Genomic DNA, 72,089 nt, shown 5'->3' with positions numbered 1-72,089 from the left:
GCAAAGTGAACTGATTTCAACAAAGAGTTTCAATCCAGCTCAGTGTGGCCTAAATATATTGAACTGGTTTAGTTGCATGGGGTAGACAGATAAATGCAGGAGGTGTCCTTGTAATTATACTCTGGGATGTTTTCACATTGAGTTCACTTGCAGAGCATCGGGTTGTGCTTCTCCCCAAACAGAGAGAAAAAAAGACTTGCACGCTATTTTATTTGTGTTTGCCTTAGCCTTGGCTTCATGTGAAACACATTTTATGATGTTTGGGGAATTAATGTCTTTGTTATGCCTGCGGCTGAGCCTGGGAGCTCAGCATGCACTCTGCATTTTGTTTCAAATGTATGATTATCAAATAAGCAAATATCAAGCTCTTGGCAAGCAAATATATATATATATATATATGTATATATATATACACATACATACATATATATATATTATTATCTTTTTTTCTGAGAACGCAGATTTATTTAAAAAAAAAGAATCAAAAAGAAAAGTTAATTTCAGGAAACAAAATGTCAAAAGACACCCGAACCACCTTCTTTTAGTTTTACTTGAATATGATCAAAACATGGTTGGCTAATGAGGGACAGATGGTCTTAATGTGCAATCTGTATTTTGTTAAAAACTAGAACTTAAAATCAATCCACTTCATAAAAGACCAGTGAAGCCTTTCAACTGTAATGACCAAGTATGTTGTGAATTAGTGCCAAAATGCCAAACTGAACCACAAAGCTGCCCATTGCTGAACTTTCAACTTAACTATACTAACCATGTTGAGGCTGGTGCTCCTCTATGCAAACATGTGTGGGAGGTCATTCATCTTCCTGTGGTTTCTGTGAGGATATTGGAACCTGTCATGCAGACATCCATGAGAGAGGCTTGTCGTGGTTTCATGTGCTTTTTTTTCATGGCAACACAGAAGAAGCGCGTTTTTATTCGGGTTTGCCAGAGTGGTGGAGTTTTTGGACTTACAGCCAACATTCAATTGGTAAACACAGTCATATTTTGTTAGAACTCATTTTATGGCGATCACTAAGACTGTAAGGAAATAGGGACTGAAAGATAGGTATTTACGCCAGCAGGGGTAATGAAAGTCATAAATGATATCGTCCTTATGTAAACAATTTTGATCAGTGCCTGATACTTTAAACGAGCTGTTTGGATTTGTGCTCTGATTGCGTCTTCTAGATCAAGATGGTTTTGAAACCTCAGTCTCAGTTCCGCAAACTCACGTTGATATCAGTATGAAAAAGTTGTCAGTGCAGTTTTTGTTCCACTCCTGCTAGGTGTTTGGAGCTCTCCTTTTGCACTTGTAATGTTTAACTTGCTGCTGTGACTTTTTCAGATGGGACTGGGGGGGGGGGGGGGGGGGGCACGCCAAGGCGCAAATTCAAGAGTAGGGAAACAAACTCACACACACGCACCGACATAGTTGCAAGCAAGCTAGATGATACCTCCACTCTTCAACACACACTCCTTACTTTAACAGCCCAGGGGGATTAGTAATGGTTTCTTGGCTGTGAGCCGGGCTTCTAGCACCACTCATCATTGAGATCCCAAGAGGGGATTTTCACTTCACTTCACTTACTAAACACATGTGTTTTCATCGTGACACCACATGCCAGAGAGGGAGCGATCATTGTAATCACAGTACAACATAAAAAGTGTTCAACGGATGGACCCTGTATTTGTTTAGATGTGGTTATAAACTGCACAAACTATATTTATTTATGATGGGTGCATCCGTGCTGCAATCATAACGCTAATGGTTTTTATAACCGCCCATCACCATGGCAGCACTGGAAGCCAAAAGAAGTGAACGCTGGCAGAACAATGCGAGTGTGCTGAGTGTCTTCAGGATAAGGTCCACAGGGCTATTTTTCATTTCGCCTTTGGGCCACCAAACAAGGGAGTAATGGGGAATCTAATCTCCCCTGAGCACTGTAGGCCAAGCACCAGGGTGCATTTGTAAGAGACTAAGGGCCAGATGATGCATGCTAACAAGTGCGGCCACAGAATATTAAAGAGCCCTTAGTTTCAGCAGTTCTTTGACTGATGACTTTATCAGAATTCATGACACGTCCACACTTGCACTGCAAAACACAAACTGCTGCTTTAAGTCATTTCATTAGCCCTTGTGTTTTCAAGTCCTAAATGCTTCTTTTATCAACTTTTTTTCAAAAAGTGAAATTGTAGAATTTGTTTACCCGTGTTTCATTACCTTTTTTTCGCTTCATGACTACGATTTGTTTTCTTCACCTACTTTAAAGAGATATCTGAATCATGGACACTGGTTAAAATTACCAGAAAAAAATGAGTCTCCTGTAAATACCCTGAGGTCTGCTGATCCTCTTCCAGGCAACATAGTTTGTTTACATTGATATAGATGAGCCAAATGTCTTTGATTTGTAGTTGCTTCTATATATTTAGAGAAATCAGAGCAAACATCAGAAGATGCTTTCAGGAATGCTTTTAATCTGGTTTCCAAACTGTAATTTTGTTGTCATTGGCTGTCAATGCAGACTGGTCTAAAACACTGGTCATTATTTCTCTAAAACTGTTAGATAGACACAAACACTGTTTCCAAAAATGTTGGCTAATCTAGAATTTTCTTAACTCATTTGAACCTGTATTTAATTGATACCAGTCCATGGAAATTATGTTCATTCATTTTCTGGCCAACTTCACTGTATTTAGAAAACAGAAACAAATCTAGACAAAGATGCTGGCAGTACACTCAAAAAAAGTTTGGAGGTAGGGCAGATTCTAGCAAATTAGTTGGTTACAGGTGAGGGTGTCAAGACTGGATATAGAAGCATAAAGGGTGTTCAAGATGGTCCAGATTAAACAATGTAAAATTGCCAAAAGGCAAACAGTTCTTCTTGACTTTATTTTAAACCATAACATTTATATTTCTTTAAAAACTCACATCTACTGCAGAATCACTTGATGTGGGAATGTATGCAGATTGAAGACTTTCATACTGGACTCAAGAGCCAGATGTTACTGGGTGTTATCAGATTGTTTACACAAGTTTTTAGTCTCAACATTTTATGGCTCACTACTTTGTGCCAAACTGAGTTAGAGAATTTTTGATCATGTAAGATTTGTTGGATTATTGTAACCTTCGTGCCCTGCGGCCAAACTGTAGAAGAAACCCCCTAGCCACCTTGATCAACATATCCACATGAGACCAAGAGTGACTTAGAAAATCACTGGAACTCAACACAATCCTGGAATGTACCTGAAACTGCATTACACATGGATAAAAGCATATATATACTAATTCTGTGCAACGCTTATGTCAGATGAACAGAAAGACAGTGGACATGTGTGAGGTTAATTAGGTCCTGATAAATAAATGACATATGGCTCTGCATTCCAAAGATGAGAAAGTTCATCCAGGCTGTCACTGGTGAACGGTGCAAAAGCCAATGATTTATGATTTTTGATTTGTGATTTGTTCTGCCCAAAGTTGTGTTAGGCTTTATGGATATCTTTCCCTTTGGCATTACAAAATGGACATCTTTATTGTCTTGTAGTAATTGTTTTAGTATTGAACTGGCGGAATTGTAAGTCACAGCTGATCAGCAGTAGGATTTGCAAAGCACATAGTGACGCAGACAAAATAAGTACATTAAAAATAAACTGGCGTGTTGTGAAAATATCTACAATGTAGCTTTAGCTGAAGAGCTTAGAAACTTTCCTCCATTCTTCTCCAAACAGAGCGCTTTGACTGCAGCCTACTCCAGTGTATGAATATCACACAGCCCCACTTCAAAACAAAAGGGACACAGAGGGACAGAAAAGTCCAGAGTTTATGGAGCTGATACGTCGCAGAGAAACGGAAACAGGTTCTCAGTGTTAATTATTCAGCCATTATGTTCTGTGGTCCTTGTTTTAACAACTTGGGCTGCTCAAAACATGACTCTAAACGTGACTAAAACTAAAAGATTGATCTGTGTCTACCAGCTATTGATAGTCCAACTGCAGAGGAAGGAAGTGTACGTATTTTAGAATAGCATTACCTGTTAAGTATTTTAATTACATTACATTTGAGTACTACAGATTTCAAAAGAGGAGAAGAACCTTGAGAAAAAGAGGGGTGGACTGAATTCAAGAACTCTTCCCCATAAAATGATCTGCTTGAATAAACTTGGAAAATAATTAAAGAAAAGCTTCTGCAGTGTCTCTTTGTTATTTTGTCCAAAGCATAACAGAGTTTGCATTGAGACTTCAGGAAATTATATTAGCTGGTAAAAATAAGGGCAAATGTGTTCTTTAGATATTTTTTCAATTCAAACAACAACAACTTACAGATTTAAGTTTTTATGGCATTTTAAAGTAGCACATAATTTGGCTATTATTTTGCTGTTGAGCTCCCCCTACAGTTGTGGGGTGTAACACCAATGTCATAAAAACAAACCTCTGTGTGAGGCCTGCAAATGTACAACCATGCACATGAATTTGTTTCCATGTTGAAGAAGTCATATGCCATGGCATCAAAATCCTATAAAAATGTCAAGTGACCATGAAGCAAATTGTTGAGGTGTGGGCTAGACACTAAAGTCATGAACTGTGTTATCTTAAGCCCCTTTCTGACGAATAACCCGCGTTTAATCCGCGAATTTAGCGTGTCCGCTGTTGCGTTCACACTGCCGACACGGGTCGAAAGGCCTAGTCATTTTGCCGAGCCGAGTTTGGTGTGAACGCAATCGACGCGGGTCGGACGTGGGCGTGGCGTGACGTGAGGAGTTTAAAAGACAGAATGGACAGCTGATTCAGAACAACAGCGACAGGTGAGGACAAGTTTTACTCTGTTTTAGCCTACATCAAGTTGGAGACATTTTTTAATATGGCCAACTGGGGAGACAAGGAGGTCCGTGAGCTCCTCAGCCTCCGAGCAGAAGACGTTATTTATCGCCACATTTCGGGGACTATAGTGCTTTTGTATTCTCCGCATATGTTCTTCGGCGGCATCCCACGTTGTAACCATCCACACCCCGTAAAATAACATCTCCATGAACTGCATATACAATTGCAAAAACGAGTCCTCAAGGTGTATTCAACCCTACCTCCGACGCATGGCTTGTGCCTACGTCATTGTACACGCCCAGCATTTTATGTGTTTCGTGTGACGCTCTGCCACTAGGCAACGCCCCCGGAACTCGGCTTCAGGCGACACGGGTCACCTAACACGCCAAGCGTTCACATGCTCGACGCGGGTCGAAGGTGCAATTTGGACCCGCTAAGGTAGCGGGTCGCAGTGTGAAAGGGGCTTTAGTCTCAAGGTGCTCGATGGCAGGAAAGGGCATAACAAAAGTCAACGGACTTTAGAACTATTAATCCATCCATTCATTCATTTTCTATACCCGCTTAATCCAATTCAGATTGAAAGGGTGGGGGGACTAGAGCCTATCCCAGCCAACATTGGACGAAAGGCAGAGTACACCCTGTAAGGGTCTCAAGTCCATCACAGGTCCAACACAGAGACAAATGGTGCAAACAATCCTGCAACAGCCTTCTAGAAAAATTAACTACTCTCAACCCATGAACCTGTGGAAAGATTTTACAAGTACACATACATGTTATTGAAACCTTCTGTGAACATTCTCTCTTATTATGTAGTATTTGGATTATCAATTAACCAAACATAACAAAAAATTACAACTATGCTATAATGTTATAACTATGTTATAAATATTATTCCTCCGAAGGTGCAAATTGTTGTTGAATGTTACCCAAACAATTGTGAAAAAACAACTGTAAAGAAAAATGAACTCTGTGCAGCTCTTCTCTTTAGGTATGTTGGATTGTCTATGAGGGCTTTTGTCTTATTAAAAGCTGAACCTTTTATCCAATGTAGTTCTTTGGAAGACTGGCTTTCTTCAATAATTTGCCTGTATTTTATTATTATTTCAATTCTGACGATACTGCAGGCCCTGCTGATAAAAAACAAACATTCCCATATCAAAATGCTGCCACAACCAGGCTTTTCTTAATGACCAAAAGGCATCGATTGTGTCTCGATTGACCAGAATGCCCAGCGTCACATGTGTCTTCCAGATTGTTTTTGTACTGGATTTTTTTCCCTTCAGCAAAATCTTGTTTTCTACACACTTATTAGCAAACTCCACCAATTTGGATTATACATGGTCCCATGGGAAGTGACTCCAGTCTCTGTTGTGGGGCTTTGCAGCTCTTTTAATTGATTTAATGGTACTTTTCTAAATTTTCAGATTTTACGATATTTCAACAGTAGTCTGTACTTCCTCATAACTTTGTCCCTGACTCATTTGGAGCTGCCCTTTGCTCTTCATTGTGTTGGGTGCTTTGTGGTGAAATCTAGCGCCTTTCACAACACGTATACACAGACACAGACACAGCATGGTACATATTTAATGAGCTGTCATGAGATTTTGTTGATTTTAGTGCCACACGATTGTATTACTTACATCATTTTTGGCAACATTAAGTATCCAATGACAATCTTCTAGCTGTGGGTAAACTGACTACAAGGTGGCAGGAGAGGGAGCAGAAATGTTGAGAACAAAGGAGCAAATCGGGAAAAGAAAAAACTATATTCTTTTTATTTTTCAATGATTTCATTCTAAAGCTCAAATAAAACAACCCACATCTCAGCACAACCCTTTAGGAGGGTGCCATATTGTCAGTTTGTGTGACTGCAGCCAAAGGGTGAATGGATAGCATCTGTATGGTGCACGGCTAGTCTTGTTGACCATTTGAAAAGCTTTTCAGCACAAACAATGCTCACTAATTGAAACACAAATTCCGACAGCACTGTTATAAATCTACACATTGAGTGCAAAAACCTACCATAAATACAATTATGCACAGTTGAATGCATGACAGGGTTTTTTGTGTGTGTGTTTTGTTTTGTTTTTTAAAATTCTCAAAGCTTCTCCCCACATGAATCTGTGAAATAAACGACCTGACCTGATGGAGCAGGTCGGGAAATCGGTACTGATGAATGCATAAAAACATTTGGAAAAAACAACATTTAGCCAGAACTGCTCATCCAAACCCATTCATAGTTAGCACTACACTTCTTCAGGCCCCAAGTAATACAGTTGCCAAGTCTGGAGGATTATTTGGAGAGTGTAGCAAAAAACAAGGAGACACACATATGCACAGATTCTGATATTTATCAGTGAGATTATTTACTTTTAACACAATAAGTTTTTATTGATTGCTAGCCACATTTGTCTATCTCAAAAGTCGACCATTTGATGATTTAATCACAATGCATTTGTCAAAGAAGCAAACCGTCAGCAGATTAGTGCTGGAAGATTCATTTGGCCACTCAATACTTCAGATTACAGAGATATATTTTGTTTTTGCCACTAACAGTTTTCCACCCACAGGGTCCACTTGCAAACAAACCATAACTTCCAATCAAAGCTTTTGTTTCTTGATCTCCATTGCAGTCTAATTGTAAAGTACCTGGGATTCCATTTTTTTTCAAGGGAAAACAGTGAAATGAGTGACTGTGGATAACGCAGGATAACTGAATCAGATGTGTGTGGTTTTGATCAGAAAGCTGAAGGAGAATGACATTGAATACTTCCTCTCTTCATTGTGGTATATGGATCTGTCAAGTGTTGATGGTGGCGAGGAAGGAGTACCCAGATGCAGACACAGAGCGAGAGCCAGGAGGCACAAAATAAAAACAGAAACAATTTATTCTTGAACAAAGAGTGGCAAAGCCGGAAATACAAAAGACTAACCGGGGAAAACAAGATCAAAACGCTGAGGAAACTTGAATTGACTAGACTGACCAAAATAGAAACAAGGAACTAGGAAGAGCACAAGAGAGAGTAACGGTAAGAATCTGGCAATGAGTGAAGGAAACCGGGAGTTTAAATACAGAGGTGAGTGATTGGTGAATGATTGCAGCTGAAGATAAGTGAACACAGGTGAAAGGAATGGATCTGATGATTATACTAAAGACAGACTGAGGAAACAAGTGAGGAAGTGACCGAACTCAAACAAGAAACAGAATGGAAAAAACAAACACCAAAAGACACGAAAACAACACGGATCATGACAAGAAATAACCTCTTGTCATACAATATGTCTAGATATTATGGAAAAAGGTCCTTTTATTATAGTGTTAAGAAAAAAAAATGTTAGTGTTCTTTGTCTGCTGCAACAAATGTATTTTCTTTTCTTTTGTCTTTACCAGAAAGGAGTTTCAGGCAGTATTTCTGACTGAGTTTTGATCTTTAGTGTTTGATGTCACCATGAAGTGTCTGTTAATGAACTTGATTTTACCGCAGTTTGATTGTCCCACTTGAGGGTTTTTCTTCCATAAATCTCATAATTTGTCATGCCGCAGGTTTGTTCATTTTGACAATGATATGTCAATGTTTACTTCTTTTACCTCTCACTTCTGGTCATACTTAAACTGTACTCTGTCATTTTTATGAAGATAATTCTTCAGGAGACTTCAGTTTCTTTACTTATTTATAATCTTACTTTTGGGCAAATGAGATCTTTCAGTTTGAATTTTTAGCAATTCCTAATTTCTTCAATCATCAAACAAACTAAATTTGATTTATGATGATAAGAGCACATTACTTTTTTACCCTAAAACACTGAAATAAAAAAGAATTCATTTTTGGTACACAGACAATACATTTAATATTTATCATAAGTGTAAGCGATTTTAACTTAAAATGTTCACATATTTTTTAAGGTAAAATTAAGGTTTTCTGATATCCTGCCATATAGTGAAAACACCATAAAACCTAATGAGATTTTTAGCCTTTTAATGCCTCAATACAACCATTTTTTAAAAAAAGTCCAAATATCGCACTGATGCAGCCATTGCTATGTTTTCACCAAAATGTTACCAGACTGTGTTATTCAATAGTTATTTTCTTTTTTGAATGTGTTTACCCAGAATTATACTCTGTTTTTGGCTCCCTATCTCCCTGTTACACAAATTTTAATCTAACATTATCTAGATATAATTTTTGCTAACGGCATGCCATTGCATGGCTATGCCTATGGTGACTACATATTAACTCCTTAAGTCTGTATTATGGAACTATTACTAAACAGAATGTTTTTTTTTAAAGTAATAGCTCAATCAGAATCCCTTCATTTTAGATGATTACACAACTTTTACCCAACTGTTTACTTCAGTGTATAGTAGGCTTGTTTATTCATATATTCATCTATTTTTCTGTCCATATCCTATTTAGAGTGTGTAATTTTCCATGCCAAGGTTCATCCAAGCTCAGAGGGAACACTTCAGGAATGTGTCTTGGCCAGGTCTTGGGTTTCCTTGTTCTCATCAACCTGTCTGGAGTGGACATTTCTTCACCTCAACCCGCATGCTTCACGGAGCCCTGGAACCCCAACAACACATAGGATTAATCCATATAATAAAGCGGTTGGCTGAATGGGTTTTGTCGAGAAAGGAGGTAATACTCTGTGTTTTCTAAATGGGAGAGCAGAGGGCCTTTCAGAGGGAAAACATGCTGATTACTGTATTGTCAAATGGCTTTTAATTCCCCTTTCCTGCTTTAATCCCCAGGACACAACAGTGGCCCTGTCTCCCACCAATAGCAATTGAGCCTCTAAGAAGACTTGTATTACCAGCAAGCAGGGTTTAATTGTGAACTCAATCAGTTATTTAAGAAGCCAGAGCCCACTGAATTGGAGACCGGTGGGCCAGTCCTTCACTGCTTTTGACCGTTGTGGCTCTTTCTTAATAGACTGTGGTTCGCAGTTTGTTGTTTGCTGTGCATAGGCCTGGGATGAATACAAGCTCCCCACTATAGAGTTCTTTCTTTTCCCTCCTCCCCTCTACTTTTTTAGCTGCTCTTCTCCTACTGGCTTCCAGCGAACGCAATTATGGTGTGGAATTTTATGGGAGGATGGAGCAGTAGAGGGGAGCGGAGGGTGAGTAGGCCAGCGAGGCTATTATCCGTCCCATAGGGATGAATGGCTGTACCCCCTGAGAGAACACAAAAGGAGTGGCCAGGGCTGAAATGGAAAGAAGCCCCATCTCAAGAATGGTTGTGATCCGCAGCAGCAGGCTGCTACTGGCTTTACGCCTGAAGGTGTTCACCTCACAAAACCTCTTGGGATCAGGAGGAATACATCTCCTCACAAACATGAAAACATTCTGGAAGAATGGTAAACTGTGGGTAATCACTCATTACCCACAATCTCTATGTTTTGATGAATTGTAAATCGATATTTTGAGATTTGACCAGTTGGTGAGAAGACACAAACAAACTATTTACGTCTTATGCACCTTGTCAGGGTAGATGCCCAATAACATGACACGCCAGATGGTTCTTTATACTAAAACATTTAAGAAACTGTCACAATAAAGGGTTCGGAATAGGAGACTTACAACCACATTTGGCAGATGACTACATGGAACATCTATTACTCTCTATAACTGGTTAGCTTTGACCAATCAGATCGACAGAGTGAATCCAGTTCTTGTCCAAGCCAGTTTGGAGGAAAACCAAAAACATTTCCATCTGAATAATTCCAGCATAATTCTTTTCCCTTCTCCCATTACTGTTATTACTGATGCTTTAAGTATCTGCTAGTTATCTGCTTGATCATAACGCAGTAAAAGTAGCACAAAATCTCCTCCGCTTACAACAACTAATGGGGACAACACAGCACCCATTTTACTCTGCTAGATGCTCAACATTTCAGACAGACTTTAAAACAAGCAAAATTCCAGCATTCTGTTTTATCTCTGCATTCCTGACCATTCATCCACCTAGTTCTCCATCTCTGGACAATAGCGGATTGAGGACTCCCTGAGCGGCCCAGACTCTGTGAGGCCTGCGTGGTGTGTGCCAGGATGCGTAAACAGAAGTTCTTTAATATCCGCCAGAGAGATGAGAGGTGGGAGTGGGGTCAGAGTACGGAGCTCACTGAACTGGCAGCCATGCAGCCCATTGTTTCTGTTTGTTAACAGGTGTGTGTGTTTAAATGGGAGCCTTTCAGTGGAGCTGCTACACGAGCCCATGGGGCCCAAGCACCTCTCGCCCCCTCACAATGTTCTCATCAACGACAGCTTTTCAGCAGCCTGGGTAGGAGAAGGAGGAGGAAAGGAGGATGATGAGGCTGACTCAGAGATTAGAAGTGAGAGGACAGGCTGCACTAAAGTGTACAGTCCTTGCCTGGTAGGTAAATTGCAGTCAGGGAGAATGAATTTCAAATGTATGGGAGAGTTGGAAACACACAGACCTGATACACACTAACCCTTTTTTGCATATAATATATACACAACACATTCATAACACTCATACAATGCACTGCTGCAACGGGCCATTAGTTTTAGAATTTTTACTTCTTTAGTGTTTTGAGTATAGAGCTGCAATTATGGCATGTTTAAACTAGCTTTAAGTTAAGAAGGGACGCAAATAATAAACAACTGGAACCGTTTTATACAAAAAATAAAAAGACTGTAACAGCCAGGCATAATCAGAATTTGTCTCACAGAAGATAACACATGAAAATCTATGTCCTATTATGTCAATCCTTTTTAACACATTGTATTTTTAACCGTCATTAAAGTTTTTGAAACAGGTTAAATTTTCTGCGTTTTTTTTTCCAAATCGGTCAAGGGAAGGATTTTTGATAGCGACTGCTCTGAGGCATTATCCTCTACATACAAACATCAATATCCGAAATTATACAAACTGATCTAAGATTAAGATTAAGATTACTTTATTGTCATGTACACACAAATGTTAAAACGAAATTACTCCTCCGCATTTGACCCATCCAGGGTCTACATCTTATCCCAGCATAATGAGGGCTTTGCTTAATTGGTCTGCAGAGGTTTTATCGTCTTCTTTTTAAGATGTGAAACCAGCATCGCCAGTGAGATATCAAAGTGGAACCCTGACATCAGTAGCTGTTTTGTCAACTGATGAAAAATGTCTTGCTCTTGATGGAACATCAAATGGACCTGCTACTTATATTTAAACGTGCGAACAAACACCCAGTTTAAATGTGCTAATGTCTGAGACCAGTGACTGTCATCAATCCAGCAACCCACTGCACTCATAGTCAGTAAGCATGAGTGGGGGAGGTCTCTGGTGGGATGAAAAATATTGCATATACTGACTATATTTAATCAGGTCAATCCCAGCTATTTTCTGTTATTTATAAACTTATAAACATTAACTGTCAATTGACATGCGAGGGATTTCAATTTATTGGTAACTTACTTAATATGAAATACAATAAAGCACTGTGAAAAAAAAATCAATGTAAATTTAATTTTTGCTACAGTAATGACACAGCTTCACACAGTGTATCATTTACAAAGAGCTTTGTCGGTGTATTGAATATGTTAGTATCAAGTGAGATTAAAGTGGTTCTTTCGTAACTATGACTTTTGGCTCAAGACACCTCACCAAACCATTACTCTTGCTTTGTGGTAGTGTGCATCTCATATCCCCCAGCTCTGGGAAAGAAAAATAATTTTTAAATTTCCCTTCACTGCTATTCTTATAAACTCTGAGTTGTTTATTTACAAAAGGTTTCATCTTTTGCCTTTTACATTGCTCCTCCAATGACAATGTTTCGCAGTCGGCCGGTCATCACATTTTCCTTCCCATGTCACTCCTGCCTGTGACACACGAGGACTCATGAAAAAAAGGTCAAGTCTTACGCATTTTTACCACGTGTGTATCAGGAAAAATCGTTACCCTGTGGCTGTTAAGGGCGGCAAGTCTCTCCCCGCTATATTGGGCTGTGCATGGAGGATTATGGTACAGGGAGTGAAAAGAGAAACAGAGGGCGAGCTGTGTGAACGATAACCTTGCAGCACCACGCAGTCCTGCCCTTTTGATAGTTTCCACCGAGGGAAAGAAAGGAGGATACCCAGAAATAAAGGAAGGAAAAGAGGAGGAAAAAGAAGAAAGGAGGGGAAGCAGTTTAAGTGCTTCCTGTGTGGCTGAATGGGTGCTGGCCGCACTGCGGAGAAGGAAGCTGCCTTGGGCTGTGTGGAAGAAGTGATGAAAGATGCACTTTCCTTCTTGTGCAAATAAAAATGGGTTTTTACTGTCTAGTCAAAAAGCTGCAACTATTTGGCCCTATTTGTTTTTATAATTATAATCATCTTTTTAAGCAAGCATTCAGCAAAACATGTAGACAAGGACACTTTTTGAAGAGGACAAAAAGTTCATTTAGATTAAAACATACTTTTCAAGTATAATATTTGGCATAGCAATATGAACTAATGGTTTTTAATTTTGGATGGATCAGTACTGCTTTGGTCTGGCCTGGTCTGAATAGACCTGATTGGTTTCCTGGTCCTGTGCCTCACCATTAAAGGATATGTCTGTCAACATGATCCAATCTTTCATGGAATTAGAGTTGGAATGAGCAAATAAATGCACAAATATTCTGTGTTGTCTGCTCAGATATGTGTCAACAGATTAGAAGTTGGTTACTTATTCTGTTTGTTGAGTCTAAATATTGTGCTTTTTTTTTGTTCCAAACCCTCAGCTATGTGCGTTCTGTTACATGGATTTTTTTCTTTCATGCTTTATTTTCTACTTTTTAATGTTTTTATGACTGTCCCTTTGTTGGCTTTCACTGCACAGTATGCACTGTTACACTGATAACCAGTTATTTATGATAAATACAATTTTAGCCATATCTAGCTTTCTCACTCTATGTGTCAAACAAAGTTAACAACTTGCTTTTTTCAGCTTTCTCCATGTATACCAATGAATCATGGAGCCAAGACCTCCTGTCCTCAGGTGGTGAAATGTGATTTTGGTACCCGTGACACAAAAACAAAGTTCTGAGGCCTCAAACTCAGAAGCAGCCGTAGACTTTGGCACTGTCAGGCCTCAGTGGTAGTATGCAGTAAAGGGAAGCTATGCGTTACAGATTATACATGTCAGGAGGGCCCTGCTGATATGGCGGGTTGAGGAAGCCTTCCACTATCCCTCGGGGAGATCCCTAACCTGAGCCAAAAATGATGCATAGCTGTGTTTTTCTCTATAGTTGAGAGCAGCCGTGACATGTAAAACGCTTCAATCTAAATAGAGAGGAGTATATTTAGGGTGAGTCAACATCTCCAGAAAACAGCCCCCCATGCTTGACTGGCAAACCACATGGGTTTTAAACATCTTTATTGTAAACTAAATAGAGGGAATCTAATTCCAGAAAATTCCCTCTAAATGGAATAGTACATGGTCCCGTCTTATAAGAGGTAAAAATTCAGTCGACAGAATAGCCCACCATAAGACAATAATAGGATGATAGGTTTAATGGAGCATTCTTACTGTCTCTGGTGCAGTCTCACTACTGTTATCTGCACAAACGCAGCAGATAATTATTTGAAGAAACTTCAGCACCCTCCCAGCACCAAATGTTAGATAGGCAAAGCAAAAGTTAGGACGCAAAGTTTAAAACAAACCTACAAAATGGCTGTCAACATGGTTACAGTTATAGTTAAATTGTAAGAGTCAGAAATTGAAATACGTTCATCACTGAAATTCTAAAGTTTCACCCTGTCTGCATAGGCTAATATCCATCTATTTTGTTAATACTTTTAGCTCTATATCGTTGAATATTATAACACAAATGTTGATAGCATCGCCCTCAGAGACGAAAAAAGGGAAGCTAACTTTCTTTACTGATGGGAACATATTCAGTTGGCGGGGGGTTCTTTTCTGACCATACCATAATAGTTAATTATATGTTATACATCTTATACATTTTTTTCACAAAAATGCTCCAAACTGACACCAAGTTCAACTCAGTAAGGAAGGCTACATGAGTTTCAAATATTTGCTCACAAATTACAGTTTTGTTTCCAAACATTTGATTGCACCACAAAGTAGACTATTTTCAAATGTAAAGGACAGTGGGGAACATCAGTCAAAACAGTGTCTGTATTTTTTACTTCCACACAGCATGCTGGTTTGACTTCCAACTGTATAAAATCTCAGGGTTCGATTTCTCAGGGGAGGCAAGTTGCATTATTTCAAAATTGGTCACACATCATTTGTCAGTGAGCAGGTCATTTGAAAACAATAATCCTGTGACAGAGATTTGTTGGATGGAATAGCCACATAGAGAGAGAGAGAGGGGGGGGGGGGGGGGGGGGGGGGGTGTCATGGAGACCTTGCAGTGACCCCCATGACTGATCTGCATGCGGATCCCAAGCCTTCATATGGGGAAAATATGTTTAATAATTCCAAACAAAAACAAAATTTGCTCTGAAAAGCATGCTGAAAACAGGATGAAGGCTTCCAAAAGAGACCTGAACTTGAGGAGTCACAGGGACACAGATTGACGGTCTTTGGTTTTGTGTGTGTTTTTTTTTTTGAGCATCTGTCTTCCCACTCCAGCTCAAAGACACAAGCTGGAGGTAGAGCTTTTCTGTACTCCAAGGTCTTGAATGTGGGGAGGAAATGATCCGCACATTGCGTGAGACCAGATTGTCATTTACCGGTGTCTGTGACAGCCCTCGTCAGCACGGCATTAATTAGGGATAAATACAAAAGCATAAACAATAAACACGTGGTCACAAAAGCCACAACTACCTCCCATACCAATTCAGAGCCTCGCCAAAGAAAGTAAATACAATAATCTTCTCAAGATTAGTTTCCTCCCAACTAGCCAGAGAGTTCTGCTCTATGTGAACTTGAGTGAAACCTTTTATCCAGCAGATAGGAGTGTGAGGATGTCGTCCACTGGAATAAAGCAGACCCGAATTGGATTGCGTCTCACATGGCAGCTTGGCAGAATCTCACTGCAGATGTGCAGACACTTGGCATGTCATGTCAATTTTAAAATAACCTGCTTTTGGATGTTGTGGGTCTGGGTCTATGTCTGAGTTTTGTTAGAGCACCCGTTGGAACAGATTTGTATGTGTTTATGGAGAACTGTGTTTAAATAGTTCCTCCTGTGTGTGTGGTTGAATGGGAGTAAGTGAGTGCGTGCAGAAGGGGGATGGTTGAGGGGACAGCTGTAACGGAATCACTTCATAAGTGAAATACCACTCCCTGTACAATAGCCAGCCACAAACCAGAGCTGTGGTGCAAATGTTTTTCCAACATGGCATGGATGTATCCGTGCATACTGAGATTAAAAAATGCATTTTTCACTTCTTTCAAATGAGAAACCAGGAGAGGTTATGAATGGTACATGTCAGGTTTGGGGTCCCACAATAACCCCATTTAAGCCATTTTATAATATACTTGCTGTTTGTCAGTTTTAAAATCCTGAGTTTCCAGAGCTAGAGCATTGTTCTGATTGCCAGAACCAGACTTGATGATCACTTATGTCTTCCCTGCTGTTTCACTATTTCATTTTGGAGACAAGTTTACTGAGACAGGCTTTAGACTGCCTGTTCCACTAAAAACAGTCCATTGAGGAGCTTATAAAGGGTGCTGAAATGCATTCGTTCAACATAGTTTCACATGCTGAGAGCTACTTTGCATCCATCACCCTGAAGGGTTAAGATTCAATAGCCTCTCACCCTGAATTTGTAGAATGATCTTACTGAGGAGGCCAAGGGAATGAACAACATTCCAAAGGCTTGCTGGGAGAAAACAAGATGGCCGTGTGTGACATGTGGCTTTGTTGGAGAGCAAGGGATGTCTCTCATGGCCATCAGGATGTCAGAATCAGTTACCTTTAATCGCCCCTGATAGACAGAGAGGGCCCGGGCACAACCACAGGGCCTCGTGATTCAAATCACAACCGCTTACAAAAAACGAACCATGACCACACATTGACAGATTAACATTCCGCATGTTTAGCTCATATCTCTGGAGCTGGGAACATCCAGAGGTAAACTCCCTCCCAGATTCCAGATCACATTGTTCGACCTTTTTCCCTTGCAACCTCCATGATGTGAACCTGATGGGAATGACAGCGCTGGAATGTCCAAAATGGAATTCTTTTGAATGGCCATTTGACCTGACTCACCACTTAGTGTCAGCACAAGGAACACAGTCATTAACAACTGGACCGTGGTGACCACCGAGTAGAATAGCAGTTGTGACCCAGGCCTCATGACCTGCCTGGCCACTTACATCCACAGGCGGGGAATCTCACAATCCCGATTCCACCATCAGCACTGACCTTCCTGTTACAATTGTGGGAATGAAGCTTGAAGTTATTTAATTTCAGATTTGAAATGATACTTCATGAAAGGGGTTATTACTATAAAATGATTTCTTAGCTTGTGGAGTGATGATTAAATGGTGCTTGTATGGTAACTGACACAAACAGATCAATTCTGGCAGCAGATATTGATTTCAATTTGTAAGTAGGGTTTCACTGATCTAATATTTCTTTCAGAGTTCTCAGCACAGACTGTCTGCTTTTTCAAAACCCATAGGATACTATACTATTTCTTACTTGCTTTACTTTCAGATCTGTGTCCTTTATTGCATAAAATTCCTTGATATCAAAAATGTTGGTGATATTAAGATATATAAAGCTTAAAAACTGAATCAGGGGCCTGTTGTGATTGAATTAACATACCTCATTGTAGCACAACTAGGTATTTGATAAGCACCACAATGTTTTATGAAACTGGGCTGTAGTAGATACAAGCAGTTCTTCCTACCAACTTGTCACATATAGATTCTTGGTGACGATGCCTTGGCTTCGAGGTTGTATCTCACAGGGTAATCTTTTATCATCATTCCCTAGTTTGGAGGGGCAGTTTGATAGCAACCAGTCCTCAAATCAAAATTACCACATAAGATATATTTATAAATGTTCCTCATAATGGTGTCTTATAAAGTGCCACTGCTACATGTGTCATATGATTGTTTCATCAGAGCAGATGTCCTTCTCAAGCCTTTCTTTTAACATTCTTCTTGCAAAGCGACCTTTACTTCGATGGATGGCTGTTATAAAATTCATATGGGCTTGCTTTCGGGACCCTTAAAACTTACATATTTTTGCATGTAATTAAAGTTTTTTTTGGCCTGAATGAGCAAACAGTCCATTGGGTTACATTTGGAATAAGAATAATCCACAGCAGCCCAGTGCAGATGACTGGAGTGCTATGGTGCCCATCACATAGAAAAATGGTGAAGCAGTTGCAGGGAAGGACTAGTGTTCCAGGTCAAATGTGTCTAATTTAAGCTATTTCAACTCAGTTGAATATTTTTCAAAAATAGTAGTTTTAGTTGCCCCAGCCCATCCAAACAATAGCTGATGAGAAAATATACAAATCAGCAGTCAACAACTATAATACTCACTTTAGCGATAGGGATGACAGAAAGATGATGGCTAATTTTACATATCACACACGGTTACATGCTGCCATTCAGACATGGGCCTCAAATTGTCGGAATGGCGACACTTAAATTTCAATCAAACATCCCGTCATTCCAACACTTTTTTCCTCCTATTGTCAGAATGGCGGGATGTTTTATTTTTTATAAACATCCCGCCATTTTGACAATTCTTTTAATAGCCTATTAAAGCCAATTTATTTTTTAGAGGAACTCCATAACCTTGCAAACTAACTATAATAAATGATTGTCTAAATCCCCTGAAATTTCAAATATAAAAACACAAGTATTAATGTAAATCGGGCAAGTCTGAAACATGTTAGATTAAGCAGAAATACAGTGCCAGTGACCTGACACAGCAGCCAGCTGGAGCGGAGCTCTCCACAGAGCCCATGCGTCTTTTGAATACTGGCATCATACGCAATATTCATAAATGCAATTACAGACATCAATTACAGCTCATCTGTGTAGGATGTCCCGGTGCTGCAAATATAACCAATTTCATATATTAGGCTACCCAAAACGTATTATTATTTTTTTCTAATTAGTTTATTAGTTTTCAATCAATAAGTGAACAGTGTTTGTCGATGTTTGTTGCTGCTTTTTGTGTAATAAACTATTTGAATATCATTAATTTTCTTTTGGAGTACGTTTTGAAAATTACCACGACTCATGACATTGTCAGGATCTGACGGTATCCGACACACCTAAATGACAGCTGTTACACGCACACACCAGATTTATAGTGAATAGTAATAACACAGCCCTTATGGATGGATCCTGAGTGCCATCATCTTTTATTTTTATTTTCAAAATCCGAAATAAGCCCACATCCACCTGATTCTCCCATCTGACTGTAGATTTGACCCTTAAATTATCATTCAGTATCAATTTAATATCATGTAAAACGTAAAATGCATGAACAGAAAGAAGGGACAGTTACCTGTTGAGTAACACACATTTCCTCGTATGGAAAGCCTTGTCAGAATGGCGGGACCTTTGCTTGTCGGAATGGCGGGATGGCGGAATGGGTGTTGCTGCCCATCACACACAATGTCATTTGTCATCTTCATTTCCCCAAAAACAAGCAAGACTTCCCTACAACATGTCCATGTGGACCAACTGAAATTCATGACTCAAGAGTGACCAGCTGTTTGACATGACTGAAAATCACGAACCATATGTTGTTATGTTTTGTTTTATCCTTTTTATTCTTTTCTTAATCTTTGCTCTTCTCTGGTGTGCCTTGTTGTATTGTAGTCTCTGAAGTCACGACCAACTCAAAAACTCAGGGGAAGTCAAAACTTCTTTTTGCTAATTGTGCTCTACCAGTACTTTGTCTAATGTTTGCTATCCCTTTGGCTAGCTGTTGCACTTTATGGCGTAATGTTACACATAACAAGGTTGTAAAAAAAAGTAAATCCATGGTGGAAAAGAGAGCTGTTTTATTGACTTTCTGTGGTATTATGATGTCACATGTCACAAAAATACTATTTAGACCTCAGAACATTGTGTCTGCTTGTGAAAAACGGGCTTAGTATTCCTCCTTTGAGACCATCCTTCTCCCCAAGATGTGCCCATGTGGCCTTGTGACTTCTAATAGTCATGAAAACAATTGCATATGAAGGGTAAAAATGGCATCCGTGATGTGTGTTGTTAAAAGTAAGTAAGTTTTTTAGCCCTAACCATGATCTTTTTCTAACCCCAACCAAGTACTCTTGATTTGTAACCCTAACTAAGGCTATGCTTAAACTGCAGGTCTTAATGCTCAATTCCAATTTTTTGCTGAATTTGTTTGCATGGTTCTTCACATTACAATTTAATGCAACCGCCATCAGACTCCAGTGTGGACAGTCTACAGCCTCGAAGCATGCGCAGGAGAAGACATGATATCACAAGCAGCACCTTGCGCGTTTACAGAAGTAAATATGGATCCTACAGATGTCAGCGTGTTTGTATCAATTCTGAAGTTGTTGTGCAATTAGAGCTGACAAAATTGTGAGGATTTTGAGTCTAAAACCTCACTTTCTTTTCAACGTCTATCTCCATCAAGGTTGCCTGCCACGCTTATGTTTATATTTGATCTTGCCGCGTCCCGCCTCCTTTGGCACCGAAAAGTGATGTCTGTCTCACTTCAGTGACGTAAAAGTCGGACGAAATGCAGCATGACCATTCTGATAAAGGTCCCTTTGAAAAACATCAGATATGTATCCAATTTAGGAGCGCATATGAAAGTGGCCCGTGTCTGATTTGAAAGAAATCAGGTTTGTGCTATCCAGACTATCATAAATAAAAATTAGTGGATGTTACTGCCACCAAAAACCAACCAGAAAATTACAAAGTTTCCTTAAATTTGCAGTGTTCACATGTAACCAGTAAAATGGCATCCATGAAGGCAATGGTCACATTGTAAAAAGAATGTATTTTAGCCGTAACCATGATTATTTTATTTTTTTTACCCATCTAAAATATTGTTATTGCCTGAACCTAAACAGGAAGTGGCAAATGTTTCAGTAAAGTGTTGTCGTGTTACTGAAGGAACGTTTGTTGGTCACGATCTCATAACACATGGAGTCAGTGCTGTGCTTCACTGCGCTGTTCAGTCCTGCAAATAAACTCACATGCCAGTTTCACTGAACCATGTGGAAAGTTCTCTTTGAAAAAGTTTGGAAAATGAAGGGCACTTTCAAAAAATATAGGCTACATGATCAAATTAATCATCTTTCGATTTAAATCATTAGCAAACTTTAACCAATAAGATAAACCTGGTAGAAACACTCAGAACCAGTCAGTGACTATGGCCACAATTATATATTGTCCTCACACCAAAAATCTACTTGTAGCTCCAAGGTGGATTTTGGGGTTACAGCATGCTGATTGATAGCTAGGAACCTAGCAAGACAGATACTGTTGTGATGGACATCTCATGGATCTCATGTGAATGATCTCATGCTGCTTCGCAAGGTAATCAGAAACTAACTAGCTGCTAAAACATTCCCAAAGCAACACACAACATCCAAATGTGAAAAACATAGCAATGGTTTTATTTTTTTCATGAAATCCCACAAAATACTTATAATATAGAACTAATTCACAGGAGTTGTGTTGGATGGTTATGAATTGAGTTCTGTGTTTAATGATTGTAGCAACTTTTAATGCTGTTGTTCTAAAATTAGAACAAATTAAACATGATTCTCCCCGCAAACCCTGAATTGGAAAGTATAAAAATGTATTCAAAGATGGATGGATGAATGGATTGAAAAACTAGCCTAATTTTTTACTATGTACTGGAAGTTTATTGCTGTCTGATTAATATTTACTGTATTAAGGTAGACACATACATTTGTAATTGCTTTAAAAAATGACAGCGGGAGTAGCATCTGGTTGACTATAACACACATGCCTACAAACACTATGAGGCCTATTGTCACCACTCTGGCCACAGATGTATTTCCTATAGCTCTGAGCTATGTGTACCATATCACTTCTTCTCATAATATAGCATATCTACCAATTTACTCCAGTACAATCCACAAGGTCTTTATGTGGATTTGGAGTGATATTAAGTTAGGTCTAGCCATATGTCTTTTTTCATGAGAGTTGTGGTGGTGCACCTGTTTATTGAAAGCCCAGAAAATGTCAGGGTACTGTGGTGGAGAATTCCTTGTCTTCTTGAGTCAGAGCGAGTGTCTGAGACATCCCATTGCTTTGCCGAAATTGTAGAGCGGAGCTCTGCTCTCCACACGAAAACATGCCACGTTGGTTTCATTTGATATCTGATCACAGATTATGTTCCCCAGTCATAATTAGCAAATATTTTTATCAAACGTTTTGTGCCAGCAACATTATATTATGGTTAAAGGAAACCATTCATGCAATGTTGGAACTGAGGCACTGAAGAAAAAAAGAAGTGTCACTGCTGAAAAATGTGCTTGTGTTCAGTCTCATTGATGGCCTTTTTCTCACTGAGTGCCCAAATTAGTTTAACCAACACTTGTCCACAGCCAAACCATCAAATAACTGCCATGCAACATATTTGAAACCAAATGTAAGCAAGCTACCACAACAACTCTTAGAAAACCAAGCTCTTCTCAGGCAGGGGATGTAAATGAGTCCAAATAATGACACAAGCCACCCAGAAACAGCTGTTTGGAAATGATGGGAAAGAAGAGTGGACTGACACGGCAATGAGGACTCATGTGGGGTCCTTTTCAGGCCTGAGGAGGAGGAACCTGTGAAAGGGCCTGCCACAGGGGAGAAAGGAACCTCTCATGGCGCATTGTGCATGAATGTACCAGCCTCCAGCCCCGTCTCTCTCCTGACCCATTCTCATTACCAAGGCTGTCCTGTTCTCACCCAGTAGGAATGTTTGTGTTTGTTTGTGCATCACTTTCACTTTACTTTGTTTCTGTTGTGACAAATGTCATGCTTTTCCTATAACCCATGTTCCTTTTTATTTCAGAAGTATGAGATTACCTCCAATATTCATAAGGACACACTGACTCGCAGAATAATTCCGGTTTCTTAAAATTGTAGGTCTTTGGAAAGAGCTTTTTTTTTTCTCTCATTTGAAGAAAAAACAATGGCAAGTGGTAAATTGTAGCACGTTTAATGTTTTTTTCTCCTCCCTTATAGGAGATCTAGCACAGTTTACAGCGTGAGTTTTTTGTTTTTCTATTGGATGCACTGATCCAGCTTTTTTCTGTACCCATGCCAAATGCGATACTTTATCATGTATTTCTTTGCAGGATGGTCAAGTCAACTTGATTCCTATATTCTGATGTCACAACTTTGGGTCAAGAACTCAAAGAAATATGCCATATGCAATAACTGATCCCACTTCTCTAATTTCCAAAAATCTCAAATCTGTTAACCCGATTCACTGCTTGTGACAGGGGCTCAGGGATGTGATAGGGATTGTGTTTTCCTAATGTGGCAATAAGCTGTAAATTGCTGAAAACTGGGTAAACAGCTCACCATGTCCAAAAGGAGGTAAGTGAAACTGAAAACGCTTTCTAATGTCCCTTATAAATAACTGTATATATTGCCAATTGCTCACATTGTCTGCTATTGCTATTGCAGAGGAAAATTGGCTTCTTAGGTAAAACCAGTAAGACAAATAGTCCTCCAATAAAAACATCCAAACATGCCCTCCAAATATAGCCCATAAACAAAATCCTCTAAACTACTGCTCCACAGGTGGCAGGAGCAATATGTGACTTATATGAGTATTTCCATCTTAGAGCAAACATCAATTCTAAAGTGTTATCTTAAACAAGTCACAAAGTCTTTTTATGGAGGAGGGAGGTGGGATGGTCAGGGCAGTGGCGATTGTAGAGTCTGTGGGGGCCCCAAGCAAAAAATCTGGCGAACATTGCCAACAATCGCAAACACTCTGAGGGGCTAGTTCTCCATGAACATAGCCTCCAGTGGAACTTGACGTGAGTTTGACGAAGTCAACAATGCAATTATGGAATTATAGAATGGCATGTTAACTAGACAATCTTTGACTAAATCATTTAAATTTAACTGTTCAAAGAAAACATGTTCACTACGAACGTTCGCCACTGTTTAAGACAGTTTATAAAGTAACTAGACAATCTTTGATTGAATGCACCTCAGCTCTCGGGGGCCCCCTAGTGGCTCGGGGCTCCAAGCAGTTGCCTGCCTTGCCTTGCCTGTTGACAAGGTGCGCCTCTGGGTCAGGGCATATGACTTGAATTCATCACCTATATGGAAAACAGTCTTTTCAATTCTGGGCTATGTCCAGTTAATGGCACAGCGACACTTCTGGATTCAGGCAATAGCTTTACTTGGTTAAGGGAGGAAAGTAATCATCATTAGAGGTAAAATTAATTCTTTTAACAACACAACCATCACCTTCATGACTGCCATCTTACTGGCTGTTTTGGTGACATGTCAACAAAACACAGTTTGTTATTTCCTGGATGGGTTTAGGTGATAGCATTACTTTCTTAGCGTAATCTAAATGATTTGCTTACGGTTAAAAAACGCATTTTGTTATAGCATCCAACATCATGCTAGTGGATGCCGTTACTTTACATTCAACTGCTCTCACGACCACTAGAGGTCACATATCCTTTGAATATAATTATAGGTATCGCCTGCATAAACAAACTACCCATGGGGTGGTTTTTGGGTGAAGGACAGTCTCTATTAAGACCTAGACTATTTCCACTACAACCGCAACTGCAACAATAACTGTAAGGCCAAAATGAACGGCCTTTGCTTTATGGATGGAAAATCGTGAAATATAGTAACTCATCTTGTCTTTATCACCGGGTCAGACAAAGATTTTGAATTTTGTTGTTCTTTTAAACCCACTCAAAACTGTAAATTGTGTCTGCCACATTTGTGTTTCAATATTAAAAGAATAAGGGGAACACAGTGCACAGGCCACTATGCTGCAGATCTACATTAATCAGCTTCACTTTCATGTAGACTCAGTTTAAGTTGTGAGTCTTCCATGCCATGTTGTGACATTTTGGCTATCCAGCACTGCAATCTTGGGGCCTCTAAAGTACAAAGTGTTGAGTTTGCAGATACTTTTGCTTACTATAGGCAACCTCTAATCGGCAAGATTTACTATATACCTCCTCTCACCCCTGTAATTAGCAAACTTCCTAATAACTCACCTCTTACATTTATAACATTTACCATCCCCACATACCAGCACACAACAGGACCTATTGAAAACATAAGGACGTTACCATGGTGACGGTCATCATTTAAACCAACTCCGCCTCAAGCTGTGTTCACTATTCTTCTGCCAGATCAGAAGATCTTACAGAGGGAACTTTGAGTAGCATATTTTAGGAAAGAAAAAAAGTCGGCATAGGCCTTTATGTCCCACTAAGAGGATGCCTGTGGGCCACAAATCACAGTTTGTTTAGCTGTGAACATACTTAACCAGCTTACAAAGGATTAATCAAAGAAAGATGAGTAAACATGGAGGCCAGACATTTTCTATCAGAGCTTTCCAATTCTGATGTGACCACGCGCACACAGGAAGTCCAGGTCATCCACGCCGCCATGTCTCATCCAAGCTGTCATGGACCCCGACAACCGCAGCATGTCAAGCAGTAGTCTGAGACAGGCTTTAGGGTCAACTCTCTGCCCGTGGCTCTTAGCAGCAGCGCAAGTGTCTGGTCAGACCAGCTAGTCAGGCACCACACCCTGCCAACAACCACCGTCTGACAGCTGCCGTTGCCTCGACAACCTGTGCACATGGGAAAAGTCCATAAAAAGCAAAGCAGAGAGTTGGGATGGAACAGGACAAAAGAGACCTGAGCGTCTACATGCCCCATCACTTCAGCTGCCTCAACTCCATATGGAGCAGGCAGTATTATTTAATGGGCCAAGTGATGAGAGGTGTAACTGCAGGTTGTAGGCCAGCAAACTGGCAGGAGTTTAAAAATGGATTTTACTGCCGCTCCAAGACCTAATGGCACTTCCCAGTGAGGTCTAATGCATTTATATATTTGTGGATCACATTTTACTGCAATTCAGCTCAATAAAACGGAATATAAGGATAGACGTTTTCTTTGGAACGATGATACTCAGGTCCATATGTAGAAGCAATGACACTCAAATTAGAAACATATTCATTTTTCCTGTGCTTTCTGCCCAAGCCTGCTAATTGATAGAACATATCCTGGTGAGATTATCCTGAAATGAACTGCACAGCCATTCTATCAAATCTTGTGACTCGTGAAAATCAGCAAATTCAAAGTAATGGGATTATTTTACTAATCTTTCACAACATTAAACAAAAACTGAGAACACAAATTATGTGTTATTCTAATGTGAGAAGATAAATTTGATTTGTTGTGTTTACTGAACTCAAAGCAAATTATTTAATTGACATCAGACAGTGAAGCATTTCGCTCCTTTATCTTCTTATGAGATTTATGACACATATGGCACTTCACAGTCCTATTAAAATCTCACAGACAGAAAAATATGTTATTCAAAGAAAGGCTTAAAGATGAGCTATTAAAGATTATAAACAAAAAGGTCTGCCTTTGAGCAGTTTTTGTACCCTATTTCAATGAAGTTTCAAATTAGTTTGTGGTATTGCAGACCTGGGAAAGGAGAGCTCCTCACATGCACAACTTTGGTCCCCTGTGGGTGTGTACTGGTTTCTGTCACAGTGTGACCTCGGAGCACTGTGCTCAGGCCCTACTGAAAGAGATATACTGCATTTGAGCTCAACAAATCAAAATGGCAAACTTGTCTATTCAGTCACAACCCATTGCATGATTGTTTGAACTTTGCCCCCATGGGAGCATTGCAGACATACAAAATATAACACCGAGGCAGCCAGACGGAGGAGGAGAGGAGTTATAGGTCGACAATTGTCCAGAAGACCTAAATTCATTCAGTGCATTGCACAATACATCCATTCATCATTTTACTTTTGTTTCTTCTCACTATTTACCTTCACTTTGATTCACTGTTTACTTAGGTTTCGGAGAGTAAACTACATGGTTTGGGTTCGACAATAAAATCATGTGGTTAAGGTAAAGAAACGATCGGGATTTGTTTTAAAATAGATGCCCTCACCAAATCTACAACATGATAACTATCTCCGTCTCCTAGGTTCCTGGGTAATGAGTCCCGTCCCGCCCGCAATAGACACAAAGGTGGTGCGGGCACAAAAGAAAGCGACATATGGTCCTTTGAATTCAGTGCTGGATGGCATGGAAAAAATGCTAAATATGTCTCTACTTGCAGAAATGAAATCATTTTTGTTTCATGAATATTTATTCATGTGCTGGTATCCCAGCAAAGTTTAGCATTTTAAAAAATACAGTTATTCGCATCATTTCTAGCCATGTTAACAGTAACTGTTTCAAATCCTCGCTCTAGGCTAAGCTAAATTGATGCTGGCTGTATGCGTTCAGTTAACTGAGATATGAAGGTGGGATCAATCTTCAAATTCACACCAGTGTTATAAAATGCCAAAATCTCCCCCTGTTGATTTAACAGTGTTGTTGATAAGAAAAAAAACAAAAAACTGCAGGTTTTCCCGTACACTCTTTTTTGTACATCTGCTCCATACTAAATATGTCTGGGTCTTGAAGAAACAGAGAAGCTTGGAGGAGGACTGTCAGTGCCAGAGCGCTGCCTTAAACAAAGACATGTGTTACCAAAGGGATGTCAGCCTGCCCGCTACACAGCACTGTGTAACTCAATCCATATTCTCATCTATTGAAGGCGGGGGTCTTTGGAAGAAAGGGTTAACTATGTTGATCAAAGACTCAGTGATGGACCAAAGGACTCCTCTAGATCATCTGTGTGACCTTGGTGCATCCATCAGCCATTTGGATGTCAGGGCTGCGGCGAGGTGAGGCCCAGTTGGTGTATAGGGAGTGGGGAGCTGACTGTCTTTGGGAGCTGGGGTGCCGATGGGCCTGTATGGTAAATGAGGAGCTGGCTGGGGGAAATGAGCCCCACAGAGACAAGCAAAAGAGGGGAAAAACTGGGAGGAGGGTTGCTGGATTAAACTTCTCCCAAACCGCATGGAGCTGGTGTCCAATGCCCTACATACTCAAAGGCATGTACACTTGCCCACTTTCAGCCCATGACACAGATGGGGATAGAAATATACAAGCACTGGGCAATCACTTTCTCTGATGTCGCTTTCCCTGTGGTGTGCTCTGCTGACAGACCAAGTTAGCAGTCAACTCTCGGAGCAGGAGATGGACAAGTTCACTTTTTTAAATGAACTTTGTTAACATGCTTCTTCTCATTATCTGCCAGACACATTTAAAATCAGCAGTACTTATTGGGTCTGACAGAGCTGAAAAAGTCATTAAATGCATTAAGATCATTTGTTTGAACAACGGGTCTAGTGTTTTTTGCAGGAGACGTAGCTACATTTGAACTGGGGTTGTTTGCGTGTTGTTCCAGTGACCTTCCGTCCCCATGGAAAAGCAACGGATTCAGCAGAACTTTCCATGTGTGTGACCCACATCATGGAACCTCTTCACCTCCACCGCTGCTCTTTCCACAGGCTAGACATGGAAGGATGATACACTGGCACTGAATCTCATTGGCACTTGCTGTGGTCTGGCTATTTCTGAATTATTCTCTTGAACTGCCACTAAAATGCTGCCGCTAAATGGAGGAAAAGAGTAATATATGCCACTTGATGCTGCTGCTACAACTTGTTGACTTAAAGCACCAAACTAACTGTGTGATTTGTAGCGAAGCAGCTCAAAATGTACAGTTTCCTTGAAACGTTTTTGTATAGTTGAAGAAAACATTTGGTGCTGCGCAAGTTAAAAAGTGAGAGGAACCGAATTTTACAAATGGCAGCTGTGGAGCGTCAAGTTCTGTGGTCTCAGCTGTGTGGCACATTGATGTTTTATCAGAACAAATCGTTTAGAGCGCAGCATTTGGAGTCTTTCTGAGGTTCTATGGTTTGGACTGAGTTAATTCATTGTAATTATAGTCAGTTCGGCTCATTATTTGCAGCATTTGAATGATATGCCAAATTCAGCTTGAAAACATTAATCATGGTTTGGAAAAATTAATTGTTGTTGCAATTAGATGAAAAAACAAATCATGTTGAGCTTCTGCGAAATACACAGTAGGTAACACTTTATGGAAAATATGTTACCTAAATATGTCTCACTTGATCGTCTCTTAAATTTGTTATTTGCTTCCTCCGAGAGATTTTTCAGCTTCATATCACAGAGGGTGAGGGGGGACTTGCGAAGAAAAGGGAAGTCGAAGGGGCTTGTAGATTTTCCCTGGGTGGAGTCGTCTTTTAGAACCCCGACCTCACTTCATGAAAACAAAACATGGGGAGAAAAATAACCTCAAGGAGAAGCCGTGGCCGAGCCAACCACTGGACACTGAGCTGCACAAAAGTGCGTGTGGGCTGTCCTCGAACTCCCTTCACTAAATGTGTCCACCGAGAAACCCACTTCCCATAGGGACGTGTCTATCTTCTCGCATACAGACAGCCAAAAGAACACATCTAAAGAAGTGGCATTAGGACAGAAAAAGCGAAGTGAGGGGATAAATAAACCTGCTTTTACATCCACCCAGTGAGACTTTGCACACAGATGAACACGTACAAATACAGCAGAGCCTGGGGTTAGACCCATCCCATCGTCTCAGACTGCTGATGCTGTCCTCGCTGTAGCTGTGAGGCCTGAGGGCTTCACCACAAAAGTATTAACCTCGCTCATATTTTACAAGCCTGGCTTAGTGTTCCCGTCCAACAAAAACAGGTGTGCACGCCAATTTGGGCGTCATTACACCCCAGGCTAATGTCTTGTCTGCATATATACTGTATATAGTTAAATCTCTCACTTTGCTATTAGTGGATTTCAAGTTATTTACAGTTTATTTACTGAACATTTTTAAATGTGCCCAGCTAAAACCGTATGTTAGACTAAAGTATAGCTTTTTTTGTTCACGTACTGTTTTGTAAATAGCTTGGGGATTCACTTCCAAGCTATAATTAAAACTGCTGCATTTTGTGTCTTGCTTGAGCAAGATTATTTTCTCTTCATGCACAGCCTTTCTCTTTTTTTTTCACATCTGAGTGTTGATTTGGGTTCAATTTATATTGTGCTCTGCATGCCGTTTTGACAAAACCCTTCAGATATTTTGAACAAAATCCTGACTGTCAACACACAGCTCTGCAAAAAGCTCAAGCACACAACCAAGAACAGAGACCCTTGCTGCTCTACTGTTTGGACAATACAGCTGCAGACAAATGGAGACAGTCAGGTAGTGTTCAGAGTCCTCAGCCTGGGGTCTTGACGATCCCCACTTTGCCTTGTGGTCTATGATGTCACACAGGGTTTTGCCTTTGAATGGCCATGTGTTCCTCACCACTAATATCAAACAGATGAGGAGAAACCTCCAAATGATGGTCTTTCACGAAGACAAGCAGTCAAAACAAAGTTATAGGAACACAGAAAAACACCACACCGAGTGCTCACATGACAGAAGAGACCATGCGTTCTTAATTGCAGCAGGCTGTGTTGCGGGCAGCGTTAAACTGTATTGTGTGCTCGTCTGCTTTACTGAAAATGTATTTCAAACCTGTACTGTAACTGCATAAAGACAGACTCACTATCTGTTCTGTGAGGCTACTTAAAAATGTTTGCAACAAAATCGTACTCCGTCATTTTGTTCTAGATTAACCGCAGCTTTAACATCCTGGAATAACAAACAAGACTTAAAGTATTACACTAGAACAATCCACCATCCCATGGGACTGAAACATGCCTTCCTCCACCATGAAGTAGTCTTCTGGAAGATAACAATTCTGCTCACTTTAAGTCTGGCTAATCTCAGAAAAGAGGTCAGTAGACTTTTGACACCTTAATTAAAATTGAATCTCCTCTTTTGGGTAATTTATTTGATTTTTTTCCCCCACTCCTTCTTCTTTCCTCTCCATCTTGCAGGTGTGTCTTATCTTAGGGAGGCCGATGTCTAATCTGAATGTTCTTGCCAGAGTTACAAATCACAAAACAAGACAGAAGATTGGAGCAAAGTCAAAGGAATTTGAGAGGGCAAAAGAGAAAAAAAAGACTTAGCTTACTACTGCACTTAGAATTGCCTTGTGTGCGAATTGTGCTCTATAAATAAACTTGCCTTGCTTTGCCTTACTACCTACACTGGGTGCCATCAGATAATGTACATCAAATGTTCTTAACTGCTACAGTCATAACTTGGCTAAATGTATTTTTCTTGGACTTTGTCCATGATCCAAATCATGATGTGGACTGCTATTGAAAATGATCTTGAAAGTAAATAAAGGATGAGTTTGTTCTGAACAACTTCAATAAAACATTCACTTCCATTTGCTGGCTTTTTCAGGTTTCTTTCCCAAAGCTTAGCTGACAGGCGATTTCTTCACTTCCTGCTTGTAGTTAACAGAATTGCCTACTGTCCAAAAGCAATGCAAAAGACCTCTGAATAGCTTGGTCATACAACTAAATTTGCACAAAGTAAATTCATGGCCATAACAGAGATAAGTGTCCTGTTTTCCAGAGATAGCCTTACCTAACGAGTGTTTTTCATCCTAAATGGGCCTTGAATTGGAAAATTGGGTGCATGCGTCACCTTCAGCCTGATCTAGACCAGAAGCATTAGCTTGCAAAATATATCCCAATGAACTAATGATCCTGACACCCAAACAATGGCTGCTTTAGAAGAAGGCACACACAGCAGACTTTGTTGTTCTATCTCATATTTTTAATGACAAAATGTTTGTCAGAAACAAATGGATTCATTTTTCTCAATCCAGGGTATAATATAGGGGAGCTTACGGGGTTCCGGCCCCCTGGGTTTCAGACAACTAACAAAACACATCTTACTTCTGCTCTGCTGCCCACCTACAATGCTGTTCACATACAGGAGGACAAGTGTGAGCGTACAGCAAATGGATGAAGTAGCATGGCTCTCTTTCACAGAAACACTTTGTAGAAAGAGTTGGATGAAACCACTGACATTGATAGCGTCCAAAAACGGTCATTTGTGAATGGTGTCAATTAGTAGTGTCAGCATAAAACATTCCTCAATGCTAAAAACAATCTGACATCTATCAGTTTCTGAGCATATTCACCTTCTGTGATAATAAAAAAGCAACAAAGCTGAAGAGAACTACAAACACATTTTGTAACTTTGACAAAGAGTGAAAATGACAAGTTAATTATTCTCAACCTATTCTCATTTCTGAAAACTCAACTCAACCAATTTTTCTTTTCACTTTGCACAGTCTCCCACTCCACAACAGCTGCTGCTACTTATATGGTGTGCTCGCTCTTTCTCCAAACCACTCTCAATTAGCTCCTCTCCTAAATAACCACTCTTTTCACTTGCACTTGTTTCCGGCTACACATGCATCTCCTTTCATCGGGCCATCCCATCCATCTCAAAAACCTCTCAAAACCTCACAAAACAGCTACACTCTTGCTTGTGTGTCCAAAAACAACAGGCACACTGAGCCACTTCCTATTCACATCAGGTCATTTGCATGAAGGTCCTTTTCTCATTTCGTGCCTCCAAGCAGCTCTGCCAATGCAGAAAGCACGAGAAGCTCAAGCACTGAGCCAGTTATCCTTTCATTAATCAGGGTATCCTCATTATAAGTTGTAGCATTTATTGGTTTGAGAGCGTAGATGATAAAATCTGCTCTTCCACCCAAGAGTTTTGAAAAAAAGGAACAACTCTTCATCCTTATACAATAACCAGTTCTAATCTGAAATTCTACTGATCACATTTTACAGGGTCCCAGGGATTTTTCTCTGTGTGTGGCTGAATTATGTGCTTCATTGTCAGTGGTTTTCTATTATCCCTCCTTATTTTTTTCTTCTTCTTTTCATGATTCTGATCACATCGTCCTTTACAAAGACATGGAGAAGAAGCCCCTTTCCATGCGAGGAGAGATAATTGAGTTCTGTTCCATGCATGCCGCAATCAGGACAGAAGACCACAGCATATCATGAACATGTGCTGTGTACAAAATAACATCAAAGTCAGCTCACTGCTTGATTTATTTATTTTTGACTTTTAATGATTTATGCTTCCTAATGCATTTGCCAGTTGTGTGTGCATGTGGATTTCTTCAAAGGGGGTAATGTATGCAAATAATAGCTTGGGATGCTTGATAGAGCAATTGATACGGGCAGCTAAACACTGAGCAGGAACCATCTTGTACCAACAGGCATTAAGCAATAACATTAAGAACGCAAATTCCTAACTCAGGGTTCAAGGATAAGTTCTTGTCTGTGTTTCATAATAGAGCTACACATCGAATCAAAGACACATCAGCTTTTATGTGTAGAATTGTGAGAGGAAACCAATTTTTCTAAAGGCTCCACAAAAAATGTCTGGGCTATGTTTTCTAACATATTTGAATCCGTTTAATCATAAAATTTGTGTCAGGATGAAAGAATGAGCTTATAGTGTCAAATCAATACATGATTGATGTATAAACTAAATACAAAATTATACTAACTATGCAAAGTGCAAAAAAATCAGTCACTAATTCATTAAAATGTAGCTATTGATGTGCACAAGTTATCCTCCACAACAATATGAAGTGATATGAAATCAAATCTGCAACTGGCCTGTACAATCTGTAAACCTCTATTGCAGATTTTAGTTGTATAGATGACATGAACATTAACATTAACAAGGAAAAAGAAGCTGTTCTGTTTTAAGTATCAGAAAGGACTGGAAATCCTCAAGCCAATGTGGCTGTTCGTGCTGTATGGATTTGAGAACTACTTTGACTGATTAAGACTGAAGAAAATTAATGCCACTCAGGAGAGGCTTTGCTGAGTGAGAAGACTACTTGCACTTTCTACAAGATTTCAAAACCTACAAGCACAATGAATACAGTGTTTCACTGCTGCCAAATCGCTGTACAGGTTGTAAAAGCAATAATTTATTGTCTTAGAGGGAGTTAAATCTGCTAACAAGCTGACTCTCTTGAGTCTTGTCGCTGTATCTGTTGATTCTACATAGCAACTCCTTTTTCAGTTTTCCTTTCCTATCACTTACGCTAACATTTTACTTACAAAGGTTTTTCTTCGAAATGCTGAGATGGCCACCAAAAGGAGCTTTTTTGAAAGAGGGAACCCTAACCCTGTAAAATTACAAAATATTAATTTCAGACCGGTTCAGCTTCAACAAACCTTGCTTTACTTTTTGTATTTGTGCATTAATGTATTAAGAGCTATTTTGGCCTTGTTCGCCATGGTGGTATTAGTATTTCCATCTCCCAGCAAAACCGATTGGGAGTACAAAGTTAGTACAAAACTGATAGCAATTCTTTTGTGTTTCCTAAAATCAGATCAAGATTTCGATCAAATAATCCCTTGTTGATGTTGTGGAAAACCTAATCTAGACTAGAGAAAAACACACCACTATGGTACCATTCAGAGAAAGTAAATGTGAATTATCAGATCTCAGTAGAAGAAAAGCAGAGAAAACTTTTAACTATAAAGTCTGCAGGTTCAACTTCAGCTGAGACTGTAAAAATAAACTGTCAAGCTTTGTCAAACGGGAGTTTATTTAGTTCATCAGTGGTATCTGAATAGAAAAAATGAGTTTAGCACTCGACAACACATCCAGGACAGTTTTAATGTTCATGTTTTCTGAAGTGAGGAGGATCTCAGCAGTTAAATGAGTCTTCTCTCCACCATCTCTTAACGGATGTTGGAAAACCATCCAAATAGATTTAACTGCTCAGAGTGAAATAGGCCTGCAAACAAACTATGCCACAATAAATCAGAATCAAGGTGTTGGAATGTGAGACACACTGTAATGATGTATTTTGCTGTCAACACACCAGTAGCAATGAAACTTTTCTTTCTCTCTTTTTTTCTTTTCAAAGAAAAGATTAAGTGTTTTAGGAATTGTGGGGTCATTTTCTAACAGACACACACCTTCAGTCAGAGTTTCTAAAAAGTATCTTTCTTTACATTTAGTACAAAAAAAAAGACATCTCTACCCGTTAGTGCTTTGTTTTAAGATACTACAACATAAATAGACAATTTATTTTCAGTGTTCAGAACAGACAGTTCCAGTGTTACTGGAAAACTAACATACTCCACCATATTCCAGTTGGCAGCAGAGGGTTTAACAGAGTTCTCCACTCAAATTTTGGTGCAACATGATGCACCATACGTACAAAATGTTCTTCATTTCTACAGACCTCCAACACAGACCCCAGAAAAATCTATGGGGTCATGTCTTGATTCATTTAAGCTCCCCTTGAGTGAAAATTCGACAAAATCTATAAAAGTGTTTCATCAAAGACATGACAGATCTCACCCAGTCACCTTACATCAGCTGCTGACATTTTAATCAATTCCCATGTTGCTCTGAGTTCCTCTCCTTGCCAGTCTTGTGTGAACTGAGCTGTTACAAATCCCAGAGTGCAAAGCGCAGTTCCCGCCGAGGGCCTCATTCCTTATGGGTAGTCCCAACTTCACTGTAGATACATCAGTACATGAGCGCAATCTCTATGTGACAGTAAAGTTCTGGGCTATTACCTACTGATAATTAGCAATTACTTTCTGAAAAGCAATTAGATAGATTCTGCTGTGCAAAACAATGCCATGAAGAGCTGATAGTGTAAATTCCGTTTGTTCAATCTCTCACTGCTCACTGATATCTCGCTCTCGCGGGTCTTCCTCATTCAGCTAGTCCTCGGTCCTTCACCTCCTGACACTGGAGTTCCTTGTGTCCTTATTTGCAGGTAAACACCTCCGTCCTCTCACTGCACGTGTTGCATTTGACGAAGCAGCACCATTGAAACTTACAGTTGCACTGCCACACTTTGGTGTACTGGTGTGTATTGTAGCCCCGACCGCAGCACATTAGGTCGCAGCCGTCCGTATGCGGCGAGGTGCGGTTGCACAGGCGTCCCTGGGTCCCCACGCTCCCTGTGGCTGCGTCCTCCTCGCAGTAGTTGGGTGACCTCTCAATGTAAACGAGGTCTGTCTCCATGGGCTTACGGTAGCCCTGAGTCTGCTTTACCTTGAGGTGGGTGGGCTGGCGCAGTCGGCTAGCCCGGACTACCTCCACGTGCACAGCTTCATTGTACTTGTCCTTGAGTACGTAGCCAATCTCACGGAACTTTGGAAGTGTAGTCCAGCAGGTCTTAGTGGTGCAGGAGCCTGAAACGCCATGACACTTGCACTCTAGCTTCATCCTTTCTTCTAAAACCTGCAGAGTGATAGGGAAAACCAAACAACATCCACATGTAATTAAACTTAAGAGCAGATTTCAGCTTTATTGTGTTCTCTGAAATTCCATTGTGCTGGTATCGAGGCAGAGTTATTTAGAGCCAAAACATCACAAATACATGCACAAATGAAACCTAAACAACGTGCAAGGCTGGACTAAATCTGAGGTAAGCAAAAGAAATATGCCCACTTGCAGTTACAGGCAAGCACCTGTACCCGGATCTTTGAAAATTTGAATTCTAGTCTAACATTTGTCACCAAAACTGTAAGCATTGATGAAATCATAGTGTAGTATTAACTATGCAGCCCACGTCATATGTGAGCACAGTTGTGAGACAGTTCAAATGCCTTGCGGGCACACTTTTTGTCACTTGATTGTGGTCTCTAATAAGCTTTTTTTCCATGACCTCCTTGATTCATAACGTTGGCAAAACATTTGACTTCTAAACCTGAAGATCAGGATTAACAAAGAAGGGTTCGGAGTGTGATTTAATTATACATCAAACGTCAGTAAAAGCTTCACTTGAACATATTTGGAACAAACTGAAATGTTAAGTCACTTTCTTGACAAAGTTAACTTGAAGAGTAGATTTGTTATTGTTCCCGTAAGGTTGTCAAGACTACCTAACATCTAACTCCCATCCAAAACGCAGACCAAAAGGAGTGCTGTTACCCTCTTTTTTTCCCCTCAAACATTGCAAAGAAAAAACATTGCTGTCACATGGACTATAAGTGGTAGATGCGAAATAGCTTATCATGCCTACATTATGTCACCATGGACAATATTGATATTCACTCATAAATCTAACCTATAGAACACAAGAACCCAAGAACAGTCGCATGTCTGATCACATCATGTGCGTTCCCTCTATGTGTGACTGTTACATTACACATGCATTTTGACAAGATAATGCTTTAGTTTGAATGATAAGCATGAAGAATTATCTAGATCTTTCATGAACAATAAGCATTAGGCAGATGCAGACTTTCTGTTGCTGCATGTACATGAAAACTAAAAGGCATTTCCATCTACTACTGATGCTTCTAATAAGTAATAATTATGCTGATGACTTGCTGCCACAGGCACTTATCCACTCTTATCCAGCTGATCTCTGTGAAAAAGACTAATCCAAACATATCAGAATTTTTAGCCAAGTACTGCATGCAGTGGCATGTTCTGAAAAAGGGGAAATTGTATTCACTGGTAATATCCCATCCTGTAATTTTCTCTATCTTTTGTATACCACATCAGTGAAGAAGACAAATAAACATAAGTCATATGCAGCCATCAGCCAACTTGACTTAAATCTTGTAAGTAAAAGCATTGCACTTGCATTTTAACACAAGACAAGCTGAATTAAATGTTCGCAACTGGACAGGACACTTAAGGATTATGTGACTTCATGATATTCTGATATCTAAAGGTGAAAAAGGGTTTAAATATGGCGATGTAAAGTCTAGAAACGATGTAGGGAGTTTCTCTCTTCTTCAAACCTGGTCTAAATTTTTCTTTGAGGTCATCTAACGCATATGGCAAACAGGAAGGAAAGTCCTCCCTCTAATCCTGGCACATATGGTAAGTATTGTATGCTGTCATCAGTATTTAAGTGTTAATCCTTTGCTCACTGAGACTAAGTCAGTCATTTAAAAAAAGCCTTAAAACTGTACCATCTTGAAGTTCTGCTGAAATAAACGGCAAATGCAAAGAGAAAAAAAAGAACAGAAGGGGTGAAGTTCAAAGAGATCCTATTAACACATCTCTAATAGTCCAGACATGAGTCTTTTAAGGCAATTAAGAAACCCCTGACTTGCTCGAACGAAGCATGTGTCTTTGTTGAATAAGATCTTGGTTGTGCAGCTTTTTCCTGGCTCCTGGCCTTTCCAGAGGCACAAGTCATCCTCTTCTATTCGACACTTATGAACATACACAAGTGATGTTCAGTATCTCTATCGGTCTTGTCCATACAGGCATGTGGTCACAGTTTCCCGGTTTAAGGACATTTGATTGAAAAAACATGAGCCAGCTCCCCCTCCCCCCCACCAAATACATAAAAGCTGGGGTCAGTTGTCAGTTTTGCAGCGATGTTGATTCAGAGTGAGGATTTCCAAAAATGCACAGCACAAAAACCACAAGGAATGCCTGGCATAAGGAGCCTGACAGATGCATGGAAACATTTACTTAAACTGTGTCCATCAAAGCCTCTGATCTGTTACTGATTAGTCCAATATGACCAGATTCCCGTCTAAAAGATTGCTTGTCAAACACCCCCCCTCTCTTGCAAGATTTAAGGGATGTGGTGTTTCAGTGGGTGTTCTTTTACATTTGGTTTGGTCGCAGAATCTAATCTTGTAATTATAGTCTTCTGTTTTAATGATGGCCCATATCAGTGATTGGAAAACAAAATCTCAGCTGTATCCCATTCGAGGTACAGTTTCATCCCTCATCAGAGTCAGGATCATTTTTCTTCTACTCTCTTGCCTTTAATTTATCATTGATGAGACAATTCTATATTTGTGGGTTTTTTTGTGCATATGACAGCAACCATATTCTATCATTAAGTAAGCAACTCAACTGGATGCTGGTGATGTGGTCGGACGGCCATGTTGGACACTTGCTCTCCCTTAGGCATGTCTTTATTCATGACGTTTTTCTCAGTCTGCTCTCATCTCATATTCAAGCAAACATTATTAAAAAACAAAATGAGATTGTTTTAACTCCCAAAAACCTTTCCTTTTGTGTGTCAAAGCTGGCAAATCTTTTGATTGATGTTCAGTTATGGTGACGATGACATTTGGATTCTGATAGTTTCCATTTATTTTACTTTGGTATTTATGATTCCAATGCTCCTGCAACAAAACTTTGTTCTAATTTTGGCCTAATAATGGGGAAAATACTGATTTGTGGGACACTGTGCGTACAAATGATCCAGACTTAATATACGCCTGTATAGTAGCTTGGACCTGTCTTTGGCTTCCTGGGTGTAAGGCAGGTTAGCATTGACAGTTTACTCCTGACTATAATGCACTAGTCTGGTCTTTACCAGATCTTAAAATTAGATAAATACTGATAAATATTCAGATAATGATTGACATATTATACAAAGACTGCCTTGCTGCTATTTACGCTAATAATGAAGCAGTAATGGTACACTTAATTTTTCACACACTCCTGCATTTCGACTTAATTTTTGTCCATTCAATAATGACATGGTGTAATATGTTGCATGCTTTTTTTTTTGCTGTCAGAGGCTGTAGTGACCTCATTTAAGGCCACAATGGTCTACTTTCTCCTTAACAAAACTGCAGGATGTCCACATATTGCCTGAGGTGTTCTTAACAATCAAACTTTGATGTATTTCAAATGCTTCTCAGGTTTATATGCACAAGAAGTGTCAGCTGTTGTTTTTTTTCATATCTGCTGGCTATCCAACCTGCCCAACACTCATGAACTGACTATGTGTGCACGTTCAATCAAACCATGAGATGGTCCGGAAGAATAAAGTTTGAGTTTGCGAGCTTCAGAGTGAGAACAGGAAGAGTGCCAGCTCTGACGGTCCAACATGCCAACACCCTGGCATGCAGCACAGACCCTATCAGTCTGCTGTGTTAACACCAGCATTGTTGGCCTGATTCACACCCTGAATAGAGGCAGTCAAATGGCAGTGACATGTTTTGGTATTGTGCAGACAACTGCAATAATATCCTGTTCCTAATTTTACACTCCATAATTCCATGAAAGGAACTGGAAAGAAGGAATGGCTGTCCTCCATCTGGCAGCCAGTGGCCACGCTTCATTTTCCCAGTGGACATGATAAAGCCCAAGTTATTAATGAGATCCATTTGTCAGCATACCATCTTCTCTTTTATTTACCTCTCACGCATTATCTCTATATCTACCCTCCATGACTGTTCTGAGAGGACTAATGGCAAACAAATACGCCCATTATTAAGTTTTCCAACACACTCTCTCATAAATAAAAGATTCCCTCCTAGTATCTGAAGAAATAATAATATCTGGCCAAGGCAAAACAAGCTGCCGAAAGGTTAACGGAACAATAATTTACTCAACTTGATCAATCACAGTTGTCTATGACAATAGACAGTCTATGACTGCGTGACTTTTTCTGGGACTGTTTGCTCCTCTTCCCTGGAAAACGCAGACACACCCATCTCTGCATCCATGCGTGGACACACACATTTGAAATGCATCTTTAGAGGAGCATTATTTCATGTTATTTATTAACAATAACATACTTAAAACAAAAATCTGCTCATTGATTTTGGTCTGATTTTTTGTCTCAGAGACAAGTCAGAGAGTTCACAAGTCCCTTTCTGTTTTATCACCCTCAACTTCAATGTGACCCACCCAGTTAGCATGCTTTATAAATAGGAAAGCAATCATTCATTCTGCCTCCACTGTGCTCATCAATTACTCTTTCATTGGAATATTTCTCCCCTGTCTCTGCATCTTCCCCCCGCTTATAGCCATTTTGTTTTTTGTTCTTTTCAGAAGTAGTGATTAATTTACTAGTGTTGTATCAAAGCCTCCAATACAATGCATTTCCAAGATTAAATTTAAAAAGACCTCAGACTCTTTTATGGGATTTTGTAATTTCAGAACAGTCTTTGTAATGCCTGGCTGGACTTTTTGTTCGAGCAGAGTTTGTTCCAGGTTAGACCCGATAGCGTCTGCAGCAAAGCCATGACATAGAAAAAAAGGCCATTTACCCCAATTACTTAATCTCCTTTGCCTAAAGTTGCAAACAAAATGAGTGTATTTGAAAAGGTAATTATAATCCACCATTGCTAAGAAAAAGTATAATTAGTAACAGTTAGACTAATAAGCAGATCTTTTTGTGTGTCAACGCGACCGCACTGCGTTCTTGTTCATCCTCATTTAATGACACTGTCCCTTGATTTAAGAAGACTTTACCACACAGGTGTTTCTCTCAAAACACGTGTGACACAGCATGACCATCCGAGAAGCCTCCCTTACCTTTCTGCCCGCCTCGTTGTTATGCAAGTTCATCAGGCGACGGGGAGTCTTTTTAATCTCACGGGCATCTACGAAGCGGCGAGAAAACTCAATGCCGTATTTGATGTCAGCCGAGCAGCCTCCCCACTTCCAGCCTTCTTCTTGATTGTAATACCCCTGCTTCTCTCGATCGCAGCCGCATTGGCTCAGGTTACCCTGGCTGCAAGCAGCTGTGATAGCGTGGGCAACCCCTGCTGCCGTGATGGCATAGGTGAAAGCTGCTTCCCGACTGCCTGAAGGAGAGAAGAGATTTATTTTAAGAAGACCTAGAATAAAATGGAACAGCTTGAAAGTTGTGGGACAGCTAAATACAAACTTTCAGCATGCCACTTTAGTCTCAATACCAAACACTGCAGAGAATTACTTTGTTTCTAACGCCACAGATATTCCACATTTGGCACATTGTCTTGATAAGTCACAAATTTTCCTTCCCTCTCCTAAACAGCTTCCCTCCTGCACCTTGGTAGAAATGTGGTCTCTTTTCCGACCGCAAATTCCTTGGGCCCAGCCTGCAAGAGTGCAGTGCTGGAATTCCAGAGTGGGGAGAGCTGGTCTAGGTGCTGTCCAAAGTGCTGAATTCCTCTGCAGGAGCACCTTGTACTGCTGCCCACACTTCACACAGCTGGGGTCTGCAGGTCTCACTGCCTCGCTCACCCCGATTATTGACGAGAAAGAAAACCTTCTGCATTGCCTAAACCAGATGCCACATGGAGTGCAAGAGACAAGGCCAGCAGCTAAATACAGATTGAATGTATTCGTACATATTTACTTCAGTGGGAAACTTATCAATCCAGTTCTTTTCTTTGACCCTGTGACCCCGTTTCTCGAAGGTTTCCATGATGAACTGAGTCACTGGATTAAATGCACTTTCATGGAGAAAAAAAAACAAAACACTACATCTCAATGGCGTATCTTAAAGAAAATCAAAATAATTAAGTGATTTTGAAAATAAATGTGAGGGTGGCGCAGTGGTGCAGTCAACAGCAAGAAAGTTCCTCACTTGAATCTCAGCTGTGGAGCTTGCATGTTCTCCCTGTGCCTGCATTATGGCGCTTTTCCACTAGCTCGGCACGGCTCGCCACGGCTCGGTTTGGTTGTGTTTCCATTACAAACGAGTATACTTCGTGCCTCTTCGATGTGGGCGGGGTCGTCGTAACACGGCTGCGCGTGTTGCTGCTCACCCTGTGGCTTTTTGTCGCACAGAAGGCAAAAGAAGAGAGTCAGAGAAGACTCCTGCCCGCCAGACAAAACAGTAGTGAAAAGTACCGGAGAGTTTTGTTACGAGCTTCAAAAAGACGACGTTTGGAGGTAAGCTAATGGTTGCTAACGCTAGCTTTTATTATCTGCGTTATGACATTTCCAGGCACGACACTCATCGCCCAATCAGTGGAAGGCAGTCGGCTGAAGTCACGTTGTAGTAAAGCTTCGGCCCGCTTTGAACCAGGGCTGAGGTGATACGGAAAATCGTCCCGGTTGCAGGTACGCCGTGCTAGTGGAAACACGCAATAGCGCGCCGAGCCGAAGCGAGCTAGTGGAAATGCGCCATTAGTTTTCCTCCGGGTGCTCCAGTTTCCTCCAGAACAAACACACGTGTCTTCGGTTAATCAGTTCTAAGTTGACTGTGGGTTTGACTGTCAGACTGTATGTCTGGCTGTCACTTTCTCGGGCCCTGTGATGGCCCTGTGACCTCCTCACAGTGTACCGTGCCACTTGCGTCATCAGAGCTGAGGTAGTTTTAAGCTCCCTGCAAATCTGAACAGGATAAAGCGGGAACAGAAAATGTATGTATACAATTAAAGTATACAATATTTTTGGGGGTAATTATATAGTGTAATTTCCTATACGTACTAAGTTTTTAGTATGTACTCATCTGAGCGGCTAAAAGCGGAAAATATTTGACAGTTCTCCTTTAAAATTGATTAATGCAATTCTTACATTTTTATTGTCTGCTGATTTAGTGTTTCAGCACTGAAGTAAGTCATACTCTTGTCATGAAAACATTTATGTTGCACATAAGTGATGAATGTTCAGATGAAAAGGAGCCACACACAGAACTGGGGGACACATTTGGCCACAAGGACAATGACAACAACCACTCCAGACAATTCCTTTCCCTGCATTAATATCTCAGAGTTCTCCACTACTCTCCTAATGTCTTGAGAGGGCTCTGACTTAAAAGGCACCTCCTGCTCTAAAGAGGGCTGTGGGTTATTACAGCCCTGCTCTCCCTTCAAGTGGCAGTAATCTGGAAGGGGCAGAGCATCAGAAACAAGGCAAACCGCAGAGTGTTTCAAGGGGCCTTTCAGCCTTTGGAGAGGAATGTTTTCTAAGTCTTTTGATGTGTGTTGTGTAATGTACTCAGTTGCAATTATTGAAACCTCTCTAGGTAAAATGTATCTTTTTTTCCCCTGCACTTCATAGAGCCAAAGGCTCCTTGATAATTTATCATTTCTGTAATGGTTTTCAGAGGAACGGCTTAAGCTGGGCATACACTGTGCGATTTTTTCAATCGCGGTATTCAGCTGCTGCTCATACTGTACGAGTGAATCGCAAGGGTCAAAACGTCGCAGCTCACGATTCCTGTTCTCACACTGTACGAACCGATGGTCTGATGCGATCTGGCTGCTCACACTACACGACACGTCAGACTCGTTCGCCGGTCGCTGCCATGCTGTTCTGTTGTCTTCTTCTTCTTCTGTTGACAATTTTCTCTTCCGTACCTATGTTCGCGCATGCGTAGTGTGACAGGATGAGGTAAATCGGCTCGTGCAACTGCTTCAACTGTGCGAGAGCCTCACGAGGGGCGACCAGGATTTCAAACAAGTTTGATTTTCATCCGATCGATCGGGAGGTGGTCGGTAGGGCTTTAACTTTTAGTCGTTACCCCATGTATACTACACGATGCGAGACACACGATTGAGCCAAAACTCGGCCCGATCTCCAAAATAGTCGCACAAGTGAAAATCTTGTCGACATTGGGCCAAAAATCGCACAGTGTATGCCTAGCTTAAGACAGTCTTCAGATTAGTTTAGCAAAAAAAAAAAAAACATACAAAACAACAATGTATTTCCTAAAAGCTTAAACTCCTGGTCCTGGATGTTGGAAGTCGACGTCACACACAGCAGATCAACGGATCAACAAATTTCTCAGCGATGGAGATATTTTTGTAAGTGAAATCTGCTCACATTAGATAGAGGAGCCCTAATAATTTTCTTTAAGAATCATTATCGCGGAATGATAACCAGTCAAGGCCTCGCATGCTGTTTTACACTACAGTTTAACAAGCTCAAACTTGTCAGATGCTATCAGTGGCTGGGAGTTTAAATAAATATACAAAACTTTCAGAGTACATGAGGAGCCAAAACCATTTTGAGTTTGGTAAAACACCAATGTGAAAAAACTGCTTGTGATAGCCCAATGTAAACAAAGATTAAAAGAGTTAGCAATAACCATGAATTTTAACTCCCCAGAAGAGGTAAGGGAGGTAATGCCTCCTCTGAAGATTGTGGTGCCGTTGTGTACCTGATAGTAACTGTGAGAGATCTAACAAGCTGCCAACAACAAAACTGCTTTGGCTCCTTAAAGGAGGTAATCTACCAATCAAAATCAACAGAACTTTCTGTTGTCAGGGGAAATTCTCTAATCTGACATTGAGCATAAAAAAAAAAAAAGGTCAGCAGAGAACAGCCTTCTTAAGGAATCGTTGTGGTGTGTCACCCTAAAGGTAGCTCAACTGAACATAATCCAGATGACTGCAGGTGCAGAATCTATAAATGCTGTTTTAATGAGAATATTTAATGAGAGCAGGTTCAATAGACCTGAAAATTTCAAATGATAACTACAGAAAACTGAGAGGTTATTTTCTTAGTTTGAAAGCAGTTAAAACATCCTTGCCCAACAAAACACGTGTATATATAAACCTGATGAGTATCATCCTGGGGTCAGTTGGAAAGGGGTGAAGAGTGGAAAGGAGCATTAACTTCAACAAGTACCTGCTGAGTCAGAATGTTGTTTTCCTCCACTACTTTTCCTTTCACATGTTCAGATTGTAAACACTGGGTCGACCTGCCATTGTTGACTTATCATGTAATCTATCCTTTGGATTTTCATTTCGGCTACGTTTGGCTCGTATTGACATTAAAAGCCAAAAGTAGCTCCACTTTCAAGCAAGCAAGTATCTTTGGTTCGGACGCCAGTCTGTGGATCAGAATCTAGAAAAACCTTTGTCTTCTGACTGAGCCTAATTTCAACAATATTGAAAATACTGATGCGCTCATATGGATTAGATTGTGTGTCCACGTGAATGCATTGTGTGTAGTTTGCTTCGATTCCAAGAGCCATCAGTTGCTAGTGGTAACCTGACAATAACTCTTTTTGCTAGTGCAGATGACTAACATGTACCCACACACCGACATTTGTATTGTCTTGTATTCGTATGCTCAATTGTATGCATCTCTTTCATTTGAAAACAATTTAATTGACATAGAGATAAATATAATGCATTTATGCAGCCATTTGCAGCTATTTTCCATTTAATTTCCTCTTCAGAGGGATTTCATACCTCTTATTCTAGTCTCAGGGGCACTTCCTGAACTCTCAGAGATGTTTTCACCCAAAGCCACTGTTAATTTCCTATCCTGGGACTGGCACTGTAGAGTTAATACCATAGCCACAGGTTTTCCCAGTTGGGACTGACTCACAACCGCTCGCTTTTCTTGGTTAGAGGCTGCACTGCGCCCCACCAGCTTGTGGTAACATTCTGCTGCCCCCACCTCACACACACACACACACACACACACACACACACACACACACACACACACACACACACACACACACACACACACACACAGGCACAAATGTAGGCGCTCATATGTAAAGTGAATGCATTCGCACACATGCAATGCTCAATGACTGGCCACATAATAAAAATACATTACATGCTCACACTACCCTCCACCCTCACACAAGTTCACTGTTAAAAACATGTTTGCACATAGATGCACAAAGAGAGCGTCACTGTAATGGTTAAAACAGGATAAAGGCAGTTTCCAGAGAAAGGGTGGGTCCCTGAGCCATAGATGCAAGCCCATTTCTAAGCCAACTGAGTTTTGCTGTTCATAGGGAAAATAGATGATGATGAGGCTTGTACTGGTTGTTACCCCCTGGTGCACCTGGCACTGTTAGGACTCAATCTGGCCATAATGCAAGCCAATAACGAGGACCATGGAACTGTGGCAGTCAAGCCCCTCTTTTTCTTCGTGCGCTGACAAAGAACAGTGTTTTCAACACTTAGACATCCATTTCTTTGGAACATTAAATGTCTCTCATGTCTATCCAGTCCCAGTCAACTCATTTGATGTGTGCTGATGTAAAAATGTAGGCCTATAAAAATGATTGAGGAATAGAAAAGGCATTAACACTGTCACCACAAAGAAGCAGAAATAAATGAATGGGGTATTTACAAAAAACACGATATCAATAAATACAGACTCAGGAATCCCATAATGCTTAGTGATAATATTGTACAGTTCATATGTGAGAAAAAGTATTCAATTCTTGTGCCTATATGTAAGACAGACCCTGCTCCACTCAACAGACTAGAATTTGGCAAAACTTGGAATAGGAAAAGCACCCATAAGAGCAGCAAAAATCCCTAAAGAGGCGAGCCCCACAGTTCTGACAGCCCTCCAGGAGGAACCACCCTGGGATAGCCTCACTAGCTGCCAGTGGAAAACTGGAGTGACCATAAAAACCTCAATGAATTTGGAAACATCCAGGAGAGAAGAATGGGGGGAAATATTAAACCAGATGTCTAATAGAGTTTAGTGGCAAGTGTCTGCTCCACTGGCCAAAATAGGAAGTGAGAGGGAAGATTGGCCTTGCTGCACTCAGAACAGGTACAGGGGGTCACAGACAGCCATAAAATACCCTGTCATACCTCTACATCGGGAGCTAAAACCAGAAATGTACTGAAGGTTACTGACTCAGTGTGCTTTGGCCTTCACATTAACTGACCGCATCACTTTGAACACTGGCCCCGGCTGCGATGCCCATCATGTCCTTTAACCATCTGCCAGAAGTGGGACACAAAAAGAAATCTCTGGATGTAGCGGCTTTCCACTAAAATGGAAATCTGTGTTTAGAGACAGAGGCAAGCACACTGCTAGCCAAAATTTACATGACACAGCAGAGGAGATTTACAACCAACAATACTATACAGGCAGTGCAAGTGTAGTATAGGTTAGATGATGTAGTAACACAGCTGCTGACCTCAACCAGCCTTTGGTTTCTTCACTGATCACAGACCATGGTTAGACTATGTTGCTGACAGGAGAGGAAAAGGGAAAATATATACTGATGGGACTTTGACAAAGGTCTGGCTGTGGAGGCCACTGCTCTGTCCAAAAACAAGCCTCGTGGTCAGTTTTGTTGTGTTTATATCCCATCTTGAGACAAAGGGTAGAATACTGAGACAAATGAACCAAAGCAAGTCTATAACATTGTTTACCTCTGTTTCAAAACACGAGCTGCACTAACTGCTTTCTAATAAATGATTAACTTTACTTGTAATTGGCTGGTGGATTTGTCTCGTCTTACTTTTACTGTGAAGTTTTATTTCTTTCTTTTTTCTGGCACTAAGAAGCAGCTTAAAACCAGAAACAAATTCCTTCTGTCCTTTTCACCATAGTTGGCCATGAAATCTGATTCTGATTGTGACTATTCAGGTTGCACAAGCACAAAGGAAGGTGTGCAGCTTAAGCAGTGAAGCATGCAAACATTGTGCGTTAACAGCACCACAGCAAAGATCCGACTTAATGACTGCAAAGGTGAGGAGGACTAGACACTCGGTAGCGAGAGTATATTTTGGCAAAGAAAATTAATAGAAGGTCGGAAAGAAGTCGTTCACAGAGGAATACTGGTGGAAGCCTTTTCCAAACAACAGAGAAACACACACTTGCACAAATGCCAAGATGTACACACTCACAAAAAACACAGGGACCAGCAGAGTCCAACAGTGCAGCTGAAATGCTTCTCCACACAAGCCGACTCTGTTGGTGGTGGTGGGGCAGTGAAGGGGAAAGCTTTTTATCCCGGTCGTGCACTCACACCCCGGGGACACAGGGGGGTTGGATTGCATAAGAAATTACATCTCAACTGCACAGTCATACTCTTGAGTTTCAAGCTTCATATCTATTCAGCACAAGGACATCCTGTCACAGACAAATGGCACCAGAGTGAACAAAGGGAAAAGTGTCACCTGCTGGTGGTCAGGAGTCTTTACACTTGTGGTAATGTGGACTGACATACTACAAACTTCTTTTTTTTTTCTAAGAGGCATGGCAGTTGAAAGGTCTTAAAAACACACCCTGTAATTTACAGCTATTAAAAGCCAATTATATTTCTAAAGTGGAAATTAACTCTTGAGTGTTTCTGGAATCCCATGCTTACTTTAGAAAAAAAAAATCCCATTGGATGTTTTCCTAATATTTTCCCCAACATAGCTGCGCTTCCACGATACAAATGAAATTGAATGCTAAAGCCAAGTGAGTCCCTGGTTTCATCTTAAAAAATGCAAAAACAAAGCATTGTCCAGCAAATTCCAAATGTGAAAGCAAAAACCTCAGCAAGTCAGTAGTTAATGTGAATGTGATAGGTTCAAGTACACTACATAAAAGCAGACAGTTACTTTACATCACTGAACATATAAAGTTATGACACCAAATGTGCTGAAAACAAGCTGTAACCAAAGCCAAGCTGATGCTGAAACTGCCTCCAGGGCCCCAAGGAAGGGGAAGAAAGTTGGAGGAAAACCCCTAGCTTTGTATACCAATCACTGAACTGACTAATGCGCTCTGTACTACTGTTTTCCGTTCCGCTTTATGTACCGTTGCTATGAACATGTGCTCCCAGCAAATTATAGACAAAGTTGTGGTCCATGAGGTTTGCAGCTCAAGGAATTAGCACAGCCGTGTTCCTGTACAATAAAATAATATTGTTTTACCAGAACTAGGCTCCACATTCTCAGAGAGCTCACATCATACAGCAGAGCCGGCGAAGTGGCACGCTTTGGCACAGCCACTCACTGTAGGGTCCTGAGTTTGATTCATATAATAAGGAGAGCTTTGAGCAGTAAAGCTAAAACAATTATGAGAGTATTCACATTGCCTGTGCTGAATTAAATGATGGGAATTTAAGTAAGCCGCCTCCCAGGCAAAGAAAATTGCTCTGGCAAAAATCATTTTTCAAAAGCATCCCTTTTTCTTCTATGATCTCCCTGAGGTGTATTAACACCCAGACTTGCTTAAACAAGCACAAATCCCGCCCCCGACACCACAGCCTTTCATCCTGATGATGAGACCAAATCAGGACCTCACCTGCTCAGGCCTGGAAATGTAGGTCTGTACGTGCTGTGCAAGGTAATCATCAAGTTCAGGTGAGGACAGTGTTGAGGATTTTCCTCAATTTTCAATCCTATTTGACTTTGTTTCATCTTCAGTGGGAACACATTTACTCAGATACATACCAATACCACATCATATCATCGGAGATATCATTATCATCATCACTATAATCAGCTAGTCACACATAGCACTGATGACATGTTTCCTATCTCATTACAAAAGAAACAGACTCGACGTTTCCATATTTGCTGATATGCATCACTCCCTAAAATAAAGCTCCAGGTTTCTTAACATCCTCTACCTCCTACCAGCATCTCTGTGCCACAGACCGACTAAGTCGTCCCCACTCTGCGCTCTAACTTAGTAAGTGGGCCGGCAGCGATGTGATTGTTGGCACATGTAAATGTCCAGTGGCGGCTCTGCATGTAGAGAATACACTGATTGGACTGGGATTGTGTGGGACAAAGCGCACTGCGAGATTACAGTTGATCCTCTCGCATCCTGCTTCCTCCTGCGTCTAGCAGCACTGGCAGACACAGACAGACACAGATCCCACCGATAACACAGTGCTACGGGGGGGCAAACAACACACACACAAACACACACAGGGGCCCAAGGGCAAGCGTCCACAACGACCCCAGGCCAACTCAGCAGACAGACGGTGGGTGGGCAGGAGAGAGAGTGGGAGAGGGGAAGGAGAGGGATCCAAGCTCCCGACACACCCACGCAGTCTGAGAGGGAGACAGAGCTGATGAATGAACAAGGAAAGGGGCCTGGCCACGATAGTGCTGTTTGGTTGCGTAGGATGAGAAGCCCCACCCTGGATACAGACACATGTTGTGGGCAGGGGATGTGAGGCGAAACATTGGGAGAAAAAGAGTAAGAGATGACCTTTACTGAGCCATGATGACCACAGCCCACACACTGTAGAACAACAAAGCATCAGACTCTCCTATCTGATAAAGTTGGGGGAAAGATCCTACACACAGACATACACATGCAGACGGCTGCTCTGTTTTCTCTGGACTCACACGGAGGAGGGCAAAGAGGATTACTGCTATCCACATGATGATGAGCTGAAAAATAGGCCTTTTATCCACCACCGTTCCACCATAACCCAATGCACGCGTCATTTCCACACTGTCATCCGCATGGTGTCAAACACTTGGCTGCCTTGGAGTGAATCTGCAGTTTAGCTGCTCACTAATACAATGCTTCAGATATATATATGCTATTTGCCTCACTATACCATCCTGACACAACAAATTTTTTTTTATATGGAAAAACAGAACTGGGTGAATGATTACATATCTGAGCTGATAACCCCTCTGAGGGGGACACAGTCAACATGAAAGTAATGCCAGAGAGGAAAACAATCTCAATTGTGCGCGCTTGAAAAACTCCCAGTTTTGACGAATAAAGTTTTCAACTGTCTTCATTAAGCTAAGTCCTGGGTATGCTCACTGCCAACTGACTAAGCTCATATGCCAAACAGGGTAGCAACAGGGTAACTGTGAAGTTTCACTCTCAACAATGCTAGCCTTTAAAGTGTAAGAAGCCAGGGTGTATTTAGATTCGTGTGACACCATGATATTCCTTTTCACCGTGTGCATGGCCAAAAATGACATTGCACAACTGTCTTATTTGCTTTCAAGGAAAAAGAGTTTATCCTGCAGCTGACATTTAACTTGAATGTCTATTTTTAAGACAGCATGATTTAAAAGGAGAAAGAAGTTCCGCTCAGAATCAATATTTCAGCTTGCATTTCCTTTCACTCTGTCAAAATGAGTAAAACAAAGCACAAATGGAACCACATGGTCATTTGAATAGATTTTCTCGGCCGTTCCTTATTAGCCTAAGGTTGGACTGCGCTGTTGTACTTTCTGCATTCTGCGGGGATACGATTTCACCACAAATGACCATCAACCGATTCCGAGAAGGGGAAGGAGCACCGCCAGCGCATTTATTATCTGCTAGTATTTCGTCGTCCTCAGACAGAGGGTTTGTAGTGCAGCATATGAGAAAAGAAATGGTAGAAGTGTGGGAAAAGGCAAATTAATAGCTACCTAAAATCTTCAACAACAAATTAAATGTGACTACACTTCTCATTAATTAAAAGTGCAACTGTAACATTAGCTGTTTTACTTGTAAATTTATTGTAAATTCTTTTACAAAGTACCGATCAGGAAAAACGTTATTGAGACCACAAAAATCCTCCCATAATTTCAAAGGTACAGCTGCCCGTGTCTTTTTTCAATTGAGCAATAATATTAAGAATACAAAACAATCTTATCAGGACTGGTAATCTTCAGTAAAGACACCAAAAGTAATACTCAATAAACAGGTTTTATCATGCTATATACAACATTAAGCCATTATCCCTAAACTTGTATCACCCACATCCTCTAAGCAGTTACTTATCCTCCTCCACTGTTCAAACTAGGAATTTAAAAAACATTAGTACTGACTTGTGTCTGGCACTATCTCTCCAAAGCAACCTTCCCCTCTTCTTAGACTTAGCTCTGCTTCAAGGAGCCCTGCATCTTTTGCTCCCAACCAAGTACGTGCCTGTCCAGGAGTTCTTTCCACTGGAGTGGTTTTCAATGAACCTGTTGACTTAAACGCGCTTTATCTAACCAAATGCCGGTTTGACCCCTGTAGTAGTGCTGGCAGGTGGGTTGACCACTGTTTTAACCAAGCTCTGAGCCTCTGAGAAGACATACAGTCACCAGAAGAATTATTTATCCTCCATTGCATGGGATTCCCCATGCAATGGAGGATGGAGGTTTTGGCAATTGAGGGTGAAAGGAAGAGAAAGGAGAGAAGAGGGAACGAGCTGCCAGGTGATACTACACTGGATCATGGGAAAATTTAGAGATTGAACTGAACTGTCTTCAGCCTTGTGTTTACAAAGCCACAATTTTTGGCAATTGCCTGGCAAGAAGGACAGAGACAGAAAAAGGTAAATAAACAAAGATTAAAACAGAAGGTGTGTAAGTCAGAGTGGATAAAACCTTTTTCTTGCATCTTTACCTTACAGACGTTTTTGCTTCACAGTAACACTGATAAACAATGTCTTGCCAACAGTTCTACCTGAGCATGTTAAAACTGTTCTAATGATGCAGACTTCTATCTGACTTTTTGTCAGTGCTTTGGAGATAAAATCTCGGGCTAGTGTTCTCTCTGCAAAAAAGGTTCACCTGCTCAAGTGCTGCATCTATTCTTGTGCAATGAGCCAGTGGCAGGATGATAGAACTTTTGTAATATTTCTCTGCCAGCACAACAAGAAACCTCTTTGAGAAGAAAAGCATGAATCAGGACGGTGACAAACTGGCTGGAAAGTCAAACAGAGAGTAACCAGAGCAGGCTATTTTATGACAAGGGGGCCAGTGTTGGCCTTTGATGCTGAGTGTAGCTGTTGAAAGGTGTCCATTTTCAAGCTCTAATCGCTGACTTCAAGTGCATTGCAATTTGAACAGAGCTGTAAGGTGTTCATAGACTGGTCTTTTAAGTAAAGGGCATCTCTATTACAGGTGGTTAGGCAAAGGAATGTCTGATTGCACACACAATAAGGCTTTCCTGAGTCAAAACACATCATTAAAAATGCAAAAAATAGTGGTATTGATAACCAATACCTGAATACCACATGGAAAGTATAATACATGCAACAGAAAAATAAAGCTAATCCCAGACCTTATTCCAGGCAAAGTGTAAGGGTTTTATAAAATGCAACAAAAACTTAAAGCTGTCATTTGCTAATCAATTTGAATCTTTATTTACTAGACAAGTACAAAGGAATTTTTTTTCAAAGTCTTCCATGATAAACTTCATTGTATATACAGCAGAAAATATAAACAAATCAAGGATTTCATGCGAGCAACACACTCAATAAAAGTTTGGAAAGAGGCATGTTTACCATTGTGCTCCTTCATCCGTCCTTTTATTTGCATATTTTAATCATTTGAGAACTGAAGATACTGACTGTTGGAGATTTCTGTGTCCATTCTTGCTGAAAACAACACTCCTTCTCTTTGATTTTTTTACAGTTTCACTTTACATTCCTGGATGCGGTGGTAGACTATGTTGGGTGACAATGAATCTCTAAGGTACACCTGAGAATGATCATTGTGCCATGACAACTTCTTATGTAGTGGGCTCTCATCCAACAGTGGTTTCTGCTCTTGGCCTGAGATTTCCCCTAGATTAAATAAACACTGAATATTTCACCAAATCCTGCACCATAGATTCTATTAATAGAGCAAAGCTCTTTTTAATCTTGCAGTGAGATGTGGTGGCCACAACCCTTGCTTGATAAGGAAGACTAAACCTTTGGTGGATGCCCTTTTTATTCCCAATCCTGACACCCTCACCTGTCACCAATTAAGCGGAGTTTATGGTCGGAAACCAGGTCGTCTGCGTGTGTGTTGCAGTTAACGCAGATATGCCCCCCCCCCCTTCCGCAGACACTCTGGTGCACCTCCCCAAAATTGTAACTGACCGCAGACAGTGCCGCAGATATCGTCGCAGATATCGTCGCAGGGAGGAGAGAAAGGAGGCCTCTGATTGGTCAACTCTACATCCGCTCTACACTATGCGTATTTCCGGTTTGCTAACCGGCTTGTTTTGTTTGTATGACCGCTGCCAGGGCGTACAGACCATCTTCTGTGACGCTTCTTTCGCCTCTCTGCCAGCTCCAGTAGTAGCAATATTTCTTCTATTTCTAGATCGATCAGCTGCATCTCAATCAAAGTGCGCATTCGTCCAGTCGCCATTGTTGTTGAATGACCTCCGTAACCGGAAGAGAAACACGCCACCCACCACACCCACAATCCTAGCTTGTTCGTGATTGTCCCTCTTGCGTTGTGGCGTGGAATTAACATAGCGCAGACCGCGCTTCAAAATTGGGCATAAATCAAAAATAACTGCGTCATACCTGCGACAAGCTCACTGCGACACACTGCTGCGAGAGTATACTCCGCCCTTTAATCTGCTTACTGTAGAAACTCCTAGAACTGTGTTACTTGTATATTCTTTAAACTTTTCTGACTTTCATTAATCCTTTTCCTACTTTCTTTGAGTGTATTCCTGGCATCAAATTCTAGATTTGTTTATATATTCTCTAAATAATTAACCTGGTAATGGAATACACTAATAATTGTATTTGTGCTGTTAAATAAATTGGAATTTTTCAAAACTTCCTTACTTGTCTGAAAATGGAGTTTGTAATATAATGTGCATGTTAAAGTTGAAATATGGGGTAAACATCACTTGCTGGGTCAAAAGTACATGAAGTTGTTGTATGAGTATAAAAGAATCCACATTGGATTTTAGATGCGCTTAACGCATGCATGGACACAATTAGATATGCGGACACAATTAGATATGCGCACACAGAAAAAGGGTATCAACAAATCACAGCTATTAGGATCAGTCTTGACAGGAATATTCAAAACAGAATGATTCATCCACGAACTGGGCCAAGCATTATGACTGAAAGGTTGACCACGTTAGCGGATCTTATCCTGAACCCTCCCCCTACTTTCTCCCTGAACTCACTGATGTATCTGTCTTTAATTCTATTATTACTTCTTAATAAACAGAGACAAGTCACTCAATAATACCCATTTCTTTTAGCACGGGATCATTAATTCCATATTTTCACAAACCCATGGTACCAACTCGTGCCAACAACATAGCAGGGCATAAGGGAGGAACACTAAATCTGCTTTTGCAGAGGATACGGGGACACATTTAAAATTGCCAGTTTCCTATCTCACTTCTAGTTTATGGTGTTGTTCTCCAATTTGTCAATGACAGCACGATAACGGAGCCAACACTTTTCACAAAACACAGAATATGTTGAGGGGAAAGAGCTGCAGCAATAATGTCAATGATTTAATTTTTTACATCAATTCATCTGCCCTCAAGTTTTGTGCTCAGCATCGTCAAAGCCGAATGTACTTCTCTGTTTATAGTAGAAAAATGAAAAAAAAATATCAAATGACCAGTCTAAGATATGTCAAGCTCTGTAATGCTAAACAACCCAACTATTAATGTGTGCTCTCTTGGAAAGCGAATGTAATAATATGGAGCAGCTCCAGAATAGAGAGACTGCCTCCAAGAGCAGGGAGCACAGAGAGAATGCATTAGACTTGCGGTCGACTGATCTTTAGCTCTTGAAAAAATGCCGACATCTCCTCCCTCCTGTCCAAAACTGAGACTGGATCATAGCGCAGGGGGAAAGGTTTAGTGTTCATAATTTGGGGGATTTGAATGAAAAACTTAAATGGGAATGAAACGTGAACAGCTTTTCCCCTGAGCTTGATTATGATGATGTTCCCACATCATCATCTGCAGATTCGGAGAAGGAACTGGAACATTTTGCTGAAGGGGGTGTATTCCATGATTTCATATGCCATGCTAAAGAGCTCCATAATATATACACAGACATGGTCAGAAAACATGGTTACATCTTCAATCATGAGCAACAAACACTGGAAGCTTGAAATTAAGGTGTTGAGTGAAAACGCAATCGTCCACTTTTCCACTATGTCTACATGGCAGGGGAGCTCTGCAGTAGCTGTGGTGTCTGTGGTCTCCCATGATGACCTAGTGGGACGCTGCTGAACTGAAGCAGCGCAGTCAGATCACATCCAATAGGCTTCCTACCAATAGCAGGGGAGAATGCACCAAGCCAAGATGCAACATGTTAACCTCGTACCTTTGTCCAGCAGCGTATGTTGTCATTGGGTTTAAGTTAAAAGACATAGATATCAATATAATAATAAACAATCCTGTAAGTGGACAGTAGCTACCTGACTTCTCTTCATAAACTCCCCAATTCTGATCCAGATTTTTCTGCTTTTATGTGCACGCACACATCAATAAACATTAAACCTCCACTGATTGTGAACTGGGGTTAAATCAAAGCTGAACCACAAAAGAGCAAAACTCGAGACTACAACCAATTTCGGTTGCACTGACATCCAAAAAACATCCAAGTACATAAGCATAACTGATTCACATCACAAGAAAACTCACGAGCAGTTGTCGTTGTGTTGCTCTGCGCTTTCTGGTCGCTAGTGGAGTTGCACAGCTAGCACAGAGGCTCATCTGAACCTCAGTAAAATCAAGGTACAACATGCACTTTAAGGACCCAGAGAGCTAAAGTAACAAATTTTCTTCTTCCAATCCACTAGAGGAGATCATGAATACAATGAGATTCATTTGTTTGATCATTCAGTATGATTATGCATTTTATACATAATATGCTTCCTATATGTTAATTAAACATAACAACAATCTATGGAAACTATAGGAAAATAAAAGAACATTTGAGACCCAAAAGCTTTCTTGTTGCTTGTCTGATGCCTCACTCCACGTGGTGATACTAAAAAAATCTATGTTCAAAAGCATTTACTAACAGAAAAAAATTCTTACCTCTTGTGACAAATGTTACAAATGTTATCAATCACCTCCCAGAATGTTGGAGGTCTTCTGAGTCAAATCAGTGGTTTGATCAGCAAACAATCACTATATGTGAACGCTTCACAGACGTGATTTCTGAGGCTCATGACAATTCCCATTTTTGACTGAATATTATGCATGCAAGATATCTGAAGGGGAGTCAGCAGTAGAGGAACTATGTGTGAGCCACCAAGGGACATGACAGGGAAAAGCCCAGGGCAGTAATACAACAAACAAACATACCACACACATGACAAAGAAATTGCAAAAATGGTGACAATAGCATTGTTGGCTTATATTTTCAAAAATTAAATATCATGACAGACTCATGGGAAAGAAGCTGAGTAAAGAAACTTCCAATTCTCCTCAAAAACCAGGTGAGAAAAAACTGTTTTCATCAGCGGATACTTGTGTCATGGTGCAATGTTAATGACGAGACAGTCTACCAACACAATGGACAATCTGCCGGTACTGCAGAGGGTAGTACTGATACCTCATAGCAGTCCTGGGTCAAACCACTTATTGTCTAATGACATCTATGTTGGATTTTTTGATTTTTCTAAATTGATCTGGGATGTGAGTCTGTATTGTTGTCTCTCTGTGTATAAGCTCTGCTATGGAATGGCGACCTGTCTAAAATGTACTCCACCACTCGACCAGCTGGAATAGCTGACAGTCTCAGTGACCATAAACTGGCTGAAGCTCTTATAGAGAATGGATGGATATAACAAGTTAAAACATGTTCTCCCCTTTTCCACATGTGTGGAGAAAAAGAAACATTCACTTGAATGGGAGAACTAAGCACAGCTATCATTGTCAAAGGGGACAGATCTCTAAGTAGGAATATGTTCAAAAGTGTTCACAAACTACTAAGTGTGGCAGTACAAAAGGAGGGGATGTGGTAAGGCAATAAAAACTGACATTTTGTAATTTACAAGGGTAACGTAATTCCGCAAGTTCAAGATATGGCATATAAGGCGAAACAATCTAAAAAAATATGTCCTCTTTGCCTGGTTTTGTTTTTACTCAACAAAAACCAAAGTCAAAAAATGTCTCTGTGAATCTGCATTGACAATCCTAACTGTAATCAAGTGCTATGCTGCTCTAAAGGAAGACGTCATCATCGGGATACTTTATGGAGAGGGCCACCAAGTCCCATCATTATCAGACAATCATGGCAGGCCCAGCAGTCATCGCTCTCTGACCATAACTGGACACCAACAGTGATGTGCTCAGTGCAGCCTCGTTAAGCGTTTATTTGTACAAATTTACTATGGAAACCAAACAAGTACAGCAAAAGCGAACACGAATATCAGATGATGCCATTAGAGAATGGGATGTAGACATCAACCTACTGACAAAAAGTTTAAGAGACCTCAAAAGGGTTCAATGGCCTCAATCTGACTGAGCTCAAGAAGCAAATGTGACATTTGATGTTGATCCAATACACAATATTAGCCACCAATACACAAACACACAAGATAAGCAACAGTGCTCACAAAGACCAATAAGACTATTATGTACATTAGAATGACAAAATGAAGATTCTCACTCGGCACTTTGCCTAATGCAGACAAATACTAAACAAAAACATTAACCAAATGCAGATGAGATGCACAGATGCTTTCATTGCTAAATATCATTTCTCAATATCTAAGTCCTTCCAGAGAACATAAAAAACAGACCAGAAGGAGGTGAAGAGAGAATGTTATGTGTTGAGGAAAGCAACACGAGCTCTATTACAAAAGAAAACGCCACATTTACAACAAGGAAAAAACAAAATGCTTTTGTAAAGGGAGCTGGAGCTCATTCAGCTACTCCTCAAGAGGAGTGATTGTTAACAGAGCCACTGGATTAAATGCAAAGCCCAACCGCAGCGTAATGGCAACAAAGCATCTTCTAAATGAAAGGAAATATATAAATGTCCCTATAAAGCAAAAAGCAAAGCAGAAGAGATTTGCAGAACGCCAAGCAAGAGCATCGTAAATGTAAATGTTTGCCTCCTTTAGGCCTTTTTCTGCATGTATGCGCACACCCTCTTGAACCAGCCAGCCATGGACACAACCAATTTAGCTCGATTAACAACAGATGTGTCCATCTATTTTGGTTCAACATGAGTTCTCTGCAATAACACCATTAGTTGTCTCCTCATTTGCGATATCATTTTTCAACCATACGTTTTCCCCATTAGGGCTAAAGCGCTTTTCTGTAGCTTTTCCATAACTTTGACATAGACAGCAACAGTCGGCATGCTGTTAACCATCAGGCTCATAGCAGGACCTACACCAACAGAAATCAGAGCATGATGGAAAAATGCACTGTCAACTGAAATGAGGGCAACTTCGATGAGGTGGAATCAGCAGTATGTGAAGCCCTCGTGAGCGCGGTTATACTAGAAAGTCTAAAAGATGTGTGCTGCTGCTTTGAGTTTGAACTGAGTGATGTGTGCAACTTGGGTTTGGCTTGTGATGAGCCGCATTTTATGGAGTTCAGCGGGTCGGGGGCTGGTGCCACATTTTTGATATTCCTCTGGTACAATTTCATAAAACTGAGACAATGAGATGGCTCGAAAAGTGCATTGTATAGTGGCTTCTTTTTCTTTTTCAGTAAGAGAGACACTGGTGTTTTCAGGGCCGGCGTCATTATCATTTCCAAATGACTATTAGCAATGAAAAAAAAAACCTCTTTGCTTTGATGAAAGGTCCACACAATATTTGAGCAATAATCCCTCTTTTGGTAGGCGTTTACAGTGTTCATTTAGAGTTAGAAAAATATATCATCCCATACTGTATTAATCTATTAAAAGGTTTCCTTACAGTGCTGGTTTCTTTTCTAGTACCTCACTGAAGCGGTAAAATGCTCAACCTGAAGACGATAATCATTGTCAGAGAATGTATTTTGAATGTGTATGATCTTCGCTGTGGCCTTCTCTTGCATTAAAATGTGATTTTTTTTTTTTTAAGATATTGTCGATTTCAGGGTGTGATCAAATAGGAAATTAGGCTACTCCGTTGTCCAGTTTTGTCAAATCTCCACAACAACATCCAGCTTTTTCCTGCAGGGTAGAAGGCGTTAAACCTGAATCAAAGCATAACCTCAAAACTGACCTTTAATTAACATAAACCTTAATTCAACCCCACTTTTAAAGGTTTGACAATAAATGAAAAGTGCTCACTAGAGAAGCAAGTAGTGCCAGTATAACATCTCTTCACAACAAACATCCCTACAACTCAACACAACTCAATAGATGTTCTGCAAAATATATCCACATAGAAGCACCCAAATACAGACATAAGAACACACTGTGCCCTTTCCCTATTGTGAAGAAACCCAGACTGACCTACTCGCAGCTCCTGACCGAAGACTGTCCTCTCTCCCAGTGCCGAACAGTTCCAACGTCCATATCGAAACTGGTATTGACACTCATTGATGCCCATTTGGGCGCCTTCGCCCACAACAATGATGGCGTCTGGGCGGCTCTGACAGATGGCCCGCTGGCGAGGTGCCAGCCCCGGAATCTTGTTGCAGATGATGTTGGCACCCAGAGCCACCACCGAGGACAGGGCCCTGCCGAAGCAAGAGAAACACACCATGCGTTCGTACGCACACACCAGCGGACACGTGCACACACAAAACACACACACACACACACAAACAAACTCAGTTAGAAGTTTAACAGGATGGTCGAATTGACTCAGTTATGTGAGATTCTCCAGAACAGGATTCAATTCAGCCAGTGATTGATGCACATTCCATAATGAGGTGAAAGCTGCACGGCATAAAGGTTTTGCTTTTTCATGGATTAGATGGAAATCAAAAGCCCGAAAACTTTAAACATAAAATTTTTTAAAGACAAGGAAACTTTCTAAACGAGCCCAGAGATGCTTATTTGTCTACTGACAACACCATTCCACATTGGTTTGGACAATGGGAGTCTGAGTAATGAGTTTGGATTTTAGTGTTAATTGTTAGGTACCATAGTGCTGTGAACGGTCACCAGGCTCTTATGTAAATACAATGTACACTTGCTCAGCTTCATTTGCTGTAGATGCAGCTTTTACTTTTTAAACATATGTCAAACTAAATATCATATCTCATGATTTAATTCCCAAAGTGCCTCCTATGCACTTCATAAGATGGATATTTCTTTAGCCACATCCCATGATTGGTTTGCATGGAATATATCTTAGGGTTTCAACACTGACCACCTTTATGCATATGGTATTGCTGTATTGCAGAGTACTGAAGATGACGCGCTTCCTTCTCTGTTTTCCCCAGAGTGTCTACAACACATATAATCCCTTGTGGTAATTACATAAAAGCATATGTTTAAGATGGCTTTGCAACTGCCTGAGAAGGCCAAAACAGATTACAACTAAACAAAGCACTGACTCTCTATCCAAGATTCTGTTTATGGCCCTTGAAACCATGTAGATACATACTTTTCAAACATGTCAGGAACAGCGAGCCAGAAACGAACATGGCGGCAACGACCAGCTTTGAAATACGATGTCGACCTCCAAAGGATTAACCACAAACAGGGCAAACTAACACAGGCGAGTTGTGTGTCAGCGAAAAGCAATGGCAAAGTATGGAGGGTGAAATGGAAGAGCTGGTGAGGGAGAGGGACGCTGAGAAAGGGAACAACTTGACAAATATAGTCCTTTGAAAGAAAATTCAAATTCACAGTGCTCTTGGTCGGAGACCCTGACTAAGAACAAATGTGTGTTATCACTACCAGATAACCACACTCCCTTTCCGATGGTTGCTTAAGTTTCCCTACAAACACAAAACATAAATTTCAATTTCAAACACATACGTTCAAATAAGTCTTAACAGCTGTGAGACGAGCCTCTGTTACCAAACTAAGGAGTGCACACATTCTCTTGGTCCTGCAGACATGGGAGCGAACAAAAGCATATAAAAGGGGACTGTCAGTGTTTGTACTGTTGATTTTGCAAACACTGCCCTAAAAAAGACCACAGAAGACAGCGAAGAACACTTTTTTTTTCAATTTACAGCACACATATTAAGATATTTATTTCCAGAGAGGAAGAAAGCCTGAAGCCAGATGATGTTAAGGCAAAGAGGCAAACTGTTTTGGTCTGAAAAAAACGGGCAACATGACCCTAACTGACAACTGAAGGCTGTAATTTCTAGCAGGCAAATCAGCTAAAACTGAAATCTCCTTTCAGGAAACAAGACATTTGTCAGGTGCATTCTGTGTCCACTGTAAACACTCTGCAGCCTGCTGCTGCTTTCAGTCACTCTTTGCTCTCTCTGTTTTTAAAGAGGCTTGAACTCCTCTGACCCTTTGTGACCCTGTGCTGTATATGTGGTTGTTCATGGCAACGATAATATCCAGTTTGCACGAGCCTGAAGGGCAGGCTCATAAAGTCAAGTAATATGTAAGTGGAGTAATTTCACCTCTTGTGAAATGAATATTAAGATTTACTGGAATTGGTTCGTTTCTATGCACTGGAGTCATTTACATCTTGTTTATATGTGTCCCAGCTGAATAGCTAACACAACAGCACACTGATATTTTCAAGACTGACAATGAGAGTTTTTAAAAACTTCCCGTCTTGGCTGTTCCTCATTTACTTCACCTGATAATTCACAGAACCAGAGTCTGCTACAGGCAACCAAAACCATCAAACACCAAACAGAGAATTCCAGAGTTAAGCTTTTAAATCCCTGCATCATCAAAGTGCACAAATGCAATTCTGTTTGCTTAGCGTATGCTCTGTGTGTATGCCAGCAGCTTGGGGACAGCTCGCACAGATCTCCCATCAGATAGATGGTCAACACAGACGAGTGTCCCAAACTTCCATCTGTTTAGTTCCCGAGCAGAAGTTAATAAATGTTACGCTTACACGAAGCATCGTGATTTTCCATTCCCTGTATGCAAATACATCAAGAAACAGAAAATATGCACTGTGCAACTGATTACTGATTTTTATTTTTTTTAAATTTTATCGCAAAGCAAAATTTGAGGCCATGTAAAAATTATTGCACAGTCAATATCGAAACAATTGTGAGTAAACCTTAAAAAAGATTTAGAAGCCCGATAGGTGTCCCTGTCAGTACACAGAGACAGGTTTCATCACAGTGCAGAGTGGACCAAAGGGAAGCCACCTCATAGCGTACAGTGTGCTTACAGCCATCTGATACAGGGCATGGAACAAATGGAATCTGACAGACACATCAAGCTCCAAGGCATGCATCTTCTACTGGGGAGTGAACAAACCAAAGTGCCTGAGACACACCTTAACTAAGTGAATAAATACTCTTCTAAGAGCAGAGGGTTGTATAAGTGCTAAATGTGATTTTTCTCTTTTGCTGCTCATTTGTAAATCAGATGAGCAGCAGCATTCCAAACCAAACAGGTGTATACATGTGTTTTTCAATTATATATGAACTCACACACTGAAAAGACAACTATAATGTAAACATACACTGAATATGCTATACTTCCACTGGAGCAAAAAAGTGCCATATTCCTTCATACCTGAGCATGAGGCAGACTGCTCAACAAGCCAAACACATAAGATTTTGACATTTTGATGAGAGGGCATTGTTTTCACATCAATCTGCCTTTTTAATAGCCTCCTCAGTATGTCCTGTTCGTATGGTCACTGCTCAACAGAAAACATACTAAAATCATCAAAACAATCAACGTTATGTAGCTTCGATGTGCAAGCCTTCAACATAGTGTAACCCACTTTCAGCTGAAAACCAAAAACCACATCTATTTCAGCTTCAGGTTTGGGGTCTCCGGGCAGCAAGGACAGAAAAAGGAGGAAGCATGGGTGAGTAATTATTTTGGAAACTTTAAGATCGCTAGTGCTCTCCTGCAAGTGACTTATAGAATAATTTAAAGCCGCAGCGCATTGGACTGTCATTCACATGCACGTTGCAGGACGGTATCATAACATGTGGGTTCAAACTATCATCTAACACCGATAGACGAAGAATTTACAAGAGTACGACGATAATCCTCCACGCGCTCTGACAGTGCAGCGCTGCTCGCAAGCGTAAATCAGCACATATTGTATTAAATCTTCCTTACAGGAGGAAAAAAAAAGGGGGGGGGGGGGCAGAATCTCCGCATCCGATTGTCTTGAACATCTCTGCCACTCTGTGGCCAAAGTGAATCCATGTACCAGTTACCACAAAACATTATTTTTTCTTGATCTTGCAAAACGTTTGCAAGAGCCACAGCTAATTAGGTACCCTCGTAAGACACTCTCATCCGCGTAGAGACCACGCATTAAAGCGCGGAGCCTTTCTAACTAATTAGTACCACTCTACCACGTGGATCAATTTCCTGGCGATGTTCTCTTTTATTAGTACTCTCTACTTATTAACGTTTAAATAACATCTAAAAAATCTGTGACAAATAAGAAAGAGTTCAATTCCATTTTCCACCTTTGTTCCACTTTGGTTACGTCTGATCCCTGTGCTGTTGCAGTCTGGTGACATAATAAACAGCTTACACCGAATCTCCAATCTCTGGGTGTGTAGGGCTACAAAGGACATCTTGACTGGATGAATGATCAGTACTGATAGAATATAGCCTGTTTTCCGGCAAAAGAGTTCCACCGGAGTAAAACTAAAACCCGTGCGTCTTTCTGTGGCGGAGGGCGACCGAGCGCACGCTCTAGAGTTAATTAAGGAGCCGTTAATTGGCTCAAACTTACAGGTAGCTGCCGCTCGTCAGGATCAGGAAGATCTGCGGGTAGTAGACTGACAGCAGTACACTGCGCGACGAGAGGATGATCATGATGACATTGAGCGAATGGCCACGCTCGGACTGAGTGTGAGGACTCGGACAGGATGAGAGAGGAGGGTTAAAAAAAAAAAAAAAACTTCCTTAATTCCCGGCTTTACGTTCCTTTCGCACCAGATTAAAAAAAAAGGGACTTGCTGCGCGTTTCCTTGTCTCTCGCGCGGTGGGTCTACGCAGCTCCGAGCTCCCAGGGCCGAGTGTGCGCTGAGATTGGCTCTGTCATCTCTCAGCAGCGGAGGCTGTTACACAGTACTGTGGGTTTGCGAGCCTGAAGGATGATGGTTTTAGGGATTCTGCATGGCAGAAAAGTGCCTCTCTCCACTCTCATGAGAGTCGTGCCTGCCATTGGGCAGAGAGAGACACTGCTATCCGCCCACTTTGCCACAGCGGGACAATAGGGTGACACTGATCCGATCCCCCCTTGGACTCGCAGGAGGTTTCATTCATCATCACCCCCCGTACCCCTCCGCCACAATCACCACCACCCCAACCCGCCATCCAGCCAAAAATAAACAACGCTGGCTGCCTGTGAGCTTTGCACCATCATCACAGCTCCATTCTTTGGCAGGATGTGTAATTCTGAATCAACAAGTTGGTGCAATCATATAACACCATCTTTAGAACCTGACATCTCTGTTTTTTTTAAGATGAATATCCCAAGTGAGAGTGAGCACAAAGGAACGTATTTAATCTTCTATGACACCCCTATTAATGGTAACAATGCGGTGTCCTCTGCTAATACGTATTAATATTTCTTTAGGAACGTGAAGCATGGTTGTAGTACTTGAACATGAGCTTCGGTGACTTTATAATTTCCTGTGGTGAGACTATAATATTCCTATAGGCGTCTGTCGTACTCCTGCTCTGTCTGTCCGCTGCGCTCCGTTGCATTTGGATGGATGTCGTCTCATAACATTCAAACATTCATTTCGAGACCTTTCTGTAAAATTAAATAAATATTTCCTCACATTTAATAGCTGATTTAAAAGAGAGAGAGGGAGAAAAAAAACAGCCGAATGTAGAAAATAGCACCATTGTTGCCCGAGATTGGATCTGAGCAGAGAAATAAAATACTGTAGATTTTTGTCGCGGAGCTGAGTGAGTGCAGGGCTGTTTTTTTTTTTTTTTTTTTTTTTTTTTTTTTTTTTTTTTTTATCGCCTCAGCATCGTGACTCTCACTCAACACCTGCAGGCTCCAGCTATTGTTAGTGAAGAGGGTACCATGAAAGATTTAGCCCGAGTGAAAGGATGGAAGGAATGAACCAACTGCTCAGGATTAGTAAACACGGAGGTGGGTGACTTTTACCGCATAATGGAGCCGCTGTCATGTGATATGAGCGTATGTGGAACTTGGAGGAGACAGTCCAAGCTTCTTGAGGTTCTCATAGGGAGGGCTGACACTTGTTTGATTCATTGCGGCTGCAAGACTCTCGGGTTATACCAGGAAACCGGAGCAACCGCTTTAAAGATAGCAGTCTATTTCATTGCTGAAAATTTGCCTGATGGCAGCTTTTATTTCACTTTATAGTCAAATTATTTCACGCGTAATTGGTTACAACTTATTCAGAAAGTATTAAAAAAAAAACACATACCTATTGATGAATAATATAGGAACGGAACGGCTCAAATAACTTATATTGATTTGGTGGGGTTACCCTCCAACTGCATCATCATTTTTCCAGGGTGACACTGTTACCATACTTACCACTGTAACAAGGCCCAGGGATTAATTCAAGTTCAAGTATAAAGTTACGTGTAGTGATGTAAGTTTCAGATGGGGTATCAACCAAAATTGCAACCACAAAATGGTCAGAAAGACACGTTTCTTTTCTGTGTGCCTGTCTAGAGGTCCCAATATGACTGTGCTGCAAGAAGAGAGGGAAGGGTGAGACGTCCCTCCGTGTTTATGCATTAAGGTGAGCGATTGCAAAACAGGTAAAAAACTCCGTCTGGGCGATGGAATGTGGAAATACAACTCAGTCTACCGCTATTAATGAAGGTATGCAGAGGGGTGAGCTGAATATGGAGCAGAGATCGTGGCTCAAATGATCCCGTGCGGCAAAAGAGGAGCGAATCAAACAACCCTCGGACAGCGAATATGAATCGATCACATCGTGTTTGTGTGAGACACAGATCTGTAACTTTTACGCACAACGCGTTGCCCAGAATAACGTAACCCGCTTTTTTTTCCTCCTGTGAAATACACCTGATGGTACTGATATTTAACGTATCTTTTTAAGCCTGAGGTCAGAGATCAGAAAAGCCTTCCACCGTGTCTGTGTTTGCACGCAACTGTTGCAGTGAGTCTGATATTCAGGTTTGCAACACGTGTGGAAAACAGCATGTGACGAGGAAAACAAAACTCACCCAAGTCTGAGATATATGATGCCAAAACACAGGAACACGTAGAGACTCCGCTTTCGGAGGGGTCTGTGCATGATCGTTACCACTTTGTCCGGAGGCCATGCACTGTTAAACAAAGTGGCCGCGCTTTCCTTTTCACATTGGCAGGTTTTCTTAACCCCCCCAGATGCAGGTATACCGTCTGTTTTCGGCAACGTCAGGCTGAAGCTCCTTGGGAATCTTCGACCGCGTGAAATCCATGGTTCAGTACAGGTGAGATGCTGAACTCAGAAGCGGCTAAGGAGTCCAAAATGAAACTTGAGAGAGGGTAGGACTTGAAAGGTGAATGAGTTCTTGGAGGAAGTGCCTCCTATTCGTCCTTACTTTGACGGTAGAATCTAATTAGCGATTCCCTTTTGCTGCACCTTGAAAAACTAGCAGCACACAGCCATGCGCAATCTGTGGATCTGTCTTGTTGAAAACTTCTGTGCTTGTCGCTCTGTCTGTTTTGTGTAGGCATCTCAGGCCCGGAGCTTGTTACTAACTTGCAACAGCCAGGTAGTCTAATACAGGTAACAAAAGCGGTGTGCGCCTCCTCCTCCGCTGTGAATGGGACGGGCTTCCAGGCTGAGCTCAACACGTGTAGTTGTTGTACGGAAAACTAAAAAGAATCAAATGAAATGGCCTTTTATAGACCTTGTAGCATCAGTCTGGGCGCTTGCTCCGCTGGGCATGCCCCCACCAGTGTGGGCTCCCCGGATGGGCCACACCACAAACCCCGTAAAAATCAAATGGCTTTCCAGCTGTTAGAATCAGAAAAAAACACCACTGCATGACTAATGATGAGCCATAATCATGAACTGGCTTTCTGATTAATATGTGTCATTGAGGTTCTGTCAGTCACTTTGATTAGTAGTACAACGGTTGAGCAAAACAACATAAATAAAACAACATTTCTTGGGCTTGAGTCAATGTGATGTAAATTTTGTACAGATGTTTTAATATGGAGTCGTCTCCTTTGGGAGCAATTGTGTGACTAAGAAGACTCCCTCTGGTGGCTACAAGATGTTTCTGAGTTTGTCTCGTTGAACATGCAGAGATGAGCCTCTACAGTTGGACATGACTCCAGCACAACAGTCGTTTCTAGATCATGAATGGAATACAGAAATGCACTCTGTGCAGCTGTTTGATGTTTTTATATAACTGCAGGAAATAAGTATATCGAGACAGTACTGTGCAAAAGTCTTGAGAAAAGATTTACGTTTTCAGATATTTTGCCTCCAAGTTGCCATACTCTTTACATTAGCAAGTCATTCTATGTGCACCAAACTTAAGGGATGAACCAGTGTTGTGTCTGCACATAACAGAAAACTTAGCAAAGAACCTATTTTAAGTTGCATCTTTAGGCACATTGTTATTGGCAGCCTGTCGCAAATTCACATAGTTTGTTCCCATTTCTTCAGTTGCTCCAACAAGGTGATTTACAGAGAACAATTTTTCTTAAAAGAAAGATATCCACAGTAGCTCTGAAACAAAGCTCTGACGTAGGACCTGAAAGATGCATCTGGACTTTCAGTTGATCCATCTACTAATTACTGAAGCTGTATCAGAAATGGTCTCTGTGGAAGGGTGGCTGTCAAGAAGCCATTCATAAGGAAGGGAAACTGGGAGAAAAAAGCAGAGCTATGCCACATAGCACAAGAGCTGAACTGTAAATCTGTGGCAACAGGTCTTTTGGAGTGATGAATCTTACCCATAGTCTGGACCTCAATATTATTGAAGCAGTGGGGGATCATCTTGACGGAGAACAGTAGAAAAGTCAGCCAACATCCAAAGAAGAGCTTTGGGGTGTCCTGCAAGAAGCCTGGAGAACTATTCCTGAAGACTTCTTAAAGCAATTACAAGAAAGCTCGTCTAAAAGGGTTTCAGGCTGTGTTGATGAATAAGGTGGTTATACCAAATATTGACTTTCAAGCTTACTTAGTACTTAGCAGTGCTTATTTTCCGTGTTCCTGGAAATATATTTTAAAAAAGGGATGGCTCAAGACTTTTGCCCAGTACTCTTTTTTTCTATCTGACCACAGTAAAACTGGTCAATTCTTTATGGTATGATTTTCTTGTGTTTTTTTTTTTCTCCAACACAATTTTCACCAGTAGCAGACAGTGACCGTAAATGATATTCATCGATGGTTTTCCTTTGATTATCAACTTCATCAAGCATGTAGATATGAGGAGGAAAAAGCTTATTTCCCCTTCAATCTGTTTTAACTATGTGGGACTTGAAGTAGATTAGTGAGATAAATCTCACCAAAAGTGTTTGATGTGTTCATTTAGTGTTGTAACGATCTATCAGCCTGTTACTGTATGAGGAATGTAATAAGAGGGATTTTTTTTTTTGACCAGGTCCTTCTTTTAGTCAACAGAACTTTTGTGTTTTGTTCTACAGCAAACATCTTACCAGCTTTCTCATCTCTTTTAATTTAGGGTTTTTGGTAGTGCCTCTTGAAAGGACGCACAAAGCATCATTTCAGCATATTTCCAAGAAACAACATGAAAAACAGCTAACTTGTTGTAATAATGATGGCATAAACTAAAATTACAGACATGAGCTATCTGAACGCGGAGACTGCTGGGCTGTTGTTCACCACGAGAAACAGACAAAACCGCAGAGACCTTTGTTTCAAGACATCCCTACTTTGTGGTTTCAAGGCCTTTTCCTTCAAAACATGCCCATCAAAATTCCAGATGGATTTTAGAAATAATGAAAGTCAACATGCAGGCCCACGGTGACATAAAAAAGACATGTATTTGATGTCTACCCTGTAAAAGATGGACTTGTTTGTCCTCAAATGTACATAACTCACAGGCCTGGGTGGGGATGGTCCTGTTTAGTTTAATTAAAATGTTCAAAGGCCCAACTCTTCTTTTATGGAAGCAGGATCAAGACCGGGGACAGTGTGCGTCAGCGTTATTTGTCACCCGTCATTGTCATTGCAGACGTGTCACGCGCATCGACACTCGCTCGTCTGCGAACACACATTATCCGTCTCTCAGTGTCCACACATACAGCGGGCAGACCCACACATCAAACCATAGACACGAGCACTGCAGGCACACACAGACTCTCTCACACACTGTAGCACTTGGGTGGTATGTGGAGGATCTTGTGACACACTGTTTATTTAACTTCAAAAAGCTGAGGCAGGGATGAGAGCATTTGGGTCGGCGAGGACATCAGTCTGAGTAAGTCATACGCCACATCACTGCGCACGCTTTATGCTGCATTACAGGCTATTGTGTGTGAAATATTTCCACTTGCAGTCTCCTGGAAGGCAATAACCGTTGTAGTTGCTCTGTATTGAACTATTTTGTCTGCTCTATTACTGTAATAAATGTCAGATTGCACCATTGTGTATCTGCTCCTTTTCAACTGCATGCACTCAGCGCAAACTGCAGAGAGGGAAATGTTTGGAAGAAGAAGCAAAGAAGGCACACATATATTGGCAAGCATAGGATGATATGTCGCACTGTCTTTTTGAATATTATTAAGTACTCTTGACCGACAACTAAATAAGAAAACCCACCGGTTGCCCATGTGTTTGCATGGGAGCTGGTTCAGCTGGAAACAGTGAGAGGGCTGAAATGTGGAGTGAGCCAAACCACCGAGTGGCGTCTGGGGCTGGGTCCACCACATCTACACTGGGCCCCAGGCAAGAGGGGGAAAATGGCTATACTGCTCTCGCAAAGTCCCCCTTTCCATCTCCATCAGACATCTCGCTCCAGCTCTCTCTGCTCCTCTTGATTTTTAACACTTCCCACAATCATCCAAGCTTTAGACTTTTCTTGTAGACATGATGCAGCACAAGCCTGCAACCCAAATGGGAAGAATTCGTAGGCGTATGCTGAGAGAAAGTGGCCTTTCGAGAACCTGCAGGTCAGATGTCTCCTTGTGCATCTAACTGTGAGGTCAAAGGTTAAACCAACCCCACCGGTCCTCCCATCATTACCAATGGGTTTGACCTTTTCATCTCTCCTGTTGAGCCACAGCTGTGGTGCAGAAACACAATGTGGTCCTCACTACACTCACTGCTATGTCAGATTCTTATCGTCGCTGACTTTTCTGCATAATATGTGTGTGTGTGTGTGTGTGTGTGTGTGTGTGTGTGTGTGTGTGATCTGCTAGGCTGGGTCTGCATGTAGCCCATCTTCCGTCTTAGCAGCTGAAATGCTTCACCGTGTCCTCTTGATGGAAAGCAAGTTTTCGGAGGGTTGGTCTCTCTCAGAAATGTCGAGTACCATTTGCAGGGCTTGTATAAATCCTGAAATGAAGCGGTGTTTTCTTTTTCTAATATTAAAGCCTTCAAGTAATAATTTGCAGTATCGCTGTTTTAAATGCAGGTCTATTCTTAGCAAAGCGGCTTGCTAAACTGTCATTGGTGTTTTCCTGAGCAATTCAGAGCCCCAAGTCAGCACAGGGAGGCAGGAGCAGTTTACCTAACTATGACAGTCTCGGACTCCATTCCATAGCTGTAGCCTCTATTCAAGAGAACACTCACCACCAGCAGCATCTGCAGGCACAAGACAACATAACTGATGGTTTGTTTTTCTGACTTTATCTTGTCTGCACAAATTCTTCTGATTTAAAGGGTTTGTAAATAAGAAGAAAGCACAATAAAGTACAACCAGAAAAATGTGTCTGTCTTCTCGGTTTCAGTCCATCCATTTTCCAGAATCGTAATTTTTGTCATTGTTCGCTTTGTTTTGTTTCTTATTTGATCTCTTTGACTTTTCTTCTCATGCGAGAAACAATGGACTGACAAAGCAGCTTGTTCACTGGTTTAGAGGAATTTTAAATTTATGTTTCATTCAGGGATCCCAAAATTATGAATGCCTTGAATAAAACACTTATGGACACACACGATGCAAATTCTCCGAATTCGTCGAAGAACCACATGTTGCATTAATGCTCCCACTTCATTCTGCAAGAGGACTGGATCCGC

At 40.9% G+C, this 72,089-nt stretch overlaps 1 protein-coding gene across 2 annotated transcripts; it reads right to left on the bottom strand.

Moving 5' to 3' along the window:
* Positions 1 to 34,816: 34,816 nt before the first annotated feature.
* wnt7bb (wingless-type MMTV integration site family, member 7Bb) lies at positions 34,817 to 67,657 on the bottom strand. 2 transcript variants are annotated; one of them, XM_075470317.1, is made up of 4 exons: positions 67,114 to 67,657; positions 60,295 to 60,521; positions 41,043 to 41,314; positions 34,817 to 36,026 (listed from the first exon to the last, which is right to left on the bottom strand). In XM_075470317.1, exons 1-4 carry the CDS (start codon positions 67,182 to 67,184, stop codon positions 35,547 to 35,549), a joined length of 1,050 nt encoding a protein of 349 aa, XP_075326432.1. In that variant the 5' UTR covers positions 67,185 to 67,657; the 3' UTR covers positions 34,817 to 35,546. The 2 variants fall into 2 exon arrangements, with proteins under 2 accessions (XP_075326432.1, XP_075326431.1); XM_075470316.1 differs by lacking the exon at positions 67,114 to 67,657 and adding an exon at positions 64,658 to 65,085.
* Between the last annotated feature and the right edge of the window lie 4,432 nt (positions 67,658 to 72,089).

This window comes from Odontesthes bonariensis, chromosome 7 (genome assembly GCF_027942865.1).
Source record: "Odontesthes bonariensis isolate fOdoBon6 chromosome 7, fOdoBon6.hap1, whole genome shotgun sequence".
Lineage (NCBI taxonomy): Eukaryota > Metazoa > Chordata > Actinopteri > Atheriniformes > Atherinopsidae > Odontesthes > Odontesthes bonariensis.
The sequence above is the reverse complement of the archived record's forward strand: the minus strand, read 5'-3'. Positions and strand labels throughout refer to the sequence as shown.

Coding starts and splice junctions, on each gene's coding strand:
- wnt7bb (XM_075470316.1), bottom strand. CDS start 64,740: ATGATCATCCTCTCGTCGCGCAGTGTACTGCTGTCAGTCTACTACCCG. Junction 60,522..64,657: donor CTGACGAGCGGCAGCTACCT/GTAAGTTTGAGC, acceptor TTGCTTCGGCAG/GGCCCTGTCCTCGGTGGTGG. Junction 41,315..60,294: donor CGGTCAGGAGCTGCGAGTAG/GTCAGTCTGGGT, acceptor TCTCTCCTTCAG/GCAGTCGGGAAGCAGCTTTC.